General features: G+C 35.7%; 2 protein-coding genes and 1 non-coding gene across 3 annotated transcripts; all 3 read left to right on the top strand.

Moving 5' to 3' along the window:
• Positions 1 to 14,561: 14,561 nt before the first annotated feature.
• Positions 14,562 to 27,506, top strand: LOC142342796 (peptidyl-prolyl cis-trans isomerase B-like). The gene is made up of 6 exons (XM_075394371.1): positions 14,562 to 14,715; positions 14,823 to 14,913; positions 14,983 to 15,096; positions 18,429 to 18,522; positions 19,630 to 19,814; positions 26,996 to 27,506. Coding segments are annotated over exons 1-6 (603 nt in total). The 5' UTR covers positions 14,562 to 14,713; the 3' UTR covers positions 27,113 to 27,506.
• Positions 18,865 to 18,937, top strand: Trnat-ugu (transfer RNA threonine (anticodon UGU)). The gene has a single exon. It is a non-coding gene; the product is annotated as a tRNA-Thr (tRNA).
• Positions 27,507 to 49,694: 22,188 nt separating the features above from the next.
• On the top strand, positions 49,695 to 55,954 carry LOC142342218 (uncharacterized). The gene is made up of 4 exons (XM_075393473.1): positions 49,695 to 50,375; positions 51,345 to 51,496; positions 53,613 to 53,649; positions 55,581 to 55,954. The coding sequence occupies exons 1-4, from the start codon at positions 49,726 to 49,728 to the stop codon at positions 55,813 to 55,815; spliced, it is 1,074 nt and encodes a 357-aa protein (XP_075249588.1). The 5' UTR covers positions 49,695 to 49,725; the 3' UTR covers positions 55,816 to 55,954.
• The last annotated feature ends 16,135 nt before the right edge of the window (positions 55,955 to 72,089 follow it).

Raw genomic sequence — 72,089 nt, 5'->3', positions numbered from 1 at the left:
GCTCCGAGCCTTCACCTGGGAGCCGACAGAAAAATATCGATATGCTAAACGAGCTCCAGGGGGTCAGCGCAAGACGTGGATGGATCAACTTGAAGAAGATTGCTCAAGGAACAACATGAGCTACATCACCTTACGACAGAAAGCGAAAAGAGAGTCTAAATCCCGCTTTAACAGTTTTGTCAAACAGCATTTCCTGGATTAAATAAAGCCAAATAAGCTCAAACTTATATGCATTTTTTTAACTTGTTTGTACTTATTGTCATTGTTCCTTTATTTCTTTATGGAATGTAAGTGTTCAAACAGTAGTAGTTGTAGTAGTAGTAGTAGTAGTAGTAGTAGTAGTAGCAATAGTAGTAGTAGTAGTAGTAGTAGTAGTAGTAGTAGTAGTAGTAGTAGTAGTAGTAGTAGTAGTAGTAGTAGTAGTAGTAGTAGTAGTAGTAGTAGTAGTTGTAGTAGTAGTAGTAGTAGTAGTAGTAGTAGTAGTAGTAGTAGTAGTAGTAGTAGTAGTAGTAGTAGTAGCAGTAGTAGTAGAAGTAGTAGTAGTAGTAGTAGTAGTAGTAGTAGTAGTAGCAGCAGCAGTAAAAGTATTAATAGTAGTAGTAGTAGTAGTAGTAGTAGTAGTAGTAGTAGTAGTAGTAGTAGTAGTAGTAGTAGTAGTAGTAGTAGTAGTAGTAGTAGTAATAGTAGTAGTAGTAGTAGTAGTAGTAGTAGTAGTAGTAGTAGTAGTAGTAGTAGTAGTAGTAGTAGTAGTAGTAGTAGTAGTAGTAGTAGTAGTAGTAGTAGTAGTAGTAGTAGTAGTAGTAGTAGTAGTAGTAGTAGTAGTAGTAGTAGTATGGGCGCGGGACCTTCGTGCTATTCGGAGCAGCGGGGGTCCGTATCAGCGGGTGTCCCAGACGCCGCTCCTCAGTATGATCAACTACGTCCTATGTGCAGAGCCTAGACTAGGGGCCTTAGACAGCGGAAACCTGGCTGGGAGGGTAGCTCGACATCGCTACTATTAGATAAGACCTTAACATTTAACTTGCCGGACGGAAAAATGCCCACTACCGGCCTAGTAGTGGACCCTAATATCGTGGGTGATCAGACCTAGCTGCTACACCCCTTTTTAGCACAGACGTGAGTGATAATATTTTTTCATAGGCTGATTTCTGCACATTCCTAAGGCTCTTGAAAGTGATCTAAAGTTTTTCTGAAAGCTCTCTAGCACCACTACAATTTGTGTTTTCGGCTTTTTCAAATTTCAAGCTATAAAGATGGGCTAACTTTTTAGTAGTAGGTTGGTGAGCAGACCACGCTGCTAGTGCTTATACGTGTGTGAGATTCCCAATTTACATTTTGGATGACTTTTTTTTGCACCAATATCATTGTTTTGGCCTAGAAAGACATCCTAGTATAGGAACTAGGTATCTAAAATCATTATTTGTGGTACCTACATAGCGGTGGTTGTGGAAAGAGAGAGGAGCCTACTGCTAATATTGAAGATAAAAACTTCTCTCATTTTCAACATGTTGTTGATTCACAACATGTTTTTCACTGTCTAGAGCTACAACCTACCTGTATGGACACTGCAAGAAAGTATAAAAAGTTCCTACAAGCCTCTGAGTGAAATCTGTGCTCAGTAATAACAGTGACACCTGACACAAAAATTCATCAAAAAATTGATCACGTAGCCTACTGATAGCCACTACTGGGTAGTCACCCCACTTCTTGCACTTATCCACTTGAAATATTGGTCTCTAATTCTGATCTCAATAGAAAACAAGATGTAGCCCCAACATTTGAATTAACGTCTCCTCTTGATCCTTTTCTATATACATGGGCTTTGAAAGTGGTTGAAAGCGGGCCACGGACCCGACTGCTAGAGCAGTTTTTGAAATGCATAATCCGAGTAACATAAATGTATATATAACGAAAGATAGGCTACACAGTAGCTAAAACAAATTAAAACAATAAACAAAGGTGAGACTGCATAACAAGGATAGTAAAACAACAGTAAGCTTAACACAACATCAACATCACTATAAAACAAAAGAAGTTTAACAAAGTTAGCAATGAAGTCCTGTCTCACCAGTTTGAGTACTAAAGTTTGTAGGTCTCTTACTCGGCCAGCCGATTCACTAGAGCTTTAAGTTTGTCATAGATCTTGTTGACGGTGTTTTTATGGGGATTTCTACCCATTTTATCACGAATGGTTGCCGAAATCTGCTGCTTATTCGGCGTTGTCTTTATTTGAGCAAAAAGTAAAAGTAGGCCTTTCTCCTCCGCTCTCCAATTAATTCTACCAGAGAATTTGTTTAGAGTAGCAATAAACTCCTTCCTCCTGCTGTCCGGGACCACACTCTGGAGTTTTCGGGCGGATACAGTGGAAGAAAACACCGAGAGATTCTCATCTACGTCTGAGAAATCTTCTTGCTGGGGGTCAAATTCTTCTTCGTCGTCATCCCCCCCCTCACCATCAGACTGAAGATAGTTACCCATTTCCTCTGCTTCTAGGTCGCTGTCATCTTCCATGGCGTCGACGTGTTGTTCATGGGCCTCCACCTCAAACATAGCAGTCACGTCCTCCTCATCCATCTCCGACTCATTATCACTGAGGTCCTCTCTCACTTCTTTGCTACCGCTTGGTCCAGCCTTTTGTTCGTGCAAATGGGGGAAAATGGGGTCACCGGGCTCGCTACAATTGAAATAGATGGTATCTTTGTTCATCTGGTCGAATTCTTCAGGCGTTAAGTTAGAGGGGAGGGTTCTGATTCTCTCTGTTGGTATGCGAAAAAGCTTCCCATATTCTTGCAGTACCTTCCCTGAGTTTATAAGGTCCATCACGTAGTGTCTCGATTCCGTCTTGTCCTCGTGCGCAGTCTGATTTAAATGTGCTTGGTAGAGTTGTGGATTGCTGTCGGGTTAAAACTTTTAGTGAGGAGGGACCTCGGTGCTACTTCAGTTAGCGAGTCCTTCACGAAACGTGCGATCGACTTCTCTTTGTGGTTAAGGATGGTGGGAAATATGTACAAGGGCTCCATTCCAGTCTCCTTCCTGAAGGCTGCAAACATTTTCTCGAACAATGGGACCTGGGGCACGGTGAGCTCGAATTTCACAGCAAATTGAGCACCTGTCTTGTGATCTGTTGAGTACACGGGTTCGCCTCGTCGCATTGGTGCCCACTGTTCGTATTTTAAGTTGAGAATTGGTCCAGATCTGGTACCGGATAAGGAGTGAAAGTAAAAGAAGACCAGACCCTTCAGCAAGTTGTATGAATACTTATCAGACGTCGGACTATCAAGGTGGTCCGTGACACACCGTAACATCGATGCACATTCATCTGCTGTCGGGGTCTCTTCCTTCTTCTTGTTCATCAACAAAACTTGATCTTTCTTCATTTGGTGTCTGTAATCACTTGAAATTTCGCTCAGAACATCAACCCAAATGTCATACGGAAGTCTTATCTGTTTTTGGTTTCGCTTTATGTACCTGAGGTACTTTTTGAGAACGACAATGAAAAGAACCATACTACTAGCCTTGTAGTTCCCATTCTTCTTTATTTCTTCAATAAATTTCGCTGCGTCTTCATGTCTCTTGAACTGCCCGGTGGTAACCCACAAACGATTAAGATGGTGTTGAAAAGTCTTTGTCGCGCGTTTATGAACTGCGTCCGTGCTGTTATTCTTTCTGCTAGCTTTCTTCACTTGGTCACGCACAAAATACTCAAGGAGCACTCCTCCATTCACCTTTGGCTCTCTGAGTTGAGATAACTTGTCTTGAATGAATTCAGGCATCTCTCCTGGGTCCTTGGGGTTGTTGATACGGACTATATCACTGTCAAAGTGATCACGGAGGCTGCTGCTAGTCTTCTTATTCCTCTCGTCTCCCTTCTTCCTGTGATCAGTTTGGTTGACGAAGCGACGTAAGCACAGCGTGCAATCATAAACAGGATCTTTACATGACCCGGAACGATTAAAGTGCCTTCTACAATCCAAGAGATAAAGTCTCACAGTCTTCGTCATCCTGTAGTGGGATTTTTGATAGTGCTGTGCCATATCGGCCAATTTCCTTCCGCACACATAACAGCGGGACTTCTTTATCACACGATGCACTCTGGGACTATCCAAATGTTGGATCTCGTCAAGATCAGAAGCCTCTGATATCGGGTCGGCTAAAAAAAAACTCAGAATGGATACCGTATATATATAGCTACGAAGTCTGATCTCACTAAATAAAAACTTACTGTACATCAAGCGGCCATACGGAGTTCGGTGTGCACTTATTTGCGAGTCTAGCTGGCTGTCCTTATCATTCTCCCCATTTTCACAATTCCTCGTCTTCTTCTTGGGCGTTGGTGTTGTTAGCTGGGACCGCTTTCTTTTAGTAGTGGGAGCTGACGTGCTTGGGCCAGCAACTTCGGAAGTTGTCTCAATATAATCATGGCTTTTCATCACAATTTCATGCCCATGGGGTTCCGGCGTTAAGGTACAAACTGTATCATCCATTGTTAGCAATCAAATCAACTCTGAAGTATGAAATATGTATTGCACAGACGGAAACACTAAAGGTTGCCCAAAGAGAGAGGAGCCTGCTGCTACTGGGCAAAACCCTGCAAAACTTGAATTCCCAGTACGATTGATCTAAAAACGCAAAAACAGATGATATACTAGACAAGGAGTACAACACACTGACAAAAAATGGTTTCCCAACACCCAATACCGACTCAGAACCTACTTTTCAAAAAAAAATTATTTTCACGGTATGAAACGTCGAAAACAGAAAATGCCCGACTACTTAGGGTTCTGCTACACTAGACCGGTTTTCCGAAACAGTGTGTATTCAGAAAATTTTTTCTGATCGTTAGAGACCAAGACTGTCATGCGAACTTCCGGTTCGGTTCACTTATGCATCTCCGTTGTTTTTTAGCATGGATGGTCTAACTATAAATTTTACCCGCGAGGATCGTCGACTACCGACCAATTCCTAGCAGCGACGTAAAACGTCTAAGTAGTAGTAGTAGTAGTAGTAGTAGTAGTAGTAGTAGTAGTAGTAGTAGTAGTAGTAGTAGTAGTAGTAGTAGTAGTAGTAGTAGTAGTAGTAGTAGTAGTAGTAGTAGTAGTAGTAGTAGTAGTCACGAATGCCCCAACTATCCACGATGATCATGCTCAAACGGATAAAATGGTACGGACACATCCAGAGAATGGAACCAGGAAGATTAGCCCGCAGTGCCTTCGATTGGGACCCGCCCGATCAATACGTCCATGCTAGACGCGCTCCTGGGGGGCAACGGAAAACGTGGATGAGTCAAATCGAAGGAGACTGTGTACGAAACAAAGTATCGTTCACCAGATTGCAGGAGAAAGCAGCAACCGGGTCAAAGAATGCCTTCAACAATTTCGTCGTACAGCACTTCACAGAATAACCAAACAAATAACTCTTCTTGTTTTGTTTGTATTTGTTGCCAACCGTGCCTTTATTTCATATTTGGAATTAAAGTGTTGAAACAGTAGTAGTAGTAGTAGTAGTAGTAGTAGTAGTAGTAGTAGTAGTAGTAGTAGTAGTAGTAGTAGTAGTTGTAGTAGTAGTAGTAGTAGTAGTAGTAGTAGTAGTAGTAGTAGTAGTAGTAGTAGTAGTAGTAGTAAAAGTAGTAATAGTAGTAGTAGTCGTAGTAGTAGTAGTGCTAGTAGTAGTAGTAGTAGTAGTAGTAGTAGTAGTAGTAGTAGTAGTAGTAGTAGTAGTAGTAGTAGTAGTATTAGTAGTAGTAGTAGTAGTAGTAGTAGTAGTAGTAGTAGTAGTAGTAGTAGTAGTAGTAGTAGTAGTTGTAGTAGTAGTAGTAGTAGTAGTAGTAGTAGTAGTAGTAGTAGTAGTAGTAGTAGTAGTAGTAGTAGTAGTAGTAGTAGTAGTAGTAGTAGTAGTAGTAGTAGTAGTAGTAGTAGTAGTAGTAGTAGTAGTAGTAGTAGTAGTAGTAGTAGTAGTACTAGTAGTAGTGGTTGTAAGACTCCGTGTCAGGGAAGAACAAAAGACCATAAAAAGGATACAAAAATAATTTTTACAGAATAAAATTTGATTAATATAAGACTGAGACCTGCAAAAAAGTTCAAAGGCCTTTCACATGAAGCAAGTGAGTTTACCAGGTCGAATTATTCAATTTGAGCGCGGGAAAATTGTTAACCTGCATACATAAACTGACGTCTAGATAGTCATAGATAGTCATAGATAGGCATAAACTGAGTCATAGTTGATAATCATCATCTGCATCAGATGGTTCGCGGCTAATTGAGGTTGATTCGAACTATGTTCATCTGTATTTGATTTCTTGTTTTTTGAAGTTCCAAACTGTTGGAATTTTCATGACTTCTAACAAATAAAATTCGAATTGAACTCGGAATCAATAAAACCCATTTATTAATTTCCATAGAAGCAACAGATCTGGTTGAAGGGAAACCAGATGTCCAAGACTATCACACAGTTGAAGGGAAACCAGATGTCCAAGACTATCACACAGTCCCGATAGGATCTTTATTTACAATTCACAACTCGATGGAGACAGTGATGTTGAAACTTTTCAAAATCTATCAAAATCGAAATTGAACAATACCACGCTGGCCAGCCGAACTCTAAAGTAGATGAGTTCTTCTCTGTTTATACAAAAAAATTTTTTCCAGAAACATCAGCTCCAATTGAAACGTCACATATAGAAAAAAATAAAACATTTGTACCGTTGAAATGATAAGATCAAAATGCCTATGCCAACACAAAGCACTGTCGAGACTAATGCCCAAATCTACATTTCAACCCACGTTTTTCAAGCGCAACTCGTTCAAAAAGAGCTAAACTTTATTTTAGCGTTGATATAGAGACTAATTTTTGCACTTGTTCGGATTAAAATCTAATTTGCCTTAGATTGACAAGGAGGATAAAATGTTTCTATCATTATCAATTTTGCCCATTGAAGAAAGAGTAACCAATATAAGGTCATCGAAAAAAAGAAAACTGTAGGAATGCTTTACTGAAATTGTGACACGGTTAGTAAAGACTATAAAGAGAAGCGGACCCAGCAATCTACAATGAGTAACTCCTGGTGTCTCTGCTACTTCACCTGAAAAATATCTGTCAACTTTAACAAACTGCTTTTGGCCGATAATATATGATTGAAAGAGCCTTAAGAAGTTGTGATCAAAATCAAATAAAGACATTTTTTATAATAGTACCGAAATCAAAAATGAGTCAAAATTTTTTCACATTACAATAAACAGCCAAGCTTTCTTCAAATGCATTTTTACCTGCATATATTTTGTCTTAGTACAAAAAGCGTTGGTCGGCTATACTACGGTCTTCGATATTTCTGTGCTGTTCATGTATAAATTCAGGATAGTATTGGTAGTAAACGAAACTAATATTAACCGCTCAAAAATAACTTACGTTTATAGTAGGATGACGATAGGTCTCTTGTTTGTCATATCGGAAAATGGGCACGCTCTTTTCAAGCGAATTAACAATTGACGTTTTCCATTGAGAAAGTCATTACTGAGTTTTTGAACTCCGCAAAAAAACTCAAAGATCAATGATGGCAATTCTTTAGACACCTGTTTAAAAAACGAAGACAAAATGAAATCATGGCCATTGATGCACCGTCGTGAATTCTATTTAGCGAATAGAATAGGTCATCAGTTTCGAACTAGAAACCTTAAAATGGATGCTACTATCTCTTTGGAATTCTGGTGAAGCAAAGGAGCTGACATTGAAAACCGAACTGAAAAACAAATTGAAAAGTTGAGCTTTTTTTATGGCTGCTACGAGTTCTGATGTTACCAAGAACTGTCTCCCATCAAGGAAGGATCCGTCGGGTTTTATTTCTTTTACCGCAGCAGTTGATAGCAATACTTCGTCTTGTTTAGTTTGAGCTGTGCTACCACGGCATATCTGTCCAGTTCCATTAAAGCGTCCATATTTTTGTTCAGATTTACTCTCTGAAAGTCTAATTTGGTAGAAAACACTCTTCATAGTTTTCTGGCAGTTGTCTCACGTTTGTTCATTAAAAGAAATGTAAGAGAAGAAAAGAACAAATGGCTAGTCAAGTTGTCTTTTTTTGCGTTAAAGTTTAAAGAATTGGACAAAAACGAATGAAAATATTCATACCAAGTTTGATGGTAGTCAACATTAAAGAACAAAATCTTGAAAAAACCAATAAAACTATGTCAACACTGTGTTGAAATTGAGTGCATTAAAAGGAAGTTTAGCTTAAACTGTTGCAGAAATTCCGGGGACTATGTAGCACCGTTGACAAAGTAAATAAATTGTGCCAACTCTGCGTTGAAATTGAGCGCATTGAAGGGCAATTTAGTACAGGGCAGTGCAGAAGTGCTGCGATTATGCAACACCCTTTGAAAGGAAACAGCATTGTGATCGGTAAAAGAGGCATCTAAAACCACATAGGGAGTTTTCTTGTGGACAAAACCGAATCTGAAATGTTGCTGCGTCTGTTTGTTGATGTTTAATGAACTGATTTGGGCCAATGAACTCTCGTTGCGCTGCTGAAACGAAAAAAATATCGTTTAAATGAGCTTTCAGGAGTTAAGATTATCTAATCAATTTCCGAAAAAAATGTAGTCAGCAGAAAATGGTAAGAAGAGTTTGTTAGACCCCTAGAAAGCGCAGAAGAAGAAAAGAATAAAATATTGGTTTAAAAAGTATGCAATGGTTGATATTTCAACCGAATACCGTGTCAAACGGTAGGTATGCACATTTTTTCGAAATGATACAAATCCTTTACAGACGACGGCATAGCATCAACAAACAGAAAAATGATCAATCGTTGACACTAAGGCTTCTAAACCGTAGGTAGAACGTGACGCAACCAAAACTCATCTAAGTTCTCCAATTTTCTTAACGCTACGTGATAATATTTATTAATAAGAAGGTAAAGAATATAGAATTTATTTTCCCCCAAGAGCCAGACTTCTGTACGAAAATCGGAGGTCAAAGCCGATTTGCATTGGAGGTCAAAGCTAATTTTTAAGTATTGAGACGTCTCTTAAGTCTTGAGGCTGATAGGCAGTTAAGAAGCAGACATTTTAAGCTTCCCTAGTCTCGAAACGGCCTCCATTACAGGAAAAGTTTAACCTGTATAGTAGAATGTAAGCTTTTTTTTCTTAAATCACATTTGGTCTTAAACGTAAACTCAGAGATGCAACCTTAACATCGTTTTTAAATTCAATATGATTCCATCAGTATCTGTGAAGTGACTGTTAAAAAAATCACCACGTTCGTGTACACCAGTATGAACAAGTTTCATACTGTCGTCTTTAACTTGATGATTGTTGTCATTGATTTGGTTCATGTTTAGTGGACGCTGGTATACAGATTAGTATTCGGGTTCCATTTTATCATTTTTGCCAATGTCCCCGGCTTTTGCATTTTCGAGCATCGTTAAATTTTTTTCAAGAATGAACAGAAGTCTTTCTAGAACAGAAATTTCTTTTCAAGAACAGAAGTTAATTTAGCATCAGTGGCTAAAATAATGCCGCTTATACATCGCAACGATAAACACAATTTCTGAAAGTATCACGCCATTTTACTTCATCCATTTTTAGAGAAGAACAGACTCCGTGCTTCTAATGGCCGCACTTTTGGCAACAAATCGTCGAGATTGCTTCTTACTTGTTTCTTGCACATGGGAGATTTCGGATGATTTTTCCTTGTTGTTGCTGTCGGCGAACTTCAGGTTGTCCTGTGGGGATTTTTCCCTGTTAATGGATTAGAATCTTGACCACCGATCTCGGCACAGATGGCAATCACATGCCAGCTGCGAAGATAACACGTTTAGTTCTGAGAAGTTGTTATGACGATTTTCCATATGCTTTACTATGCGGGTCTTTAGAACAATTGGATTTAAGAAATCCACTTCATTTCCTATAATATTGACAGTTATTATAATTTCATTCGGTAGAAAAACTCGTTTCAGGTTCCTTCGGTTCTGAGGTTAAAGAACAGATTTTTTTTCTGTGTCACGCGGAATGGGAATGGGGCACAAATAGAACTTCTGTTCCATTAAAATCGAAAATAGTAGGCTTTTTATTTGCAAATATATTGAGAGAGGCAGCAGGTCCACTCATAAAAGCAGCTATTCGAAGTTTGAAGTTGTTCGTTATCCACTTCTAATTTCTGAAATTTCAATCGAGACACGTGAATGAACTGGGCTCCATACGTCAAAATCGGCAGTATCTAGTTCAATTTGTTCGACAGAATTCGTCTCAAATACAAAAGAACCTTGTTAGATTTTTAATCGATTTTCCAAATGCTCAGACCATGTTAGCGAAGTATTGACAACTACACCAAGGTCTGTTACCAAGTTCGATGACTCTAGAAGTCCTCCGGGATGTCGAAAACTGGGCATACGTCCAGTTAGCGTATTCGGGGCCAACTCCATCTTGTTTCCTTTCACCCATTGTGCAACTTGTTTGAGGTCAGGTTGAATGAAATAGCATTCAATAATATGAAACTATTATATTAGTTGACATGTACAGGGTGGGTTTCTACCCGGCCTAGATCGACGAAGAAAATCGGGTGGAGTTGATAGTTCTTCCTGCCCCTCCCAATAAGTGCAGTCGGATAAATAGAGAAATTGTAAATCAGATTGAAAAATTGTTAACTGGTGTCCAAACTATTCTGTTATCCGAAGCAAAGCATTTTTTAAGATTTAAAAAAAGATTGTCAATTTGAAATTTTCTTTCGAACGTTTTCGGACTCTGAGTTCATCGTCAAGTTATAAGCAAAACAAAATGCTAAAATGAAAAGCCAGAAAATAAAATGACAATCACTAAAATCATTAATTCAAAAAAAATTAAAACGAGTTTTTACATATCTGCAGTCGTAAATACAAACAGTCGTATCTTTATATCTGAGTAATTATAAATTTTCGAATTGATGTAATAGATGCATATCAACATATTATTCATTAAAAAACCTACATAAATTACCTTAAACATACTTTGGTTTTGTTCAATTGTAAAATTGAAATTTTCGTTTCATAACGTGTCTTTCTTTCAATTTGGAATTTAATCTCCAAATTAAGCTTTCAGTTTCATTTCTTTTGTTCGTTATTCGTCGCGCGTGTCGAGAGCGGGTTTCAGTGTTCTTATATAGAGCGCCTCGATTGTCATTAACTTAGATTGGTTGCTGCAAATTTTCCACTCGAAAACTATTTTTATCACCGTTAGACTCAATTGCATGTATTACCATCGGGGAGTCCGCCTTGGCATTCTCTGCTACGCTTGTGGTAATATGTTGGCAAGTCGGCTCTACAGAGGTGGATTTGCATCCATTACAAGTGAGTTCATAAACCACGTGGGATTTGAGGTCTTCATCAAAGCTAGACATAAGGCTTAGTAAAGAGCTCTCAAGTTTCCGAGTGGTGAAAATTGTCTGTACAGGATGAATTTTTGTTCAACTTTTTTACAAATTCATTAAAAATGTTGCCTCTGTACTATAATACAAATTGTTGTTACTCAGTATTTTTCTGTTGTTTTACGGCTCCACCTGCATTATATTCTTTTCGTTGTTCTTTTGTTCGCAGCTGGTTAATGGTATCCTTGACAATATTCCCTACCCAATACCTAGGATATTGATTACGTTCCCATTTTTTTTTCATTTTTTGTCAATGCTTCGTGGAACGCTTCCCAATTGCTGGTGTTTCGGAACAGGCAGTTTATTGTTACTTGTATTATGCTTTTCTCAATTTGGTTTTCTTAAGGGGTGCACAGCTACGATAGTTCAGAATTGTTCCAGTATCGGATGGTTTTTGAGACCATGTGCAAAAATTGGCCGCTCAAATTTTACGTTAATAGACATGTCCAGAAATGGCAAACTATTTTTGTCATCCGTTGTTTCTAATGTAAATTGAAGATTTGGATGAAGGTCATTGACCGCTTCTAACAGCTCTTTTATGTCACTTCTAACTGTTCTCACAATATCGTCGACATATGTTAGAAAAAAATTTTGTTGCGGACAAATGGTTGATGTCAGTCTTATCATTTTCAAGTCAAAATGAGCACATCTAAATTTGGTTTTCCATGTTATCATATTCTGTTTTACTGGTTTGTTGACATTTTGCGTGGAACCATCTATTGCAAATTTCACACTCAACTCCCCCGGAACGTGTTGTGACACCGTGTTTGCAGTTGCGACAAGTGCTAAATTGTGTGTCGGTTTTACATTTAGGCGTCTGTAATTTCAATTGTGGTTCCCACAATTTCATCCAAATGTTAGCCAAAATCACTGCCAAGGAGGGACCCATTGCCAACCCATCTTTCTGACAGTACCGATTTTCTTTGCATTTGAAGTAGACGTTTGTGACGGCGATTTCAATCACACGTCTCCTTGTTGTCCTAGGTATGTCCAGTTTGTCGTCTCTAGCATATAGCGATTACAGGGCAATGTTAATGGCTTCATTTACGGGAACGTTGGTGTATAGATTTTATACATCTAATGAAAGGACTTTTTCGTCTTTTTCAAGTTTTATTTGCTCCAGAGTCTTTCGTTCGTCATTGGTGTTAGTTTCTATGTTTGTTCCTTCAAAGTTAAGTTTATGGTAACGATTTCTCGGGATAGAGCGAATAGGTCTCAGAGGGGTTTCTTTTTTGTGTACTTTAGCTAATCCACACAAACTTTCGGGTTGTGCTCCAGTGGACATTAAAGCTTCGTAAACCTTAACCGGTATCTTCCCCTTTTTCTTCATATCCAAAAGTCCTTTGTTTAGTTGTTTTTTCATTTTTCAGTACGATATTATCGAAAAACTTTTCAAGTTTTCTGAACTGCTCGCAATCAAATACTTCTTGCATTTTTTCTGCATACGTGCTCTTTTTCATAACACAAAACCCTACACCTATATCAAAAGGAACAGCAATCAGGGCGTTGTCACGCAGATATTTTTGCGCTTTCGCTATTGCTCTATCTAAAGGTGTTTCTCTGATATTTTTTTAGTACCTTTTTGCTGCCGCTTCAATTTGAAACAGTTTTTCACCTGGTACATTCTTCTCACGCAGACTCCTTATCAAACTGTCTATGTCCGCCAAGAAAGGCAACTCTTTAAACTTGTCCCTTATTGGATGTTTTTGACCAAAAGAGAGCAAGTCCCTAACTAATCCCGGAAAAATGATATTATCTAGAACTACTACAGTCTTCTCATTAGATGATCTTACGGGCTTGTCTTGCCTTTCCGAAAATTTTGTAAGGTTTCCCTGCAGTCTTTGTTCAGAACTAACTACATGGTTGCGAACTTGGTTGCGCAAAACAAATTACGGACATTAATAGGTGGTTATCTAAATACTTAGGGAGAACTTTTCGACTAGCAGCTTGCTTTTGGTCACATTTTTGATGCGTGTCAGCTTCTGTGGAAATTTCGGATCTTAGCAATTTTGGTTGAGAACTATGCACCGCTTGATCCGAAAAACGTCTGTTTTTGGAACACGAAATTTCGAAAAATCCGGTATTTTATTTGTGCTAAGGCAGGTTTTAAGAAAATTTATTTTGCATCTGCTACTTTCATACTTAGAAACATTGTTTTCATAGTCCAAGTATGGTTTCCAACAGTCTCTTTTTTGCAGAATTTTTCTCAACCAACATCTTGGCAGTTTAAGCATAGCTGAAGTTTTGTGAAAGACCTCCGGTGAGCAAACACCAAGAGATGCTATCACTTACCACTGAGAGTTCGCTTTTTCCTTGCCTCCCATTGATTTTGCACAGTTTTCTTTTCCCCCTGTTCTTTTTTAGCAGATTCCGTAGATAAGATTGATGTTTTAACACTAACCCAAGTGATTTAAGCTCAATTTCGGGGTCCCGATGTAGTTGGAAGTATCTGCTGATGATGTTGGGGTGAGTCCCATCGGTGAGTCTGCGGAAACAGCTAGTGGAGCAAATAGCCGCCTGATGCGTGAATTAAGTTTCTGGTCGTTAGCAGTTGGAATCGTAAGCAATGCGAACAGAAAACAGTTAAAACTAGTTAAAGCTATTTGCTCTACTGGCTGTTTCAGTTATCACAGGAAAAAGGTTGATCTATTGATCCATACACTGGATAGCATATCCTAAATCAAAATTGAGATCTATTCTGTTCCCCCGTTTATAGGCCCCTAAATTACAATGTATGTGTTATGTAGCACGTTTCTATGTAAAAAAAATACCACGTGCGCCTGGGGGCGTAAAAGTTTCCGCGCGTGCCATGCCCACTAAACGCGCGGGAGGGGGGGGGGGGGAGGAGAAAAGAAAGATTCCAAAATTAAACTTTACAAATCTGCCGATATATTGAATTTCATAATGAGAAAATCATCGGATCTACTCAGCAAACAGACTCAAGAGCAATGGCTTCCTCTGGCCTGTTTAATATGATGGTTTGTTTATATTAGTTTGCTAAGTAATATTAGGGTTCGAAGTTTCATAATCTCAGACATACAGTTACAGGACTTGCGCTATGCAGGCAAGTTTTACAAGTTTGTACTATTATATTTGCTTGTTTCAATTGAATCCACGAATACAATGCATAATTTAAAAATGGAAAACTGCAACCAATGAAAAAGCGACACAACTATCAATCCACTGTTGGCTTCATATGCACAATTTTCAAACAGAAAAATTGTTAAATTCAATAGTTGCTTGTTTTAACCACAGCATATTGAGTTGAGTGCTGTTTTCAGAGCTGACTTGTGCATACATCATTGCTAGGCTCAAAGTGAACCGTATCATGTAAGTGTGACCTATTCATACTTTTAATTTTTGAAGCGAATAGTCCTTTTTTTCTCGAAACGTTCTCTTGACGCTTTTATGTAAAAGCAAATCCTGTGGTTTTTCAGGTACGCGCTTGGTGGAATTGCAACAGTTCTCTTCATTGTGTCCTTCTTTTCCAGAGGAGACACAGCGAAAGGACCAGTAATAACTAAGAAGGTGAATACATTTTGTGAGCACTAATTTTGTTTTAGTTTGCCGTCGTGTCGAATTCAAATTGATGTTTAGGTTTTCTTCGATATGCAAATTGGAGACAAAGAGATTGGACGCATTGAAATTGGATTGTTTGGAAAAACTGTACCCAAAACAGTTAAAAATTTTTATACTTTAGCCGAACGAGAGGTTAGTGATCTTTTTTTAAATAGCTTCATTTCATTAATAAGAAGATTTTTTTGAATCTCCGTTTGTCCCCCCACCCACAGCTTAGTGGTGCATATTATTTGCTCCCCAACAGCACGTGCTATATATTTAAATCTTGATTTGCTATGTAATGGCTGGCACGTGCTCTGTAAGTGCGGTGTGCATAACGTACTGGGGGGGGGGGGGGGCAACGGAAAAGATCCAGATTTTTCTACCGCCTCCAACGTTTGCGATGCTGATGACGCCTTGCCGTTAATTTTATCATAGTAATGAATATTATCACACGGTTGTTATCACCGTCGAGAAGTTAAACTTCCAGGTGAAGCCAAATTGTTGAATTACTTCGAGAGAGCGATAGCAACCGCGTGGTAATTTTGTTGCTGAGCAAAATGAAGAGTGGAGCGAAAAGAGAGTGGTTTTTTTGTTCATATCGCTGTTTTCTAGAAAGCGAGAAATTGAGGTTTGAGAAAAAATTCTGTAAGCGAGCGAAATTTTTTGTTCACGTGCGGCATTTTAAAGCATTTTTTTCATTTTTTTTTGTTTGAGGTTTGGTTATGATTTTGTTTTAATTTTATGCTGGTTTTGTTAGTGGTTTGAAGGTTTCGGGAAATTCATATGAATTTTAGGCTAATTCGGAGGTTTTTCATGTATTTGGCTGATTTTCGGGCAATTTTTGCGTTTTTTTTGACGATGGTTTTGTTTTACTGGCTCAAATGGGTATTGAAAAGACCCCTTCTACTTGAGGAAATTTTAGATAATAATTAGTTACAGTTTTGTGGATATGAATGATTTTTTTGTTGAGAAATATGAGAATAAATGGCAAAAATTGGAACTATTTTTCTTAATTTTTTGCAGTTTTTCGTTTTTTTTCTGTTTTTTAGGCAAGTTTCTTTGCCTATTATGACTTAGCTATTGTTTTGCGAGCATCTGGATGCCCTATCGGCTGAAAGGAGTTTTTCTTTGGATTTATATGCTTTTATAATAATAAAAGTTTTACTAACTTTTTCCAGGTTTTTAGTGCAATTTGTTTTTTAAGAGCTTTTTAAATTTGGCCTCAAGTATTTTAGAAAACTCACATAAGTGGTTTAACTAAATAATATTTGTTTTGATGAAATAATTTTGGCAGAAATAGTTATATTGGGGATCTCAATTTATAACAAAATTTGATAAGGTTTTTTTATCAGATTTTAACGGATTTGATTTTTTGTTTTTACTTTTTTAATCGTTTGGTTTCAAGATAATCATAAATTAGTGGAGGCGCGTTTTGTCTGATGATTGATTGGATGGCTTTTAGATGGATTTTCACTTCGAGATGTTTCCGGAATTGTTCCGGCTATGTTTTTTTAAGATCTGTTTACACATTTTCATTTTTGAAGTCAAATTGGAGTCGTGATTTTGGTCAAGCCGAAAGCAGGAGTGAGAAAACGGTGTTTGAACAAAAATTATCTTTCTCGCTAGTGGTTTTTTGTTCACATGCGGCAATTTCACTCTGATTTTTATAGTTTTTTCGATTTTTTGGATCGTATTTTTTTCTAGATGCTTTTCCCAATCCCTTCACAGCTGATTCTGCCCCTAGTTTTTTGTTTGAATTAAGTTTTCATATCTCGCTAGTGTTTTTTTCACATGCGGCATTTTGACATAAATTTTCTGTTTTTTTCTTCTTTCTGATTTTTTCTTAAAAAATGATTTTCTCAATTCACTCATAGTCCATTCGAGGTCTAGTTTTTCTGTTTAGTCAATAAAAATTCTTTGAATTGTGCGTTAGGACTTGTCCTGCTATGTTTTTTTTTAATTTGTCGTCTCCATCGATGATTCTTACGACCTGACTTCTTGGAATTGACTTTTTCAATGAATTCTGTGACTTCTACTGCTTTGCAGTTAAAATTTGTGTACGTGACATCCTTTCTGCTTTTAGGTCAATTGCGTGAATTACCTCACTAAAAAATGATTTCTGAACTCACTTATGGAACTTCAAATTTTATGAACATTTACTAGTTAATAGTGTGCATCTAAGTAGTGCCAAACTTATATGCCCTAATTCTTGATTATTGGTCTTGAGTTTTTGATTTCGAATATCAATTTTGAAAATGCTCTTTGAGGGCTTTTTCTTTATAGACCATATATGTCATAAAATTGACAGTCCAAATATAACCCAAAAAGTCTAGTGGTCTATTAAAGGACTGGTGATCGATCTGTCTATCTTATTCCTTTAGTTGTTTCAATTCATGAAGGTCACAAGCGTCTATCGCGGCTATTTTTCCGGCAATCTGCCGGCTATGTTTTCAGTTTTTTTCCTGGAAGTTTCTGATTTGCCTTCTGAATTATCGAGAATTATAGTACTTCTATTAAATTGTTATATCCATTTATACCAAGAATTTGAGAAACTACATATGCGTTCAGCATTATTTTTGGAGCTCGTCACTAATTTACTGAATCAGTTCTATGATGCAAAGAAAATTTTTGTTTGTTGCATTGTCTAATATCGAGCTTATTTGGTAAATTGTGAATCGGGTACCTTCTTATTTCCCGTAGACAATAAATATAACGCCAAAAGATAAAAAGACTTTAATAGAACTAATAGACTTCAGTGCGACTTAGATTTCAAAGCAGATTCCTCAAACAAACTTTCGGATTCTTTTTACTAGTTGCGTTGATTTCATTATAAAAAGGAATGTCTAGTTGACGCATGGCTAGTAAAAGAACTAACCATTGTCAGTAAACATTTTGCAAATCCACGGCCAGGGATATCAAGCGCAACAATTAAGAAGTAATTAACGGATATCGATCTCCTGTTTTTATGTGAACTAAAGCTCCTGAAACTAGAAAATGAACTCAATGTGGGATGATAAGCACCTGTCAATTTTTGAGGCAGAAGGATTTGGAAAAGTTTTTTAATAGGTCTTTTCAGAAGTATGATCTATCAGATGGAATTAGAAAGTTAATTCTGGAGAACAGCAGTTAGAGCTGCACTGAGCTACGGGGGGCTGGGGCGGAGAACGACATTATAAGATTGGTTATAACCTTTTCTAGAAAGTTTGCTGTAAATGTTCTTGTAAGCGTCTCTCAATTGTTGCAGTTCATATAATTCGTAGTGTTACCCCGTGATGTTTCTGTCGCCTTTTAGTACTGACTGTTCTTCTAGCACAAAAATTGGCCGAACAAAGAAAACGCAGTACATAGAATACCCCTCCACCATTTGAGCGATGTATTGCATTCCTTACATTAAATTCATTGCGTCATTTCATGAGCTACAGTGAAAAAAATTCTAAACTACTTGAAAAAGTGTCAATGATGGAATTGCTTGTTCGCTTTAGAAACCAGAAGGCTACAAGGGCAGTACCTTCCATCGAGTTATCAAAGACTTCATGATCCAAGGCGGTGACTTCACCCGAGGAGATGGAACTGGGGGTATGTGCAAATCTTTTTTGTATAATTCAGAATGTAGCGGGAATGGTTGACAAAGAATGGAGAGAACATCTATTCCACATTAGTACTCTCCACATTAGAACACTTATCTATTCCACATTAGAACACTCATATCCAAACCAAGCGATTATTTTGCTGATGTGAAAATTTGCGTATCAATGTACAAGTCAGGATGCGGCAATTAGATTGACTGAGTTTGTTAAGCTAGACTATGTGGGCGTTATGAAGTTAAATAAAGCGAAGGGAGTGTTAAATAAAGCGAAGGGGAATAAGCTCTAAGATCACTTTCTTGTTCTGTTTTGTACAAATGGTGATGGTTGTAGCGGCTCTGTAGCATAGTGGTTAATGCTCCGGTCTTGTAAACCGGAGATCAGTGGTTCAAATCCGCTCAGAGCCTGCTTTTCAGCGTTTAAATTCCTTTTACCGAGTTATAGAAAGAATTTATGATTAATTGCTCTAAACCGAAGTTTCCGTCTTTCCCAGTATAGCACCTGTTATGGTATATTTACAATGATTTAGGGGAGCAGTAGGCTATAAGCTGGGGGGGGGGGGGGGGGGGGGTGGTCATGTTAGTCATGCGGTCTTTTTTAATGTTATTTTTTGCTTGACCGATTTTTCGTCTGACGCTTTTAACTTTTCGACTTCAAAAACTAAATAAACGGGCAAAGCCGGCAGGGCATTACATAGCTGAGCAGCTCTCTTAGAGCCTTACTAGTCTCTAAGATTGCGATTCACCGACACTGTTTTGAGGAGACAAATTTATGTTGTGAAGGGTTTTTTTAATCTTAAGAGTTTGACTACATCTTTGGTCACGCCCCCCTCACCTCTCTACCCTCCCCCAAATCACCCCCATTCACCCCCCCCCCCCCCCCCCCCTCCGGTCCAACCTCCACCTCGCGATTTGGCCCCTCCTCCCCCACCCTAATGCTAGCATCCCTAAGCCCCAACTGGCTGCTGTCGAAGCCAACTGGTCGTTTGAGAACAATTCGCCCGAGGTGAGTGGGTAGTTTTTGTTTGATTTCAAGATTTCTGAACGGTCATTTTTAATGTAGTTGGAGTTCGCGTGCTTGAAGTTATGCTTGTTGTCAGGAAAGAGCATTTATGGTAACAAGTTTGAAGATGAGAACTTCAAGCTGAAGCACTACGGACCAATGTACCTCTCCATGGCCAACGCAGGAAAGGATACTAATGGCAGCCAGTTCTTCATCACGACAGTCAAGACAGCCTGGTTGGACGGAAAACACGTCGTTTTCGGCAAAGTTCTCATGGGCGAGGTCAGAAATACTTTCTTAACTATTTTTAAGAATGACGCCTATAGCTATTTTTTGATGATTATAGAAGAATATTTGGAGTCAAGACAAAATACAATGTCGAAATATCCACTGTGCCAGAATATACCCGAAAAGCAACCAAACCATATTAACTATTGTTGACAAAAAATATAGTGTATGCAACACTAAGCCGAATAATGCAGATCGTACACATAATGATTGATCGGAACGTTTCAGTAGAATCAGAGGGGATAGAATGCGGAAAGGAGAGTGATTATTTGAAAAAAATTCTGCTGTTTTGGTTTGTTTTTTCAAAACTTAATTCAACTCAAGCTAGCTGTCAAGACAAACCAGATTTTTAACATTATGCATTTTTTGTACAAACAGTTGGTTTACCATTAGACAGCTTGTTTAATAGCCGCCGTCAGCTTCTCAACGGCTATTATTAAGGCGCTCTCCTTTTTTACAATTCAAAGATTTTGAATTGTATTGGGGCGCTGTCTTTTTTTACAATTCAAAGATATTTATTAGCGATTCTCTTTGTGTTTTTGTCACAATGATAGTTTCGTATGCGGTTCAGTATCTTGAGCAACACGTTCTCAATCGCAATTCGCTCTCTGAATTGTCAATAAGACAAGCTCAATAAGTTGTTCACAGTGCATTAATGAGAAAGTATCATATGAGTTGCGCATCATTTTTTCAAAAAATAGGGTTCGTAGTCTTTATCAACTTTGAAAGAACTTATAGTCTATTTTCCTGGTTATTAATAGCCGAGTCCTCAATTCCAGGTGGCTATAATAGTGCTCCTAATTAATAGCCGCGGCCTCAATTCCAGGCGGCTATTAAGAATTTGAATTGTATTGGGGCGCTGTCTTTTTTTAAAGATCTGTTCACACTTTTTCATGATTTTTGAAGTCAAATTGGAGTGATGATTTCGGTCACGCCGAAACAGGAAGGTGAGCGAAAAAGTGATTGGTTTTGCGGCGTGAAATTTTGTCGCTCTAATTTTAAAGCAGAGTGAGAAAGCGGTGTTTGAACAAAAATTCGCTTTCTCGCTAGTGGTTTTTTGTTCACATGCGGCAATTTCACTTTGATTTGTTCTGTTTTTTTGATTTTTTTGATCTGATCTTTTCTCATAGTTTGTTCTAGGCCTAGTTTTTTTTTAACCAATTTTTCATTTCTAGCTTGTGGTTTTCTGTTCACGTGCGACATTTTGAAATTAATCTGTTTTTTTTTAAATTTATCTCATTTTTTTTAGAAATGGTTTTCACAATTCACTCAGTCCATTCTAGGTCTAGTTTTTTTGTTATAATAATAGTTTTTTTTGTAATAAAAGTTCTTTGAATTGTACGTCAGGACTTGTCCTGCTATGTTTTTTTTCTAATTCGCGTAACCTTTTGATCACGTCTTTTGTTTTACCTAAGTAACAATTTTCGCGTTTGACTTCTGACTTACTTCACTCGCTGTTTCAACTGAATGGATTTAAGTTCTTTTACGTGTTGAGTTACGTAATGTAGTGAGTACGGTCAAAGTCAAATAAGCAAAATTGAAAGAAGGGATAGACATATAAAGACCGGTCATTAAGTCATAATGCATTAATGACTGATCTCATTGGCTCACTAATGAATCATAATGGATTGTATAGTAGTTTCAATTGGTTCTTTTTCAATTTATTTTTTAAATAAAAATTAGTGATTTTTTTGTCTTGAGCAGTTTTTTTATTAATAGCCGACGTCAGCTTTTTATTGGATATTATTTAGGTCTCCTTTTTTAAAAAAGAAATTCGCTTTAGCTTTTGATCACATTTTTTTTTGTTTTACATAAGTCACGATTTTCACGTTTGACTTCTCACTTATTTCACTCACTGTTTCAACTACATGGATTTTGAATTCCTTCACGCGTTCAATTCTTATGTGGTGAAAGCTGTCAAAGTCAAACGATCTTGAAGTCATTGAGAATTATGTTATCAAAGTTCTTAGAGTGTATGCTAGATGACATTGGTATTATGCTAACTAGCTTTCAGTTTAAAAGCTGAATTGAGTGTAGTTTTAGAATCCAACTGAAACTGCACGCTAAATTAGAACACTTTTTGACACTGAAAAAAAAAAACAGAAAAAATCGGTCGATTTATCCCTTCTTTTTTTCTTTTTCTGTTTCAATCTCGATGTTCATCATGCGCACCAACGGCGGCTACTGACTGGCAATCTGCCGGCTATGTTTGAATTTGAATTTAGATTCTTGAAGTAATGTTTGTGATTAATAGCCGCAAAGCGATAGTTGGGTATTATTGGCCTTCTTTGGGTTTTTACGTTTCGAAGAGGGGTATTGGTTTTCTTGAGGTTTTTTCTACCGGAAGTACTACTTCTCCAAGCAGTGGTTATACCTAAAAGCGAAAGTGAGCTAAATTGTATGAAGTAATTTTTTCTGAGCGAGAGAAGTTTTTGATCATGTCCTGCGTTCAGTGAATGACTTTTCGACTTCGAAATGTTTTCGAGAGAATGGTGCGTACAGATAAACTTCTTTAGCCGTTTTTCGTCCATCTGGCTCAGTTTCTTTCCTTGTTATTTGGTTTTTTGTATCAGCAGTTGTTGACCAATGCTGTATTAGTCTGTAGCTCTCCGAATCTGATACCACAAAGTTTTTGAGATATTTTTAATTTAATTTTTGGAATTTTTTCATTGATTTCTTTATTTTTGGATTTTTGAAAGGACATTTTTCTTTAAAAAAATTAAGTATGTATGGCAGCGTCTTCCTTACAGTTCATTTATTAGGTACTTCTCTTTAACTTAGCCTTTTTTGTGTAGTAGAATTGTTTGTATACTAATCCCATTTTTGCCATCGTTGTACAATTTTTTCCGCTTTTAATTACTAGAAGTCTTTTTGTGCACTGGCATGAATTTTTATTTCGTTTTATAAATGATTTGTTTAGTATTTGGCGTTATTTTTGTAACTCAGTAAAAATTTGCTCATAAACGCAGTTTTAACAATATTTTGAAACTTTAAATATTATTTTAGTGTTTCGAATCTTTGAATTGTTTCAACATTTTATTGAGACAACAGTTTGGGCATGTAGTCTTCTGAGCGACAAATGCTAAGTAAAATTTTCCATTTTAATTCAGTTTTGTATTCGATTTCTAACTTTCAAAATTTTTGAATTGGTCTTTTTGTTTGTGAATTTTTGTTGAGGCTAGGTTCTTTTTGAACGTTTTTTTGCTTTTGGGTGTTACTCTAATCTTTTTTTTTCAAGATATTGAAACATTTGCTTGGATTCATTTTGTTTTATATCTCCAAAAAGAGAACTAATTCTCTTTTTTGTCTCAATTTTTCAGTGCTGTCACGCCAAAAGAAGTCCTGTGAATTTCAGTTTTTGTTTAGGAATGCAATTGGGTTTCTCATTATGATGCATGCATTGTGCTTTCCGATTGTTTTTTGGTAGCAGATTCAACTCGGTAGCTCTGAGTGTTCTATAGAATTATCATTGGTTAATCAGTGTGCATTTTTTAAGCCCGGTCAGTTTTTTAGCCTGTGATTTTTCCATTCGGTCAAGATCTGTGGTATCAAGATACCACCGTTAGTGTCTTCTGTCAAAACTATGTCTTTACATTCAAAGTTTTGAGTCTTGTTTTATAATCTCCAAGTAACGTACTTGTTTTTATGCTAGCTAGTTTCAATGATGTCAGTGATCAAATCTTTGTCGTTATGAGGTATATTTTTTACAAATATTTTCATCAAATCTGGTGAGTTGAATAAAAATTACGACAAAAGATAATGGTTTCGGCTCTAGTTATGGTTTTTTTAGTGAATTTCCGACGCTTAGAGTTGCTTCCGGAATTCTTCCGGTCGTGTTTTTTGCTGGAAGTACTATTCGTTCAGAGGGCGTTTTGGCTTAAATTTGCGTAAATTTGCCGTGTGAACTATTTTTTCCGAGCAAGAGAAGTGTTTTGATCATGCGTTTCGATCAGCGAATGATTTTTAATAGCAGATGTATTAATGCGTGAACCTCTCAAATTGCTGCTGCAGTGTTTTTGAGAGTCTGATAATGCGTTTAAAATTCTAAATGAGTACATATTTCACAATTATTTAGTTGAGTTTTGGTTTTTGTAGATTAATTTCAGATTTGGACAAATTTGGACCATTAAAATTGACTTGTTCATCAAAAATCAGTGCCTATAGCAATTTGCATTTGATATTTTTTGCATTGAGGGCCTCTTTATAACGTGAGGTTTTTGTTTTACACATGCTTACGAAGGTTTTAGTCAATTTTTTTCAGTTTTTTTTTGTTTGTTTTTTGGTTTTGAAAGTCTTTTTGTGCACCGTAAGTGATTAATTTTTTTATCTCATAATCAAATTTTCTGTGGCCTGCACTATATGAATTAAGCGAAAAATTTTTAATAAGTGCAATTTCAAAAAATTTTTGACAACTTTGTTTCTGCTTCTTACAGAAGAATAGCTGTATCATTTTTTCGTAGCCTCGAACGCTGAACAGTTTCGTATTTAATTTTCTACTTCTTTTTTTAAACTTTGATTTAACTTTGAAATATCAAGAAAGTCCTTGTTTGATTTCTGTTCAAAATCTCCAAAATTGATTTTGTTTGCAATTGATTTCATTTAAAACTGAGAACTGCTGAAATGCCGTTTATTTTTGGCTGACATTTATTTTCTGCGAATTTTGATTTTAAACCATTTTTTGTCATTGAATTATATTGTTTTTTTGTCTTTTTGTTGATCAATTTAGTTTTTGTCATCTCCAATAAGCGAGAAGAATATATTTTTGTCGTAATTGTAGTGACTCCAATGAAAATTGGTGTTCTTTGAGTCTTATATTCTAATATTCGTTTTTTGAAAGATTATTCTAGTATTTTTTTGAAAGATTTCGTTTAGTTTCTAAGAATATTATCTGCCGTATGCTTTCACAATTGTTTTTTATTTTATCTTCTCCCATTATGTCATTGCTCCAATCTTTTTCGTGGTGAGTGGTTTAGGTTTTTAATTTTTAAAATCAAATCTGATGAGATGAAGAGTTATTTTTTAAGAGAAAAGGCAGTAGTTGCATCTGTAATTATTGTTTTACTTGTGAACTTTTGACGCTTCGAGTCGCTTCAAAATTATTCCGTTGGTTTTTTTTCGTCTTCAAGGTTTTTATTACAGCCATTTGACGTCACAATCACTTGAAATCTGCTGTTAGTTCATTTGTTCATGCAATTTCAACTGAATTGCGTGTATGACGTCATTTTTCACTCTAAGTGAAGAGGTTTTTTGTCCATTTGGGTGATTAATTTTTTGTCACAAGTGTCTTAACTCATTGTCAAAAATGAATTCGCACTATAAAATCGACTTATTTAACTTAATTCAAATTCAAAGAGTTCAGGTCAATTGCTTGCGTTCCACTCTAATTGAAGGTTATTTGGGATCAGCTAATAGAAGCAGTAATGATTTAAACAGGTCCTTCATCAAATTATAATATCTCAGCATTCAATAAAAAATTTTATTGGCCTGTTTTGGCTTTTTTGGCCTGTTTATGTTACTGTTTTTTTGAGACAGCCCATCTACGAAGCTATTGCGGCAATTTTCTGGCAATCTGCTGGCTATGTTTCAAGTTTCTAAATAAATTTATAAAGTTTCAATTGTTTAATTGTGTAAAAAAATCTGAGCTTTAGTGTATTTTTTGTATTGAGGAAATATAATTTCAATTGACAAATACTAGCAATATTGGATCCACATTCTCCCCTTTGTTACTGAGCAATGCATATATAAATGTGGAGAGAGGGAGAAACCTCCAATCTGAATATGCAGGGTACACTGTTGTTAAAACTGAAATTGGGTTGTCAGCAAGTTGTCAGTCAGCAAGTGCAGCAATTTTTATCGGGTTCAGAATGTAAACATTCGCGTTGTGTAGTTTGCTACTGCCATAGTGCCATAATGCTATTTGTTTTTAATTGCTCTCGAACTATGTTTAAAGCAGTTATTGTAAATATGTCCTTTTTACACAAATTATTTGCTTGACCGTTTTTGTTTGAAATATTCTAGAGTGACTTTGACTGACTTCATTTTTGACAGCTTGATATTCTCTGACTTCTTGAATGACTTAGTCACGTGTGACCTGCAAGTGATTGCAGGCGAGGCAAATATGTTCTTTGTTTATCAGCAGATGTTTTCCAAGCAATTCGCTCGACGTTAGTTGTTTATGTTCTATAATTTTTGGTGTTGAGAGTCCGTTTTTTTTTTGCTGAAGTACACCTTTGTGTTGAAATGTTTAACGCAATTGGCTGAAGATTGCTCTCAATTATGATATTTTTGACTGAATATTGTTATCTTCTGGCGATTGCCATCAATTTTCCAAGAAATTGTTTCGCTTTAGCATGCCCAAGAATAATTTTTAGGTTATATTCATTTTCCTTTTTCAATAATGATAAAGTTTGCAACTGTCTAAATTTAACTTTGAACATTCTCAATCTGTTATTTCCGTCTCTAAATTTTTAAATGGAATTCAGTGATCAAAGTCAAGCGACTTTTGCTGAGACATATGCCAAGTAATATTACTTATTCAATGCGTTTATTTTATGTCCAACCATTACTCTGAGTCAAGCCTCAAGATGCTTTATGCAATTTATTTTGCCAACTAATATCTGCTTATGATAATAGCTGAAACTAATAGACGGATTTTACCAACTAATAGCTGTTTATGGTATTTCGGAGTGGCTACTTTGGCATTGGTTGTTTTGGAACTTGGGTTTTACGGTGTTGTGTAATTTGCCCTGGCACCGATGAAAAATGCTTGTCATACATTTGTTAAATTTTAACCGGACTATTGAGCTTCAAAATTTAAGAATTAATTGGGTATCGTGGCATAGGGTTTTTCTCGGCAAACTGGGTATTTTGGGATTGGGTAAAATGTCCTGTGACCCAATTCTACACTAGAAACGACCTATCCAGGTTATCAGTCAAATTAAACATATTTATCCCTTCTCAAAGTGGAGAATTGTTTAGAAAAGTGAATCTAACTGCTTGTCAGTCGACGGATGCGTATTGCTCAGTTGTTGGCTGCTTGCCAATGTGATTTAAATCATAAAGTTTCTTTGAAAGTTTCTATGAAATTTGTAAAATAAAAAGTTTATTTTTTTTCTACGAGTAGTAACATCATCTTTGAGCAGCATTTATATTGATTGTCCTCTATTTGTTTACAGGAAGTGGTAAGAGCTATTGAGAATACCCCGGTGTCTGGATCCACTCCCAAAGACACTGTCACGATCAAGGACTGTGGAGTCATCGAAGTCGATACTCCATTCAACATTGAACAGTGAACACGAACTAATTCATGGACACCATAGGCTGCCAGTGTGTCATTGATATTGTCGGCGTTGAGTTGGATTAATGAGGAAACTGGCTCATGATTTAAATCGCAACCAAGTGAGTTATCAGAGCTCTGCTGTTTAACTTTCATAAATGCTTTATCATGGACTTAATAATCGACGGGACATTTGACGATTTTGAAGATAATTTTATTGATCTGGTGTTGTATTGCATTGCGTGATTGCCAACATATATTGTGCCTATCATTATTTTGTACATACTTATTATGTGTATGTGGCTTGTGGTTGGTCTGTTGTACGATTGCCATTGTCATTTGTTTGAAAATGTTTTCTGAGTTAATCCTTTAAATGTATCGCGTCTTTTCAATTAAATATGTTTATATTACAGCTTTTAGAATTTGAGTTTGAGAAATGCTAATCTAATAAAAACTATTCAACACAAACATGAAGAAACATTTTTTGACTGTGGCATAAAATAGACATGTACGCTTTACAAAATTTATAGGTCTTATGAAAGTTACCAAGCCTGTATTTATCTTGTTGCTCAGACACTGTTTTTTCTGCTGTAGAGCCCGAAAGAATAAATCCAGCTGAAAGAATAGGTTGATGTTGATATGCTCAAAATGAAGTGCAATTGTAAAATTGATCAATTAGGAGGTTTAACATGTAAAACAAGATTGAATTGAGTAATTGTCCCAGATTTTTTGAAAAAAGTTAGGACTAACTTTCGACTTTGAAGGAGTTGCGTGACAATATCTGGTACCATTTTAAAGACGTGAGAGCTCCTTCGAAATCAACTACATGACGCATTTTAAGGAGATCCCGTTCCAAAAAAGGCTCGAACGTTTGTTAACATGTATTTTGCTTGTGTTAAGTGTTGGTAAAAATGGCGATTATTTTTTAATTTGACGCTCAAAGTTTGTGTGGCAGTGATGTTAGTTCGGATGGTCGTTTTTATGAGATTTTTCAGTCTACCAACTTTTTTCACGTTTTTTTGCCTAACTATTTGACCTTTGGTCCTCAAAAACGGGATAAACAAGTAACGCCAGGAGAGCATGACGTTTCTGTTGGAGCCTAAAGTTTAACCAGTCCCTACGAATGCGCTTAACCGAAACTAAAGAGGTATAAATCCCCCCCCCCCCCCCACACACACACACTTCACACCCTCTCCCAACTCAACCCCCAAAAAACATTCCCTCCACCTCATTCCACCCCTAAACCCGTATACTAGACACCCCTCTCCGTTGCCATTCATTTTTATTGCCAAATTGCGGATAATTTTGATTATAAGTTCTCAAAAGGGCCCAGGTGGTCAGAAATAGCGTCGACAGTAAGAGTTCACGAGGAACTCAAGATATCTTTCTTACCTTAATGTTTCATAAATGTTAAAATAAATTTCTAATTAATTGCTCTCAAACGAAGTTTGCAGCAATTATATTAGTTCTGGCGGTTTTTTAAATGATTTTTCGCCTGACCGATTTTTCGTCTGACTCTTTTGACTTTTCGTCCTCAAAAACAAGATAAACAGGTAGCGACCAGCGTGCACTAAGTGCTCTTAGAGCCTTTCAGCTCTGTTTCAGCTCAAAGTGTTTTGGAGACTTATACTTATGGTCTGAAGGGCGGTTCTTAGAGGTTGAGACACCCCCCGTTGACCCCCACCCCCACTATTGCCTGCACCCCCACCGCGCTGTTGCCCCCCCACCCAGTGTTGCCCCATCAGCCCCCGGTGCACCCCCGCCCCCCGTGGCTAGCTACTGACGAAGCCAACCGCTAATGGTCGGTTATGTCTTGAATAACTGCCTATGTTCTTGCATTTGTCTTGAAAAAACAATATGATGAAAGTTGAAAGAATGCAGTTACATTTTTTCATCAACCCCATGATGTGCTTGTCTAGGTTCGGAGTGTCAAAGACGGACTAAAGAACTTCCAGTTACAACTTAAGGTTAAAAACAAAAAATTCACATACGTTGTGAATGTAAAATTCTGACGTTGTTGTCTACTGCATTTTAAAGGGACTTCTTGAACTGAATGCTGTAGAATTTTTGAATCAAATTTTTGATTTATCTCTACTGTATAAAGTCAGACATGATTTAATTGTAAGCATCAAATGCAATAAAAAAGTGTAAGGGTTTGCTAAGTTTTTTCGCCCTTAACTGCCCGAATTAAAAGAAAACTATTATCACCACATATTGGAAAAACAGTCTAACGGAGGAGCTGCAGAGAAATGACAACCGGTTTTTAATTTTTTTTGATTAAGCAAAAAAACTTTGCAATTGAACAAACACACATTTCTGCGCGTAAAACTAATGGAAATATTCATCCTTGAATGTATGCACAAATAATAGTTCATTATCCGTTAGCAGTTCATCGACAAAAAAGATATTTTATTAAAAAAACAGCCTAAATGAAGTTAGGTATCAGTTTCATCAATATATGGTAAAAAGAACAACTAATTAATTACCCTAACTTATCTATAGTTAATTGTTTTTGATTGTTATAAGGGTTTCTGTTCAGAAAATTTACCGAAACTAAATTTAAACTTTTTTGAAACTTGAAAAGGTTTTGAAGGTGTACAATAAAAAACCTTATTCAAGCTAAACTTTAAGAAAATCAGCACCAACAGGTGGCACACAATTTTATAAAAGCTGTTAAATGTTTAGTTTTTGTATTACCTCAATTTTAAACATTTTTGTCTGTTGTAAACTGTAATTTGTATTTGAATATTTTTTTGAGTAGTTTTGTCAAAACCGGATTTTTGAGCCGAAAATAGTTCAAAGCAGTCTCTTTTGATTAGTACACGCTAAAAAAGTATTTTCCTAATTCCAAAATAAAATTTTTTCAAAACTGTCAATTCGTCTATTGTTTTAATTCAATTACTACACCTGTCCGTTAGAAAAATTTAAATACAGTTGATTAAGATTGGGATCGATATTGCGAAACAAGCGGCTCTTGAAGAAACATTACTGTATTTTTTGGACCAAAGAAATGAGAGCTGAGGTGATAATTAGGTTCTACTTCTTTTCACCCCTATTTATTTAACCACCTATCATTTAACCCCGATGTGTTCACCCCTCTATCATTTAGCCATATATTAAAATCGGAAGAAATGATAGAGGGGTTAAACGATAGGGGGATAGTGGGTTAAATGAATAGGGATGAAAAAACCAGACACCGATAATTGGGCTGATTGTCTTAAGTAGATGAAAATTGAATGGTTTCGACTTTAATAACATTTAGAAAATTTTTAGCTGCGACATAATTTGGCAAATATTGAATCAAAATTTGTTTTAAAGTTTTTTCCATGTAAAGCACCATTGTTTTTGTGATCTCCAGTTTGAATTATCAATCTTAAATACCAAAGAAAATGGCGTGGCACTTAATTAATCACATTGCTTCTTCAAAATTAATATGAAAAATTATTGTTTTCCGTTAATCGACAGAGAACTGAGGCAATTTTAATTTGCCGAGGGTTCTAATTTTTCGCTAAAAAATCTACATTATATCAATCCCTCAGTTAATGGAATTGATTACAGACTCTACATTTGTTGAAATTGCTGAGGCACGAAGACCTGTTGAAGAAACGTGGCCTATAAAAAATATGAAATCTGAAGTAGCAAAATTTTGAAAAGCATTGTCATTCTCAAAAAGAAGAGTTTAACTGTAACTTAAAAATTTAAATTTCTGATACGTTTAAAATTTTATACGATAAAAAGTCTAGATTCTTAAAATTATTTTTTCTCAGACACAATTTCGAAGAAAAGCTATCCATTAGGCTCAATTAAAACATTTAAAGAGCCATTGGGTGCTCTCTATTTTTTTTACAAACGTAAAAAGTTGAAGCTGTTCAACCGATTAGCTATCAACTGGGAAGACTATATATGTTTATTTGGATGTCATTTGAACAGGCTTTTTTCTAAGAGGCAATACTATAGTTGCATGAATTTGCTAATCATAATAATCACTGTGGTACGGTTGTACCATATTAAGTTCATGTTCAGTTGTTTAAGTATAGTTTCACCTTAAGTTTGCCCTTGTCTGACTAAAAGTCATAATTCACATATGTTAAGTTTGCCGTCGACTAATAATTCATCTTTTTAGTTCGTTCACATCACCCACTTCTTATCATATTTCATTCTCATAAATTTCATTACTTAATTCAGTTGCTCTTAATCTACCCTGTTTTCCAATAAGAAGAATCCCATTGGATTTTAGGAGGATTTCCACGTCAGAAAAAATACAGCTACATTCGTAGCTCAATTGCAAAACTAAAAATGGTAATCCCACAAATTAGTAACAGCTTGGATTCGCACCTCGAATCTCACTCTACAATTTCTAAGTGGATTCGTGGCTCAAATACGTATCTCTACGGTCAGCGATATCACATGGCGCAGTCAGAAACCAAAGAACCTGCACTCCTTGGAATTGAACCTTTTTGGGAGAAACCAACACCAGAACCACCCTTGAGCTGGGTTCGCTGGCAGATCATGTTGAAGTTGGCTATCATGGCAAAAGAGGGTATTTCTATCGATACTCTACTCGAAGATCCCCCAGACAAGGTCATCCTACCTCCTGAACTTATATACTAGGATAATGTTGAAAACAGCACATCTCAGAGCGAAAGAGATCGGAAAATCCGAATCGAGCAATTGAAGAACTCGTGGCTAAATCGTTGTCAGAAAATAGAACTCATAGTTATATTGTGCGGTGAAAAACCCTGGAAGTATTGTGATAACAAAGCAGTCTCCCTAAAGTATCTCAGCCTGGGGATGGCGGGTAGACGAATTTTTGGTTCCCAAGAACCGAATATCCAGATTGATCGGGTAACAACAAAGGATCTCTGGGAAAGTCTAGATAGGGTGTTTACTAAACAACGAAACATCACTTTCGATTGATATACCTTTCTCACCAAGAAAAAACTGAAGGGAGAACCTGTGGAAAAGTTCTACGGTTGTCTTCGTGAACTATCCTTGAATTGCGGTTTAGGAAGCCACGAGGAATCAATCATTCGTGATGTCTTCATAGCAAGCATGCAAGATGGCGAAATCCAAAGAGAATTGCTAAAGGAGACACGAACAGCGAAGAAGGCACTAGAAGTTGCCATGAATCTTGAAATGGGAATACAAAATCAACTGAAAAAATATGGGACAGCAGCTCAGACGACCACAAACGAAATTACCAGTACGACAGTGAATAATGTACACGGATTATGGAATAGATCACGCCCATCGGCTAGCCAATTAGTCAAGCCTACAACTTGTCCAAACTGTGGCTATGGATGGTCAGCTTCGCATAGACAAAATTGCCCTGCCAGTGGAGAGAATTGTAAAAATTGTGGTATTGTTAACCACTTTGCAAAAGTCATTCGCAAACCTAAACTCCCCTATAAACCAAAACCCAGTGTAAATAATTTAGATGATTCTGTTTCTGAGGTGGTCACAGTGGGTACCTCTACAACAGCGGCCGAACAAGTCAGTAATATAGACAGACTACTCAAGCAGCAGAGCATATACGACGCAAACTATGATTCGGATTATGACGACTATAATGATATTTGTGTGGCGAGGATTTCAGTTAACAGCGACACTCGAGAGGTGGAACCGGTGAATTTGAACATTTGTGTCGGGAATACGACAACAAAAGCATTGGTGGATTCGGGATGCGTGTGCACAACTAATAATAAAAGTCTCGCAAACGCGGTGGTGTCAGCATGCAAAAGAAAGCAATTGGGTACAGTCACCAGAGATACATGACTTGAAAACTTTCTCTAATGATATAATCAAGATTTTTGGTGTGATTAATACATCAATCAAATGTAATGACTGGATAGCCACGGGCGTTGATGTAACAGTAGTAGAAGATGGTCATCGACCCATCATTGGACGAGATCTCTTCTCAAAGCTAGGCTTTTCTCTAACACAGTTGAAACAAGTCGCAAATATTGATCAAAACCAATGTTTAATAAAGAAACAGATTGCATTTGATTTTCCAGGTCTCATCACAAGAATCCGTAAATTTTTGAAACTTTCAGTCAAATCCACATTTCACAAACAGTTTACGCCTACACATCAAAAAGAACGACGAGTCCCAATTAATTTACAACCACTAGTTAATTCAGAACTTAAAAAACTACTTGACGAAAAACATATAATAAAATTAAACAGTTTTTCAGATAAAAACTTCATTTCCCCAATAGTTATCACAGTAAAGAGAGATAAAACAGTTAAACTGGCTTTAGACTCCAAAATTTTGAATAAATCTATTCATAAAAATAAATACCAATTGCCGAAAATAGATAATTTAATTGACACGATTCAACAAAATTTAAATACAACCGCTTCACAAGAGAAAGCATATTTTTCGACTCTGGATTTAAAGTACGCCTACAGTCAACTTAATCTAGACCCGGAAACGGCTCGGCATTGCAACTTTAATTTTATTAGTGGTGAGGGAACTGGTACATATCGTTTTATTACCGGTCTCTACGGATTAACTGATATGCCAACGGCTTTCCAAAAAGTAATGGATTATACATTAGTCGGACTTCTAAATACTTATTGCTTTTTGGATGATATAATCGTAGTTAGTCGAGGTTCTAAAGAAGAACACTTAAAGTTAGTCTACAAATGTTTAAAAAAATTAGATGAGGATAATTTAAGAATAAATTTACTTAAATGTCACTTCGCTAAAACCGGAACTGAATGGTTAGAACATAAATTTACTCAGTCAGGAATCGCACCACTTGAATCAAAAACAGCGGCAATCTTATCCCTACCTGCAACAAACAACTTAAAACAACTACGATCATTCTTAGGCTCTGTTCACTATATAGGAAAAATCATCCCTAACCTATCACAATTGTGCCATCTACTTCGGCCATTACTCAAAAAGAACATAAAATTTGTTTGGAATGATGAACATGAAACCCACTTTCACTCAATTAAAAATAAAGTCGCAAATGGAACGGAAAATACACATTATAATCCACACTTTGAAACGCGGATCAAATGCAACGCATCTAGAGCGGGATTAGGAATAGCATTAGAGCAACGTTCACCTACCTTTGGCATGCAGTTGCATTTGCGTTTTGTTTCCTCAACTCAAACGAGGAACGTTACAGTGTTAACGAATTAGAATTATTAGGAGTTTTGTGGTCCGTTGAACATTTTAAATTTTATTTATTTGGCAGATCTTTCACTATCATCACAGATCATCGAGCAATACTTTCAATTATGAAAGAACACCGGTCCAACCAATTTTGTAATAGTCGTTTAACCCGTTGGATAGATCTTCTTTTACCTTTTGATTTTAATATTGAACACATACCAAGCGCAAAAATGGGGCTGGTAGATTATTTTTCCCGCCAACCAAATCAAGAAGCAAAAGTTACAAACAAATATGATGAGGAATTTGCGGTAGCAACAACTACCCGCATTCGTGACGCTATTGCAGCAATTTATGTAAATACCACACAGCAAAACTGTCAATCAAAGCACTTTTGCAGCGTCAATCACACACATTCCACACATGCCTCACATCCTCACTCAACAAACTATTCCAAATTGCTTTCTGCCATTAATCGTAATACCACTCAGTTGCTTCTCGAGAACTCTGCAAACGCAGCTCAAATCCATTCTAGTTCAAATTCAAACATACTCTCAAGTCGAATTTAGCCGAAATTTAAAGCTCAAGCAAACTCAACCCATATCCATTCAATCTTTCAATCCAATATGACAAGCCCGAGGTCAAACCCACAACACCCCTTAACCACAGCAAGGTCACATTCCAGTCAACACCAAACTCCGCCGTGAACTCCACCCATTCTTCAAATGACGGCCAAAACTCCCCCAATTTGGAACTGTCGAAGGAGGAAGTATTCGAAAACAATTTAACACAGTTGTTTACTGATGGATTCTTGGCCGTCCTCACCAGTAAGGACGCAGTCTTTAAGGAAGTGCGAGATTGCATCTTGCAAAACGACCCACAACGGTATAAAGAGGTGAGCCCTTTTTTGTTCTCATTCTGGAGGGACTTGCATGTACGGTCCGGTTGTGTATGTATGAACGAACGTGTGGCAATTCCACACTCCATTCAAGACGCCGTACTAGAGAGTCTCCATCTCACGCACCCTGCCAGCTGGTCATCGACCCATCATTGAACGAGATCTCTTCTCAAAGCTAGGCTTTTCTCTAACACAGTTGAAACAATTCGCAAATATTGATCAAAACCAATGTTTAATCAAGAAACAGATTGCATTTGATTTTCCGGGTCTCATCGCAAAAATCGGTAAATTTTTGAAACTTTCAGCCAAATCCACATTTCACAAACAGTTTTTACCTACACATCAAAAAGGACGACGAGTCCCAATTAATTTACAACCACTATTTAATTCAGAACTTAAAAAAATACTTGACGAAAAACATATCAAGAAATTAAACAGTTGTTCAGATAAAAACTTTATTTCCCCAATACTTATCACAGTAAAGAGAGATAAAACAGTTAAACTGGCTTTAGACTCCAAAATTTTGAATAAATCTATTCATAAAAATAAATACCAATTGCCGAATATAGATAATTTAATTGACACCATTCAACAAAATATAAATACAACCGCTTCACAAGAGACAGCATATTTTTCAACTCTGGATTTAAAGTACGCATACAGTCAACTTAATCTAGACCCGGAAACGGCTCGTTATTGCAACTTATTATTATTAGTGGTGAGGGAACTGGTACATATCGTTTTATTACCGGTTTCTACGGATTAACTGATATGCCAACGGCATTCCAAAAAGTAATGGATTATACATTAGTCGGACTTCAAAAGACTTATTGCTTTTTGGATGATATAATCGTAGTTAGTCGAGGTTCTGAAGAAGAACACTTAAAGTTAGTCTACAAATGTTTAAAAAAAAATAGATGAGGATAATTTAAGAATAAATTTACCTAAATGTCACTTCGCTAAAACCGGAACTGAATGGTTAGGACATAAATTTACTCAGTCAGGAATCCTACCACTTGAATCAAAAACAGCGGCAATCTTATCCCTACCTGCACCAAACAACTTAAAACAACTACGATCATTCTAGGGCTCTGTTCACTATATAGGAAAATTCATCCCTAACCTATCGCAATTGTGCCATCCACTTCGGCCATTACTCAAAAAGAACATAAAAATTGTTTGGAATGATGAACATGAAACCCACTTTCAATCAATTAAAAATAAAGTCGCAAATGCAACGGAAAATACACATTATAATCCACACTTGGAAGCGCGGATCAAATGCGACGCATCTAGAGCTCAAGCAAACTCAAGCCATATCCGTTCAATCTTTCAATCCAATATGACAAGCCCGAGGTCAAACCCACAACCCCCCCTAACCACAGCAGGGTCACATTCCAGTCAACACCAAACTCCGCCGTGAACTCCACCCATTCCTCAAATGACGGCCAAAACTCTCCCAATTTGGAACTGTCGAAGGAGGAAGTATTCGAAAACAACTTAACACAGTTGTTTACTAAGGGATTCCTGGCCGTCCTCACCAGTAAGGACGCAGTCCTTAGAGAGGTGCGAGATTGCATCTTGCAAAACGACCCACCACGGTCTAAAGAGGTGAACCCTTATTTGTTCTCATTCTGGAGGGACTTGCATGTACGGTCCGGTTGTGTATGTATGGACGAAAATGTGGCAATTCCGCACTCCATTCAAGACGCCGTACTAGAGAGTCTCCATCTCAAGCACCATGGCAGCTGGGGTACGATAACCCTGGGACAATATGCATTTTGGCCGTATATGCATCGTGAAATTCTAAACAAGGCTGCCCAGTGCAAGCCTTGTACTGATATTGGTAAGAATCTCAAACCCGTTGTTCCGGCATCAAAATGGAAGCCTTTATAAAATTGTTCAGAACCTAATGAAGAAATACAAATTGATTTTGGCGGCCCTATTACAAACGAAAAAAAAAATCAAGATATCCATTTTCTTGCATGCATTGACCGTTTTTCAAAATATCCTACTGTAGAAGTCCTTGATAAAGCTAACGGACCTAATGTAATTAAATTTTTAGATGAATACATTCAAATACACGGTGTTCCCCGAATTATTAGGTTAGATCAAGCTCGTTGTTTAATAGGATATCAAAATAAGAATTTTTGTAAACAACATAATATTAACATAATCACCGCTCCTGCTAATGACCATAGAGCTATTGGATTAGTAGAGCGTTTGATACAAACTATTAAACGACGCTTAAGCTGCATGAAATTAGCTAGTAGAAATAAAACATTCACAATTAAAGAAGCCATAAAGTCAATAGTATATCAATTGCGTATATGCAAACAAAAGACAACAAATGTTTCAGCATGACTCCGAAAGTTAAAAGTGAGAAAGCACAAGCGCTAACTTCGAGCTAATTTCACACATCCAGATCAAACTTTCGCGGGTAATTTACACTATTTATATAAGCTGATTTACTAGTTATATTTGCCACCCATAATCAAACAACAGTAAATTGATAGTCGAAACAACTGCGTAGTCTGCGTGCCCCTCTAACCTCATCAATAGGTTATGGGCCCAGAAAACTGACAAGTGAGACAAGACAAGAGAAAGGTGGCCTGCTTGAGTGACAACGAAGGACAGAGAAAGAGAGGGTGTCAGATCAAAAGAGAGTGACAAAGACAGGAACAGAAGGAGAGAGAAAGAGAGAGAGAGAGAACAATAAAGACACAGAAAGAGAGAGAGAGAGAGAAAGAGAGAGAGAGAAGACAGTGAGAGAGAGAGAGAGGGAGAGTCAAACTCTGAAATTGTTGATTTAGTGATTTAATTTTTTGCTTGATATTTATAAAGTTAAAGATTCCAGCGCGCGTCAAAGCTTGATTACGGGTGTGTTAAAACCACTCGTGATTAAACAAAAAACGGTCGATTGAAACAAAAGAGGGTCGATTAAAAGAGTCCGTTTATTAAAAGTTGTAAAATCTATCTGTAAAACAGATTGAACTTGTAGAAGCGATTTTGGTCAGAATCCCTGCAGGGCATGTAACCTTGTGTAAACCATTTGAAACATATGAAAACCTGCAATATGGTTGAATATAGTAACAGCATAGTAAAAGGTGATGCATAGAAAGCTTGCTTGAAGAATATTGCAAAAATTGGCCCATGCGTAAGAGAAAAGTCTTTGAGAAATTATCTGGAGGATCCGACCTCATCGTGCTTAGTCGCAGTGGGGGATTCATTGGCTATATTGGTCAATGTCCACTCCAACTTTGTCAAGGATACTACGTTCTCAAATAAAATGGGTCATCTTTTATACTAAGTAGACAGATTTTCTCATATAGCTTTTGAAGAGCACTGCTTTCTACTAATTTTTTATTTTGTATAGTGACGATTTTTTTTGCAGACTCTGCTTTGCTATTAAAAATATTTAAGTAGAAGTCAAAGAGTTTCATAAATAAAAGGTGTCTGGTGGCCAAAAGTTTTACTTTTAAAAGACGTTTATGTGTGTTTTCCAAAATCTAAGTTACTTTGGCTTTTAAAGTTAAGATGTTTTGTTGAAAGAAAAAAAAGTTCGTTTTATAAACATAGCTGATATGTGCTGAAGGTCTGAAAAAAAGAAAGAACTGTTTGATGTTCTTTAGTTTAGTTGTCTAAGTTGTTTGTTCGATTAGCGTACAGTCAGGTTTATAACTTTAATTTTACCTTGTTGAACGTTTAAGTTTCATTTTCAAAAGTTTTTTAACACACAATATTAGCTCAACTCCTTAAGCATGAATAGCAAAACAATTGATAAATTTTTTTAGCGGTAAAGAAGAAGACTTTGTCTATTTTTCTGAACAGTTTGAGGCACGAATGCATGTTTTGAAATTGAATAAAATTCTTGACGGCACTGTGGGATATAGGGATTTTATACCTACGCTGAGGGGATGACCTTCACAGGAGCAAATTGGTGCGGCCAATAGAAAGGGAAAACAGATTTTTGACGAAAAACAAATGGCCATTTGGTATGAACTTGTTCAGTGCCTCGACAAGAAGTCAGTTTTTTTGCGACCATATAGGGGAAAAGGATCTGAAGCTTGGAGCGTGTTGTGTAAGAGGTTTAAAAGTTTTGAGAGGCCGCGTTTACAAAAACTAATATCTGATTTAACAAATTTGAGAAAATACAATAACGAAAGCATAGTAGACTATATTACTAGAGCCGAGGACATGCAATTGAACCTTTCCGAAGTCGATGAGTCAATAAGTGAAAAAATGTTTGTCTTGATACTTTTGAAGGGACTTCCTCGTGAATTTGAAAGTTTTTGTACTCTGGTAAAATATGGTCAAGATAAAACCTTGGATGAAATTAAATGTGATTTGATGAATTTTGAAAGTGAGAAACGCAACGACAGAAATACAGAGATCAGAATCCGTTTTCTTTACCAATGATCGAACTTGTTTTAATTGTCACAAGAGGGGGCATATTGCAGAATTTTGTCGTGCACAACCATCGGAACCTAACAAAGAGAAACTTAATTCAAAAATAACTTGTTTTAAGTGCAAAATATTGGACATATTGCCAAGAACTGTTTTACTTACAAAAAATTTGAATCCCATGCAATGAAAAATGAACGAAAAAATAATTCGAAAGAAAGTCAAATTTTGGTATCGGAGGAACAAGAAGAGGAAAGTTTTAGCTTTTTCTCGAGTGAGAATTGTGTTGAACACCAAGATTTTATCATTTACTCTGGTGCAACAAACTACATGATTAAAGATAAAAGTACTTTTGCTAACCTGGATGAAAATTGTTTGGGCATAATTCACAATGTCAACAAAACGCACTCTGCAATCTTAGGAAAAGGGGATGTTGAGTTTTTCGCTAAGAATAGCAAGGAAGAATTGAAAAAAATTGTTTTAAAAGATGCTTTAATGTACCTGATAACTCAAAAAACTTATTTTCTGTTTCAAAACTTAGAGAAGCGGGTGTCGATGTTTCTTTCGGTGGAAAACTTGAACTTGTTTTTAATAAAGTCTCGTTTCCTTTTGAAGTTGAAAATGGATTAATTGGGTGGAAAATTTTTCCTTGTTCTAATGAAAATTGCTTTAGTGTTGACAGTTCACAAATGTGGCATGCAAAGATCAGACATAACAATTTTTCTGATTTGAAACGTCTGCCAGAATTTGTTGAAGGTATGAAAACAAGTAATTCAAATATTGAGTGTTGTGAACTTTGTGAGTTAAATAAGTCGAAAAAACAGCCTGTTCCCAAGGATTGCATGACAAGAGCGAAAGACACTTTGAACATTGTGCATACAGATGTCTTAGGAAAAATTTCTCCTGAAGCTGTTGAGGGCCATTGTTATGCCATTGGATTTGTAGATGGTTTTAGTCGTTTCTCAAAAGTTTATTTTATGAAAACAAGAGACGAGGTCTTGGATAAGTTTAAACAGTTTTGTGCTGATGTTGGAAAACCAGGAACTTTAGTTTCGAATGGAGGTGGAGAATACATTTCAAACGAGTTTAAGTGCTATTGTAGGAACCAAGAAATTCGTTTTGAAAACTCTGCTCCATAAACTCCTCAAGAAAATGGAAAAATTGAAAGAATTTGGGGAACTTCTGTTGCTATGGCTCGCTGTTTCTTAGACAACGCTTGCTTGGACAAAAAATATTGGACGTATGCTTTGAACATGGCTTTTTACATCAAAAACATGCTTTTGTATTCAGCTCCTGAGAAAACACCTTTAGAATTGATGTACAATAAAAAACCTAATTTATCTTTCGTCAAACTTTTTGGTTGTGTGGCATTTATGCATATTGAAAAACAGTTTCGCAAAAAAAATTAGATCAAACCTCAAAAAAAGGGAATTTTTCTTGGGAATTCTGATAATAGTAAATGTTATTTGATTGGGTTTGAAGACGAAAAAGGAGAACTGAAAATCCGAAAGTCACGAAACGTAAGATTTAATGAAAATGAATTTTACTTTAGACAGAAGAAAACACAAAAATTAGTCGCAGACATTGATAACCATTCAAATGAAGTTTCTTTTTTGAGTCAACTGGCTATCGATACTTTGCTTCCAAAAAATGTTGATGATGCTTTGCAAAGACCAAATTGGTTTGAAGCAATGAAAAATGAGTACGACCCTTTGGTTGAAAACAATGTTTGGTCCTTAGTGAAAAGTGATGAAAAACCAGTAGGAAGCAGATGGCATTTTGCTTTGAAATTCGACCTTGATGGTGATATATGTCGCTATAAAGCTCGTTTTGTTGCAAAAGGTTTTAGCCAAGTTTTCGGAAAAGATTTTTACGAAACATACTCACCTACAACTAGACTTTCAGCCATTAGAATTTTGATGTCTCTGGCTATTTCTAACGATTTTCAGTTAAAACAAATGGACATAAAAACTGCTTACCTAAGCGCTCCGATTGAAGAAGATGTAGTCATTAAACAACCTGAAGGTTTTGAAATTTTAGATGAAAAGGGGAAACCATTTGTTTGTAATTTGAAAAAGAGCTTGTATGGTTTGAAACAATCTGGAATAAACTGGTTTTTGACTTTGAAGGCCTTCTTGATTACACTAAGATTTGTTAACTCATTTCATGACGACTGTTTGTTTATAAAAAAGCAGGACGAAAAAATAGTTGGAATTCTTTGTTTGTGGGTAGATGACTTAATAATTTGTGGCCTTTCGCCTTTCTGAAAATTTTTGTGATTGGGTTTACGCTGAAATTTCCAAGAAACTTAAAATTAGTGACTATTCAGAATTGACGTGGTTTTTAAGAATGAAAATTGAGAGGACTTCATCGGAAATAAAAATTAGGCGAGAAAAATACACAGAAAAAACATTAGAAACTTTCAAAATGAACGATTGTAGGCCAATTGGCACACCATTAGAAGAAATTTGTAAACTATCAAAAAATGATTGCCCTCAGGAGGGGAGTGAGGAGCAATTTAGAATGAGCAAAACTAATTTCCGAAGTTTGACAGGTTGTCTTATATATTTAGCTTTGTCGAGTAGACCTGATATTTGTTTTGCTGCTAATGCACTAAGTTCATTTGTTGAAAATCCCGGAAAAGTTCATTGGAAAGCAGCCAAGCGTGTTCTTAGATACTTAAGAGGAGCAATGCATCAGACTTGAACTTTCAGTAAGACTCAGGTTCTGGATTTGTTGAATTTTTCTGATGCGGACTGGGCAGGGAACATAGATAATAGGAGGAGCACTTCAGGTTTTTGTTTCAAGTTGAGTGAGTTGTCTGGAGCAATAAGTTGGGGTTGTAAGTCCCAAAAGACTGTGACAACATCAACTGCTGAAGCAGAGTTTAATTCTGTTGTTGAGGCGAGTAAAAAAGCCATTCACCTAAGTGGAATCCTAGAGGACTTAGGAATTTCCTGTAAACTACCTCTCTACCTCTGAAAAATTTTGTCGATAATCAGGCTTGTATTGCATTGAGTATGCATTCAATGCATCATGGAAAAACTAAACATTTTGCCATAAAACTGCACTTTGTGCGAGAACTGGTAGAAAACCAGAAACTTGAACTGTCATATTTGACTACAATAAACGTGCCTGCAGATACTCTGACCAAATCGCTTGGAATAAGAAAACACTCACATTTTCGTACATATCTTCTTGGTGAAACCCAGCTCGGAAGAAGAGGTTTCAGCATGACTCCGAAAGTTAAAAGTGAGAAAGCACATGCGCTAACTTTGAGCTAATTTCACACATCCAGATCAAGCTTTGGCGGGTAATTTACACTATTTGTATAAGCTGATTTACTACGTATATTTGCCACCCATAATCAAACAACAGTAAATTGATATTCGAAACAGCTGCGTATTCTGCGTGCCCCTCTAACCTCATCAATAAAATGTAACAACTTTCCAAGCACATTTTGGGAGAAATTTATCATATGAACACATTCTCCACCACTATTTAGACGCAGATACAGTTCTCATGGAGGACTACCTCGATGAAAATGGATGGGTGACCGGTGACCGCAGTGACATACTCATTGAAGAGGCGATGCAAAAGGCAGAAGTGGATGCAGGACGTCGTTATAATGGTGACACGAACAAATTGGTGTCCAGATTCATTATGCATCCGAAAATAAATAATCCCATTCCGCGGTCGGAAAAGTCACTGGAAATTAAACTAGCACGCAAGACGTCTAAGAGGTTCAAGGAAGATCTTCGTGGTCTATGGGAAACATTGGCCCGGGCAGTACGGTTTTCCGAACTTCTGACACGACCACAGTTATTAAGGAACCCGGAGTTCCAGAGGTAAGTGTGAGGAACAGCGATTTTGCCAAATTCGGCAATCGCGCTGATCGCAACACTGAGTTATGGCAAAACGCTCAAAGACGTCCTCTTTCCTATGAGAAAACCACGGAAGAAAAAATTGCTCAACACACAAAGGACCTTAAGAAGAAGTATCGTGGGGAGATTAAAATTCGCCATCGACCCACCCAGTCTGATGCGGCCTCAGGAGTTTCATCAGCCAATAGCAATATTTCGAAGGCCATGTCTTCCTGTAAACCGATGAAACCACAACCGGGAAGTAATCGCTCGAGCAAGTTGTCAACCAATTTGAATACGTCCAATGCACCCTCTATTGCTGCGTCATGGGTCACCTCGTCCACTGCTTCGCCGTCTACATCGAAAACCAGAAGGAATCGACGAGCTCCAGACTATTTTGGTTTCGAGAATTCTGTCTGTTCCATTAGCTATGGCTCTGCCCCTGCTTTCAAAAGATAAAAGACTGCAAATCCGGTTATTGAAACTATACTCCAAGAAGAGGCATGACAGCCTCCTGCAACTGAAACAGAATTCGAGCTCGCAGTAGTGAATCCTCCTGCACCTCCCCCTGTCGGAACCTGGTCTCCGGAGAGTGACGAATACGACGACTATGCAAGGGAGATTAGTATGAGCGTCTTCGACGCAGAAAACCAAATTTAAAACTAATTAAACTATTGTTCAGAACTTTTTCCTTCATTGCAATTCAATTTTAATTTAATCAATTAGCAGTTATTTAATGTAAATCTGGATTCGCAGCACAATTGTGCTAATTTTCTGTTAAAGTTCGCTATTTATTTGCGAACGTATTTAGTTTTTAATTGTTAAAAGTCATTGTACTTACGTTTAACCGTAAATGTCACAGACTTACATGTAATGTAATCTAACCAGCATCAGTCCTTCCATTCCACTGTAAATTTCTGTTGATTGTTGCTGCTCTCATTAATTTACTAATTATACTAACCAGTACACATGTTGTTAATATCCTAAGTTTTACACTGCTGCAATTTAAAATTTAATTAGAGCCGAGGATATGTGGTACGGTTGTACCATATTAATTTCATGTTCAGTTGTTTAAGTATAGTTTCACCTTAAGTTTGCCCTTGTCTGACTAAAAGTCATAATTCACATATGTTAAGTTTCCGTCGACTAATAATTCATCTTTTCAGTTCGTTCACATCACCCACTTCTTATCATAATTCATTCTCATAAATTTCATTACTTAATTCAGTTGCTCTTAATCTACCCTGTATTCCAATAAGAAGAATCCCATTAGATTTGAGGAGGATTTCCACGTCAGATAAAATACAGCTACATTCGTAGCTCAATTGCTAAGCAAAACTAAAAGTGGTAATCCCACAAATTAGTAACAGCTTGGATTCGCACCTCGAATCCAACTCTACAATTTCTAAATGGATTCGTGGCTCAAATACGTATCTTCACGGTCAGGGATATCACAATCACAATTATGAACGGCGAATATATCGATCATTCAAAACAGAAAAAAGGGCCCAGTTGAGAAGATTATTTGTCTTCACAACTAAGATGGGGTTGGAACAGCAAATGAACTTGGTCTGACCTCTTAAAAAACTCATAAATGTGGAAATCTAATAATTGAACTTTTTATTTTACTCCTGTTCCTGGTCGATTTTTTTTGTGAAAAAATAATGGAAGAAGTTCGGCGAATAGATGTGAAAAAATTTAAACATTTTTCACTGCAAAGCGCCCACATCTTTTAGCGATGAAATCGGTGAAAACGGAGAATTTTTTTAAGATTTGCGTTGAAGTTTAGCGGTGTATTTTTGTAAAATTTGTGGTTTTTAGCTGTCAGATGTTTGTTCTTACCGCTTTCATCAGAATTCCCACAACGAAGAAACTACTGTATACTGATTTTAACAGCTCACCTTCTGCACGTCATAAACTTTTTCCAGTGCCCCGTCTGTCACTTAAATCTATCTTTTTTCGGATGAATTCAAATCAGATTCAGTAAACTTATGGAAAACATAGGCGTTGAAATTTTGTAAGAGTCGCAGTTGTCAGTGGCGATCGTGTTTTTGTTCTCACTGCTTAAAGGATGAAATAAAAATTTCACCGCTACGAACAGTTTTAAATTAAATTTTTTATACAGCTTTTTTTCTGGAGAAACATCAATTTTTTGACGTTTCAGACTTACCATACATAGAGATCTCTGACCTTGAGTTTGAAGTGTTTTGATTAACATGTTATTCCGATTAAAATCTGATTTTATTGAAAAATAATATTTGCTGAAATGCAAATTAAAATAGATGAAAATGTAACTTTTCTTGAGAAACTACACCAAAAATTCTTTCGTAACCTTATAAACCGTCTCCTAAAATTTTAAGATTTCGAAATTGTCTGTTGGTTGATGCAAAAAGATTCAATAAAACTGGCAAGTTAAGAGTGGTAAGCAGAAATCATAACAAGAAAATCATTTTAAAAAACGACCTCTGCCACCACTACTGCAGCTATTTGCGCATCGCAGTGAAATTTACTGCATAAGCGGTGAGATATTATATAAAGCTTTCAAAGCATTCGGCTCAAATCTTAGAGTTTCATAGCACTTTCTAATCCTACACTTTCAAATCGTATAGTTACATTAAGATGTGGGCTAATAGAAAATTTAACTAACTGAGCGATGAAACTTTGTAGGATTTGCTGTTTTTAGCAACGAATTTATTTTTACCCTCTCTCTCAACGAATTCACCTCTACATTCACCTCTTTTTGCACTTTTTCTGCGGCGATGATAATTGGTAAATTTGGCGACGAATTTTTGTAAGATTTTTGAATTTTTGCGGTGGATTTTTCTTCAAAGCGTTCAAATCTTTCAGCGATAAAATTGTAATTCCTACCTCTTTTTACCGCACTCACCGCAACACTTACGTTTTTTGCAATGGTTTTGTTGACATCTCAACCCTGGATGCCTCTTGGAACGTGAACAGTTTTCAAGAACATTTGATAACCTAAATTGTGCATGGAGAACCATTTCACATTGTTTAGGCCAAAAATTGAAAACAAAGTTTGCGAACTGGTGATATGGATATTAACTATAGCTAAACTTTCAGGTGGTGAGTGAGAACAAGGGTGGTGGGCGTTAATGAGGTAAAAAATTCCGAACAAGTAATTTTATTAACTTTTTGGGCAATATTTTCTTGCGTGAACTCTTTTTTTTTCACCGCATTCACAGCTTTCAACGCTAAAAACGCAATTCTTTCCTATTTCCACCGTATTCAATGCAATTGTTGCAAAGCTGTTTAAATTTAAAGCATATGATGGTATCTAAAAGAATAAATTAAGTTCATATTTACCAACCAATGTGTTAAGGTTACCAGATGAAATCCTTGCTCTCTGTCGCTTAAACTTCTCAAAAGTCTCAAATGTGATAGAACAGTCAACTCTTTAGTACTGCACTATTACATTTTATCACACTTTTGAAGACCTGAAAAAAATGGTCTGCACTTGGTATTGCAGTTTTTTTGCAAACCAATGGTGTATCGAGTACTTTAAGTGACAGAGTAGTTTAAGTGACAGAGAGCAAGGATTTTATCTGGTAACATTAACGAACGCATTGGTCGGCAAATAAGAACTCAATTTAATCTTTTAGAGAATGTCATATGCTTCAAATTTGAACGCAGTTTTCAAAAATAATAAAAGCTACATGCTGACTTAAACATGAAATTTTTTTCTATATTGAAAAATAATTTGTATTGCCATCTTTCGGAAAAATTATACTTGGAAGAAAATGTCGGTTTTGAAGAGTTACAATATTGTAGATTCAAAAAAAAAATGTTCTGTGAGGATTATGAGCTAGTTTTCTGAATAGTCAGTTAGTTTTTTTCAGAAACAAGGATTGAAGGAAAAAGTATGAGTTGTGTCTGACTATTTTCTTTGCCTTGCTGATAGTTGTTTCGCAATGATTTATTCCTAATAGCCTTGTATTTCAATAAAATTGTTCCAAATTTTCAATAAGACAGAAAATTTTGCCCTTAAAGTTATGTAGCAAACATTTAAATTGAACAATGAAGAACAGAAATGGCACATTTAAAGTGTTAAATATATTGTTGAATTATTCCATTCGAATTTCACCGAGTTAGAAATTAACTGGTAATGAAGAAAATGTCTCTTTGAAAATGTCTCTGGAAATGTCATTTTTTGAAAATGTCTCTGGTAATGAAGAAACAACTTGCATAGCTTGTTTTTTTTTCGCGGGTGATCCATTAGCGGGACTTCTGCAACATATTTTTTATTAGGCCATCAGAAGTTTAACTCCATTATAAAAATTAATAAATTAGCGCATCAATTTTTTGAATTTGATATTATCTGTTAGTTAGTAGTAGACTTATTTTATTTAACAGCTGGATATTGCTCCCACAATTCTTCCACTTTAAACGATTTATTGTATAGATTAGTTGTTGTCATTTTCCACTCTTCCAATATCTACTACCCACTTTCGTGCTTCGCGCATTGCCGAAATCATATTTTTCATTAGCAGTGTTAGCCGCAGGGCAGTTCTTTTGGTCGCTTCAAGCACTATTTCAAACTATTTGTGTCAAAATTTGTTAAACAAAATTTTGAATGGCTCCTATCGAAATTACTATGGCTCAAATTTTAGATGGCGAATGAGGGGGAGGGGGAGGTGGGGGTTATTGAGGTTAAAAGTTCCGAACAAATATTTTTAACTGTTTGGTCAAAATTTTATGCTAACTATGGCTCTTGTTACGGCGCACCTAAGTTTTAGCCATTCTTCTTGTAGAGACTTATTTTTAAAAAGATTCAGTTCTTCAGGTTTAAATAAAAATGAGAAATGAAAAACTGACAGAAAATCTTTACCCTCTAAGCGTATAACCATCGTGGGTTAAAAAAATTCCATTCAAAAACTTTTATGTAAAGCTGTAAGAAGTTGATAAATATCGAAATAACTATAGTGCATCAACGTTTAGTGCAGTCTTTCTTGTTCCAAAACTGAACAATATCGAGCTATTTTCATGGAAAATTATTTCGAATTACGTTGCTTGGCTAAGAAAAAAGGATCGTAATCATTCAGAAAAAAAACAAGCAACAGCCGAATTGCACAATTTTATCTCCTTATTGCAAATTGCAATACCAAATCGCAATACCTTATTTAGTTAGAGTTTTATGACAGAAGTCGTCTGATAGAAATAACTACTCCTAAAATGGCAGACTTTCTGTTTAAGTAACAGTGAATTTGAAGTGGATACACCTTGATAAGAAATATGCCAAATGATGTTAAGTCGTGTCAAAATCAAGACATGGCGCTTGATTTGTAAACGTCAAGATATGTACAATTTAGCAAAATATTTGCGTGTCAAAAACAATATCTTAGCAACATCAACAAAAAGATTGAACATGAAATGGCAAGAGAAGCGAGGTTGAAATAATAAAAAGATTCTCTAAACTTGATATAAAACGAATTTGTAAGATTAAACAACAATTCTCCGGAAATAACGGACAACTCTTGTTTTCAAGTCTGATAAAGTTTTCAATTAGGTGCAACCTCATTATGTACATAATACACACATTATACAGGGTGGCCACCAAAAGGCCCCCACTAAGGTCCCAAAAGCTTAAAATATCAGCATCACTGTCAATCACAATTGAAATAATGCTTAGAGAATTTTCATTGAGGAACAAACCAAGATTTTTCACCGTATACATGACGCAGACAAAACCAACTGAATTTTAAGTTTTTGTAGAGTTTTTCCATTTTCTTTTCGTTGCGTTCTGGTGGAATTTTTTAATGAAACATAATTTTTACAGTTGGTACTACTCGAAAAACAACCAAAGTAAATGAAATGTGCATAGCATATCTCTAACATCTTAAAAAATAAAGACTTTTGAAACAAGACTTTTTTTTCAAATTTTCATGTTTTAAAAATTTTTTGCTTGCATTTTAACAGTACGGTGAATTGTATGCCTTTATGTTTTGGATAAAATGATGGCCATAGCCTTTCTTGAGTAAAAATAGAGTTGTCAAAAATTTTCTTTTTTTAACCCGGATAAAAACGTAGGTTTATCTTATTAAAATTTATCAAAAACTTTTCAAGTTCTTGTCAAAATGTTTCAAGTCTTTTCAACATCAGGCATATCTTATCAGGTTGTATCAAAATTCGATTGAATGTCGTGGAATTTCAAGTTTAATTTAGATTGAGTGATAAAATGCTACATGCAAAACTGTTGTAATATCTAAACTATTGATAAATGTGAGTCAAAATTCAGTGCTCAAAAGTAATACTTTACCCAATTTTTCTGACGAATTTTGTTCCCGTGATTACGGTCAAGAACGAAGGTTTTAACCAGCCACATGGCAATACCCAGTCTATTTTCGTCGAGAAATGAATGTCATTTATCTTTGTTTTCGACTTTAATTTCCATTATTTTGACTGGTCAGTCATTATGTCAAAGGTGTCAAAATGGGGAAGAAATTAGCGTCAGCGCCTCAATTGAGACTCGCTATATAGTATCTCGCAATTGGGCAGCAGATCTAAATAAAACTGTAATTCGTGAAGATGAGTTTTTGGATGGAGACTTTTTGACTACTGCCCAAAATAGACAAATGAGCTTGGCCCCGTCATTTAACTGTTCGTACATTGTGACTGCCCCTGAGGGTTATCACGTGATGGTTGCCATCCTGGCCATGGGAATCGAAGAAGCCAGAGGTCATAGGTGTATGTATTTTGTCGAATTCGAAGGAACAGGTGATGGTTTTAAAGACACCTGGGATGGACAATACTGCTCTTCATCAGCAAATTCGTTCTTTCCTGATTCTGCAGAACATCTGCAATACACCAAAGGACAATATGTTTTGTATCATGGAATTGGGTTGAGTTCTGGCACCAAATTGAAGAACATTGCTCCAACCGTGTGCTCTGAAACCGAAACTATGAATGTCAACGTGTACAACGAGTTTGTTAATCAGGATGCAAAGTACATTGGATTTGTCCTGACGTTTAGGTTAATGATGTAATCATGATTTAAATGGTTTTTCCCCCCAAAATTAAAGCTTTCAGTTTTAGGTATTTTCTGTGTGCCTGTCTGTGGATGCGTGATAGATTATATTCTTGCGTGTGTTTATGTGCATACGTGTGTGTTAATGTGTGTGTGTGTGTATTTGAGTGTGTGTGTGCATGTTTAAGTGTGTGTGTGTGTGTGTGTGTGTGTGTGTGTGTGTGTGTGTGTGTATGTGTTTGTGTGTGTGTGTGTGTGTGTGTGTGTGTGTGTGTGTGTGTGTGTGTGTGCATGTATATGTGTTTATGCATGTGCATGCGTGTGTATCCGCTGAGTGTTAGCAAAGGAGAAACAAATCAGATTCGACAAGAGGTGAAGTTTTACAAAAACTTTCATGCCTAAGCTGAGACTTTCACAAACAAACAAACAAACACAAATATTCTACCATTCTTTTTGGGAAATTGACTTATAGCTTCATTCTTTGCGAACTCAATCAAATTTTTTAAATGGAACAATAGGAAATAGAGATGCTTAATAATCGCTCTTTTTTGTCGTCTATTTAATATTGCTTCGCGAGGATACAAAACCAAGTCTTTAATTGATTATCAAATAGTATTGTGTATTTGATTGACCTTGGGCTCTGTATAGCAGAAGTGACCTGAAGGTTCTTTTTTGAAAACTTATTCTCGATACCTTTTGTGGACTGCTGAGTTTTATTCAAGTAATTTTGGTATAATACCAAAACTATTGTGATTGTTGAGAGTGTGCCTTATTGAGTAATTTCAAGAAACTTTCAAAATTCCTGCTCCGTCGACGAAAGTTCAAAAATACGTATCCCTAAATGCGCTGAAAATGTTCAACAAAAGGAAGCAGATTTTGCTGATTGTCATCAAAGTTTCAGCTTCCCCACTTAGGAACTAAATTGCTCTTATCTTTTGTTTGATTTGGATAAGTTACAGTTTTTTTGGTGTTTAGAGCTGTGAAAAGTCGCTACTGTGGTCAGTGTAGAACAACTAACGGAGACATTTGTGAATTTGACAATGGAATCCTGCCTCTCACTTCGAATCTTACGCACCAATGTTCAACTAACTTTGGAGGAACTACCCAACCATCTTGTTTCTATAGAGGTGAATGTTTCTTGCTACTCAGTAGTCAAAAACGAACCACTACCTCTATTCTATTGGAAAAGTATTGACGAAATGGTAATCAAGCTCTGAGATTTCTATCAGAAACTTGAAATGTTAAGAATACACCAGGAATTTTCCACTTTAACAAATGCTAAGAAGCTCTCTCAAAAAACTTAAAATTTTGTTTTGATATTTCCTCCGCAATTTTTCTATGGTTGATGTCATTTACGCCGAGCGGGTTTTTAATTAAAACAAAATGAAAAATCGAGCTGGAAAGATTGAGAAAACAAATGGGTAGTAAAAAACATAAAAAGGTAATAACAATAAGCGAAAACCAATGTTGCGAGTTGGCAGATTCGGAGGAACTTCCAAAAAACAAATCCGGACAAAAAAGGAATAAATAAAAAAGTCTAAAAATCAAACCTCTTTTGGATAACGTTGGGACCGCACAAACCAACAATTAAAGAAGTTCGAACCACGAATAGTTTTTTGTTATAACAATAAAGACACGGAAGTTCAGTTTTAAATGATTGTTTGACACATGTTTAATGAAAAAGCTAATAGAATACATTTTTTGCCCATAGCAGTATTTATTATCTTGATATGGAACGTTTTAAGATTACCCTCAGCAGTCATCTTTGTTTGAATGAGTTGTTTGAAACGAAAATATTAGGCTTGCTTAATCCCAGAAATTTATAAAAATCGAAAAAAATTTGATCAATTGCAAAAAAAAACATTTGTTTCTTGATTGATGAAAGAGAACAAGAGGAAAAAAGACTTGAGAAAATGTTCATAGAAAAGCGTTGAGAGGACAAGCTGATTGTCTCAGAAGGAAAGCAGGTTACTTCTTTTCTTAAAATTGGACTTAAATATGAATTAAAAATACAACTCTTTTTACCCCGGTATCCGCTTCTTAGTAGTCATACAAGGATTATATATAACGTCATACAAATCATAACGTATTTTCTAACAGGATCCTTGTTTGACTACTAAGAAATCATACCTGATCCTTGTATGATAATCAAGAAATCATATATGAACCTAGTTTGATTAAAACCATACACCTATTTTCAATAAATCATTTTACCCTTTAAGTTTTTTTAAAAAATTAATTCGGTTAGGCATCACCTATGTGATTCCCCGGCAACAATATGTGATCCACAAAAAGACCCTAACGTACAATACCATTTGCAAAGTTGGGCACTAAATAAAAGAATAAGTCCAAATAGACACACAAAGTTTTGATGTTCTCTGAAGCCAGTTAATACCTATAAAAGCTCTTTTTAAACAAAAATTGTTGAAAAAATTTTGCGCTAAATCTCAAACTCCTTTTGTGATAAATTCAAATCGCAAAGTTTTTTCTTTAGCGCACGCGAGGAATTAAATTTGGATTGCAAATGCGATATAATAGTTTAATATGTCTTCTGACCACATTATACGGGAATTTGTGCCACAGCATTGTTTTATATGTCATATATGACCTTGTATAATTTTCAAGATTTTTTTAAAACTTCGATAGAAATTAAAATTATACATTTTTTAGGCTTGAAATTTTTTGTCTGATCCCTGTTTCATTTCTAGGAGGTATATGAAATGACTTCCAAGAGTTCATACAAATCATTTATGGCCTATTATGATTACTAGGAATCATATATGACCTAGATTGGCTACTGAAATTTTTTTTGTGATCATCAACCCGGGTTTGAGACAAGATTGCAATTTTTGATTATTTTTTTAATCGAGAAGGCATTACAAAACTTGCGTAATCTTTAAAATGTTACCGATACTACAACGCAACAACCAGGTTAAGGTCCCAGACGGATTTGACCTCTAATCACGGGTTCACATTCCAGATCAGAATTACAGGTTGTGCTAACAGGTTTGAGCGCACAACAGTCTAGCCAATGTCCGATTTTGGCCTTACCATAGTATAAAAATGACCGGAATGGTTTGATCAAGAGTAGTTTTCGATTGCATAAAAGTATTATCAGAGGTCAATTCCGTATGGGGACTGTCCGATTAGTTGTTTGCTCCTGCTGGTAACAGACTGATCATAGGTTTTTTGAGTGCTCAAAAAGTACCAATTTTTTACTACACTCGGTCTTCGCCTGTTTAGGTGCAAGTTCTGAGCATCTAGTGGGACCGTGCGATATGTAAGTATGGTATTCAGAACTCATTTTGTAAAAATTTTCTAGAGTTGATTGGCATCCCCAGACTGCAACCAATGCGCTGTACTTTAGTTGATGGTTGTCAGTTGATCAGATAAGTAAGAGATCTGAAAAATGACAGCCTGAAAAAAAATTGCTAAATATTAATAATTAAATAAACTTTTTCCGCCAATAATTGGACATGAACAAAGAAACTCACCCAAAGGATTGTTAAGATTACCTAATTTTTTCTTGAATCGAGGAAGGAAGTCATTGTAACGACGCCTTTTGATGGCACATTTTTTGCATGAAGCACTGCCATGTACAAGGGAAAATTTTAATCTACGCCAATGCAAAAAAAATTATCAAGATTTTTGTGGACTTATTTTGCTTGTATAATAACATGTTATCCCTTGTCAAAGTTACCGACACCCACCCCCTGATTGACCCCCAAACTCATGTAAAAGTTGACGGGGTAATTGTCTATGGGGGATGAAAACATGTAAGATTAGGGGGTAATGCGGGGCATTTTCTCCCCAAAAATTATCCCCCCTAAAAATGTAAAATTATCCCCCGAAAAAGATGCAGGAGGTAATTCTAGGGAAAAACTATGTAAGTTAAGGGGTACAGGGGTAATGGGTGGAATTTTTAGATTTTACCCCCCCCCCCCCCCCAAAAAAAATTACCCCCCCCCCCCCCAAAAAAAATTTTGTAAGATTAGGGGGGTAATATTAGGGAGTAAAATGATGTAAGATAAGGGGGGTAAGGGGGGTAATGGGGGGAGTTTTTAGATTTTACCACCCAGAAATTACCCCCCCCCCCAAACCGATGTAAGGCTAGGGGTAATTTGTGTGGGTATCTTTAGGGGCTAAAACGATGTAACATAAGTGGGGCAATGGTGTAAAATGATGTAAGATAAGGGGGGTAAGAGGGGGGGGGGGGAGGAGTTTTTAGATTTTACCACCCAAAAATTAACCCCCCCAAACAGATGTAAGGCTAGGGGGTAATTTGTGGGGGTATCTTTAGGGGGTAAAACGATGTATCATAACTGGGGCAATGGGGGCAATGGGAGTAGATTCTTATAGATGAACCGTCAAGAATCAGGTAAGAGTTGATAGTTTAGAGGCTAAAGAGAACTGTCTGAGGTTACAGAGGTCCAGGGTTCAAGACTGTCAGTCTTCGAGTATTGGGGGATAAAACAATGTAAGATTAGGCTTTCCAAGGGGGATAATTCGCCCCCGCCCACTCTTGCATGATTTTTATCCCCCAAAATTACCCCTTATTCATGCACCATTTTACCCACCCCCTTACCCCCCACAAAGATGTAAGCGTTTTGAGAGGAGTTTGCTGAAAATTCACCCGATTTCCCCCTAATCTTACATCTTTATTGGGGTAAAAATTCGGCACGGGATTTGACCTATTTTTCTAATTTTTGGCTATTGAAAGTTTGTTCTGTATTTCTCAGCACTTCTGAAAACTCACTGGTTAAGCTACTACTCCATTTGGGTTTCTACCCAGTCAGTTGAGTTCGTTTAATTAACATACATTTCTCTAGCTGGTATTTTCAAATTCAAATTTCGAAAGGAAGTAGGTTAATGCATTTTTCATTTCGCTTAAACAGTGCTACGTGTAAAACAATCACACATTAATTAGATTTTACACTCTTAGCGTTTCCTCTCATAAAAAGACAGTCTCCCTCCCTAGTTGAGAAAACCGATCACAACTGACGTAAGAAATTTTGGGTATTTTTGGTTTCCAACGTAAGAAATTGTCGGCGTGTTCGGTTTCAGATGTAGGAAATCGTACTTATATTTGCTCTCTAGCACAAAAAAAATTGTACGAGATCTCGTCGTTTTTGACTAGACGAAAATCGACGATACCGACAATTTTTATGTTTAAAAACCGAAGACTTCTCAGCTAGGGTTGCTTGCTTATAGGACAAATGATGCTTGTGCAAATGACTGCATATCCTGGGAGACTGGTGACTCATGCATATTTCCCTTCACTTTGGACGGATTCACTTTTAATAGATGCATAAGAGGAAATTACGTCAGCTGCTCAAAATATGCTCGGGAAGATTTTGTGTGTCCACTACAATACAACGAGACGTCGAGAGAGTACTTTAATTTTAAATTATGTGCCGACGTTGGCGGTTCCTGCTCTATTGCTTAAGATCGGGATCCATAACCAATGAGTCAGCTCGGACAAAATATCAGCTTCTGTTTTATTGGTCACAGAGTCACACATACTGAAGTTACTGGTCAAAATTGAACCTTAGAGGGAAGGGTTGGCCCTTTTAGATACCACATCAGAGACCGTAAATGGTCCAATCCTAGGCAAAACAAAATATTCCTTTTAATGTCAAGAAACCGTATCTGATTGTACGTATTGTTTCGGACAGCTTACAAAAGATTATATGAGCAGAGCAGACCGTTTTCCCTATGATTTTCCCACTAATAGTTTATGTCATTGTCTTCGATGTGCTATCTACTAAATCATTACGGACCTGGTACACAAAAAAAAACATTAGTATTCGATATGGTATCTAAAACACCATTGTGACTGTGGATATGGTTATCAAAATATAAAAGCCAATTTTCCATTGCAGTTTTTTAACTGTCCGTATCACATGTTTGATATATTGTCTTTGATAATATTTCAGAAAACATAGACAGACACTTGCTTGAAGGAGACACACAGTTACTTGAAAGAAAATCAACTGACTTTAAATGCTGATAAAAACAGATTTCCTCGTTTTCCTACAAGGAATAAATTAGAACCAAAAGTTAGTTTTAACGGGAATGTTATGAAATCCGCGGAGAGCTGTCGTTACTTAGAAATACACTTCGACCGGAAACTATCGTTTGAAGTACATCTAAATATAGTTTTAACAGAAATGGCGGCTGCAATTTTTTCACTATAACTGGGGAGAAATTATAAAACATTGGAATTAAGGCTGCATGTTTTAAAATCGATAAACATCTCTCATCAGTCATTCAGTTGCATTTTCTTTCAAACAATGTCAGCAAGGAATATACAGCGTATAAAGCGACTAATAAACTGGGAGCATAAAACTGTGTTATATTCGTCGTAAAAAATGATCATGACCGTGATACTCTTCTCAAATCGAATGTCCTGCCACTTGATTAATTTTTTTTTAATTTAGTCTGATGAAACTTCACACAGACTTAAATGACTGGTTTACATTAGAAAGTTTTGAAAAATACGCAAACAACCTAAAATTACTTTAGAACAAACGGACGAAACAACTGATAGTAGGAACGCAAAAACATAGCAGAGTAAAATGTTTTTGGTTTCGAAGAGCATGAAAAGTGGGACAAAGTGTCTATTAATGTAAGAGCGAATAAAATTGAACTACTTTTGGAAAAATTTTTAAACAGAATTAATGCTATGTCGGCATAAAAATACACCAATAGACAGTCACTAAGCATCGTTCGGTTTCAATTTTTAAATATTTGAACAAACAGCTAAGGGGAAACATCAATCAATAACCGAAAAATCTTTAATAGATAACCAGAAGATCAGTCAAAAATTTTGATTGCGTCAATAATTAATTTTGATTTTCTGAAAGCTTGTAAACTTTAACCTCGGTTCTTTATTAGTTTATATCTTTGAAAAGTACATCTTTTTTGATTAGATGTAATTTTTTCAGAAAGTTCTGTAATCGTACAAAAAATTGTTTTTCTTTAATCATACCTGTTTTTCTCTCTCAGGAGAAAAATAAAATAATTTGGTTTTTCTCGAACGAGGAATGGCGTAATTTTTGATGTCGTAATTTTTAATAAAAACCATTTGTGTAATAAGACAATTCTATCTCATCAACTGCCGTTTAACTGGAATATGAAAAGCACCTCTGAATTTCAAATATATCTGGAATTTTGAAAAAAAAAATTTTTCAAAAAGTTAAAAAATAATGTCTGAGATAGGTTTAATCATTTATCTAGCAAAATAATGACAGAACTTAAGCGACGGAAAAGTTTTGGTGAGCCTGTGTATACTGTTGAGATCTCCTGAAGGGGTCAAAATATTTTATCGGTTTCCCCTATTATAGGATGCTAGGCGCATGCGAACCGACAAGCAGAGTTTTTCAACAAAGTTTTTTTTGCTTCATGCTACCCTTAAATTGAAATTTTTGAAACAGAAACGTTGTCAACAAAACTTTTGATTGAAAAAGGAAACGATATTTTCCGTCACGTTGATAGTATGGTTAAAATACTATAAGAAATTATCATTACTGTCGACTTAAATATTTTTTTTCACTTCGAAATTGGAAAGAACTGTTCTAGTAATTTTTCAACCAAGCGGCAACTCTTTTCTATAATGAATGACAAAAGATGTCAAAATCATCTACTTTACCATATTTCTAGCAGTTCTGAACAATCAAAAGAAAAACTGAAACACAATGATTGAGTTACTTCTCGAAACTTTTTCGATTTTTTTTTGGTAGAGCTACATTTTAAATTAATGGATTAAAAAATCTCAGAAAACCGTATGAAGTTTTATTTACTAAAAATTTCTCCTGTTTCAAAAACTCAGTTAATGTTCATTCTATGTTACAAAACCAGCAAAGAAATCTTCAACTAAATTTTTAAAACTGAATAAAAACCTCAAAATACATTGCAAAGTGTAAGTACATTGCAAATTAGAAGTCTCGATAACTTGCTATTTGAAGCTTTTTTTTCAAATTCGAACAGTTTAAGACGGTGTTTATCGTCAAAGTACATAGTACAATTGAAATATTGTGTAAAAACTTAACAGGAAATTGTTTTAAAACATTTTTTTTTCTCAAAAAATGTGTTGTTTTAAAAATTGTTTTAGTGGTTACTCAATGTTAGAAAACCAGCCAGTAAATCTCCACAAAGCGCTTTTTAAAGTACAATTCTAGTTAAACTTCTATTTGTTACATTCTTTCAAGATCCAAAATTTCCAGACCTATGTTTTCTCGCTAAAATTAAAACTTTATAATTTGCATATTCTTGAGCAATGATTGGTGGAATCGTATTTTGTGACAAGATTTGTTTGACAAGAATCATTTGTCAAGAACCATTGCAGTTTTAGCAAGTTTCTTTATCATGATCTGGCGTAAAACTGGAATTTTAAAAGGAGTTCTGAATTTCAAGTTTTACTGATATATTGAAGGAAACCATTTTTTTCAAAAAAATTAATTGATAATGACTGAAATATGCGTGGAAACTATTAAGCAAAATGATGATAGAAGCTAAGCGACGGAAAAATGCCAGGCTCAAAAGTGATTTTTTGTCTTCAAAATTGGCAAAATATTTCATTGTTTTCCCGCTCCTTAGTTTGCCGTCCATATCTGAAACATCAAGCATAGAGGGTCGAAAAAAGTTTTTTCAATCATCGGAAAATTAAAATGAGAGTTTTGAAGCCAAAATTGATTGAAAAACGAAGCGTTCGTTTTCGTTATGTTATTTATATGGTTAGAGGTACCACACAACTTATCAGTTTTATCTAAATTAACACCTTATACTGTTTCTTCAAAATTAGAGTCAACTTCGATTTTCTCTAGTATAGTAATGCCTCAAAAGTTTTTGGGAAAATGTTCACAAAACTTTTTGCTTCTGAAGAACTGTCTTGTTTCAGAAATTGAACTGGTATTTACTCTATGTTAGGAACCCATACAAGAGCTCTATAAAAAAGAATTACAGCGTCAAAAAAGTACATTCCAAAATAGAATTATTGATATTTTGTTTATTATGTCATTTCAAAATTCATCAATTCAAATTTTTTACTCGCTAAGAAAAAAATATTTCTTTGCATCCTCTGGAGACAAGAATGGGGGAAATGGTGGAAACATAATTTTTGGACTTGAACCATCTGACAAGAAGCGTTTGACAAGAATCATCTGAGTATTAGCTTATCTCGTCATCAGGAATCGGCGTCTAACTGGAATTTTAAAAGTAATTCTGATCGTCAATTATTACTGAAATTTTAAAGAAACCGTTTTTAAAAAGTAGTTGATAAATGTATTAAATAGGTACAACAAAATATTAAGCAAAATGAAGCCAGAACACAGGCGACGGAAAATACAGGCCCACCCACAGTTACCAATGATATCTTCTTCTAAATATCGTCTTTTTCCCCTATTATCATAGTTTGCTATCCAAATATGAAAGGCCAAGCCCTGAGGGTCATAAAAAAGGTGTAGTAAATTCATAGTAACGTGAAAAAAAAGCATTGAAGCCAAAACCGCTATTATTGTTGAGAGATGAAATGTTATTTTCCTTCATTTTGATGATATGACTAGAATTACCACAAAAATTATCAGTGCTATCAACCTTAGCATTTCGTTTTGAAAATGAAAGTAACTTTTCTACTAAATTTTCAACCTTTTCTCTCCAAAGAACCCTAATTGTTCTCTTTAGTGAATGACATAAGACAACAAAAAAAATTAAAACAAAAAAAAACAAAACAAACGGATGACAAAAAAGACCTTGTTCGGCTTTTCCTAGTAAATCAACAGAACAAAAAAATATTGCAGAAAAACTCACAGGAAATTTTTTTAAAACTTTATTGATTTTTGAGTGGTGCCAAAACTTTCAATAATTATTATTACCACAAGGTTATTATCACTATCGAGAAGTTAATTAACTCCGAGACAAAGGCTAGTAGTTGAAAAATTTCAAAGGGGCGACAGAACATGCGTGCTATTGTTTTGAATCGACTCTCGCTGCAATTAAAACAGTTGCATAATTTATCACACTTCTGCCCTGATTATACTACGGTCTGATCAAGCGCTTTTATCTCCACTGTTTATATATTGTAATAGTGGTGTTAAGAGAGCGTGCTCAAAACATAGTCTTATGAAGAAACATATTTCGTGGTGACAATTGGGTTTTAACGTATTATTTGACCGGCAACTCTGGATATTGCAACAAGAGTTGATTAAAAATAAAAATTGACAGCACGAAACGCCTGGTTCCTTGGTTTTTAATAATGTCCATTTCAGAATGAAATCAAAACTCATATTGATAAAATGTTATCTTAGTGAACAGCGGTTCAATAGAATGCATACTGGTTCGCTGAAAAGTTTGCGAGAAACCTTAGAGGTTAATTGGTCCAACCCGCAACTCGGGGAGAAAGTGCATGGCACACTGGATAGTTTTTGTTTGGTCAATTTGGGACTATCATTTGATTTGTCGTAGATCGAGAGCTCGCATTAGAAATCAGAGATCCAAACTTTTTTTTCAAGTTTCAAAATTTCCAGACCTATGTTTTCTGGCTAAAAATATAACTTTAATATATGTATATTCTTGAGCAATGAATGATGGAATCGTATTTTTTGACAAGATTTGTTTGACAAGAATGATTTGTCAAGAATCATTACAGCTTTACAAATTTCTTCATCAAGATCTGGCGTAAGACTGGAATCTTTAAAGTGTTTCTGAAATTTAAATTTTACTGATAAAATAAAGGAAACCATTTTTTTAAAAAATAGTTTATAATGACTGAAATAGGTGTGGAAAGATTTAAGCAAAATGAAGATAGAAGCTACGCGAAGGAAAAAAAGCCAGGTCAAAAAAATCAATTTTTTGTCTTCCAAATTGGCAAAATATATTGTTTTTCCCGCTCCATAGGTTGTCATTCATATCTGAAACGCCAATCTTAGAGGGTCAAAAATGTTTTTTTTTAAATTCATCTGGAATTTAAAATGAGGGTTTTGAAGCCAAAATGTTTTGAAAAGCGAAACGTTCTTTTTCGTTATGTTGATTATATGGTTAGAGGTACCACACAACTTATCAGTTTTATCTAAATTAACACTCTATACTTTCGTTTCAAAATTGGAGTCAACTTCGGTTTTCCCTGGTATAATATTGCCTAGAAAGTTCTCGGGAAAACGTTATAAAAAATTTTTGCTTCTGAAGAATTGTCTTGTTTCAGAAATTGAACTTGTGTTTACTCTTTGTTAGAAAACCATCCAGGATTTCTGTCAAAATGTATAAAAAAATGAATAGCAGGGTCAAAAAATTGCATTCCAAAATAGAATTAATGATATTTTGTTTAGTATTTCATTTCAAAGTCCATCAATTCAAAATTTTTACTCGCAAAGTAAAAAATTTCCTTTGCATCCTCTGGAGAGAAGAAAGGTGGAAACGTAATTTTTGACTTGAACCATCTGACAAGATCTGTTTGACAGGAATCATCTGAGTACTAGTTTAGCGCGTCATCATGAATTGGCGTCTAACTGGAATTTTAAAAGTATTTTGTGATTGTCAATTATTACTGCAATTTTAAAGAAAGTGTTTTTTTTAAAAAAAGATTTGATAAATGTATGAAACAGGTACAATAAAATATTAAGCAAAATGAGGCCAATTAGTTGAATAATTTCGAAGGGGCGACAGAACATGCGTGCTATTGTTTTGAATCAACTCTCGCTGCAAATAAAACAGTTGCATAAATTATTACACTATTGCCCTTATTCGACTCCGGGCTGATCAAGCTCTTTTTATCTCCCCAATGTTTATATATTGTAATAGTGGTGTTAAAAGAGCGTGCCAGCACAAAGATAATTGACAGCACGAAACGCATGGTTCATGGGTTTTTGATGTCCATTTCAGAATGAATTTGAAGCTCATATGGACCAAATGATATCTTAGTAAACAGCGTGTCATTAAAATGCGTACTGATTCGCTGAAAAGTTAGTGAGAAACCTTCGAAGTTAACTGGTCCAACCCGCAACTCGGGGAGGAAGTGCATGGCCCACTGGATAGTTTTTGTTCAGTAAATTTGGGACTATCGATTGATTTGTCGTAGATCGAGAGCGCGCATTAGAAATCCACTCCAACGCAGAACAGTTTGTCAGGATAGTCCCAATTTTGCATTTTTCGAACACTTTTAAAAAGTAAGTTTTGAAAACATTCGGCCATATTCCAAATTGTTTCGTTCTATTTTTACGTAGTTTTCGATCAAATTGTTTTGTCATGCTACGAAAAATCAACACGAAACACCAACACGTATCTGTGGAAACAAACTATTATCAGCATGTGAAAAACAAATCAACAAAAGTTAACCTCACCACTCTTTATTTTGGCAGTTTAGTGGATAAATCAGGAGGAAGAGACAAGTGAACTTCAGTTCATTTAAATTTATTATTTGTAAGTTTTGCTCATTTTTTTTTGAATATTTTATTCTTTCAAGAAAAGTTATCGGTTTGCGTGTACAATGATTGTCTCGCCTTAACTCCCAAACAACAAGGCAACAAGTTGGCTGCTAATGAGACATATGCTTTGGCTGTCAGAGCCAAGTCTTTTTAACGTTAAATTCAGACTCTTCCTTCATTTTTTTTTATTTTTTAATTTAATTGTTTAGGTGTTTGGTTATTATAGTGTTATAAAATACGAATATAATGTTAGTGTTGGCACTCTGTGAATCTTTTGGATATTTAGAGTTCTCAATGATTTTTGTCAATTTAACAATCCATTTCGAAGGAATCGTGTTAATTTTATCAGACTGTTCAGCCAAGACTTCGCTTTGGATTTTTGCACATAATCTTCAAAACTATCACTATCCCTTTAAACCACATGCGCCACTGAGCAAATTTTTAAGAGGATATAATTTATTGGAGATGTGATTTTTAAGTTTTGGATTTTTCAAACTATCCGTAAGAGAAAATGGTTGTTTTTTTTAAAAACTTTTTATCATTTTGGGTTGTGTTTTTTATCATCAAAAATGATTTTAAATATCGTATATAATTATAAAAGATAGCAGGAACGGAACACAGGAATACGCGGAGTTAGTTTTAAAAACAGTGAGATATCAAAATAAATGAAACTTTCAATAATTTTTTCTCAAAAACATAAGTCATTTCGGTCCTTTAGTACCCCATTTTTTGCAAAGTTTTATTATTTTTGGCTTCAATGTAATACCTTGTTTCAATACAAAAATAGCGTTCCTATATAAATTACTTCCTTGTGGGTTCGCGTTCGTAAAATTTCGACCACTTTCTTTTAAGTTTAAATTTTCTACCTATCGGTTGATCTATTGAGGCTATTTTTTTCTGAATGGTCTCTGAATTTTGATGTTTAACTAAATAATCAATAATCTAACAGAAAGAAAATCAAATTGTTAACGCTTTTTGATGAAAGAAAAAAACAGTATTAAACACAAAACATGGCGCAAAGAACACTGGAAACGACTCGAAATAGATATCTGAACATCTTCACTGTTCCAATGAACATCCTACACAATTATACTATACGTTTTGACGAAACAAAAAAAGAAAAACAGAAGTAATTGACGAAAACTGATTTACCCCATTATAAAATTTATTTTAATTTGGGTCTCTATAAAAAACTATTGACAAGAGTGCTTTACATGATAAAATGCCATTTTTGTCATTTAAGTAAGACAACTAAAATCTTGTTGTTTAATCAGGAATAAAACCCAGTCCCTCAAAAAAAGTGTGTTTATCTTTCTAAACAAGGTTTTTTAATCTTATGGATCTCGAAGTTTTTTTTCGTTCGGTGAGAGTTTTTTTGTCATCAACTCTTCATTATTATCGGTCCACGGGTTCAGTTTACTCAGATGAGAGTCAAATACCTATTTCGCTGTTCTTCTGTTATTTGCCCGGCTGTGTTTAGTGTTCTGAAGCTTTACAAATCTTTTAATCCCTTTTGAAATACTATCACTTTTTCCTGAAACTTTGGTCTCTGTTTGCTATTCTTACATATCATTGAAAGTGATTTTCTTCTTAGATTTGTAATTGAACCGTTTGTCAGAATTTGTTTTTTCAATTAAAAAAATTTAATTGAAAAAGTTTGATTGTTCTTGGGCACTCATTAACCAAAAAATGTAAACTTATAGTAATTTTTTCAAACGATTTTGCATTCTTGAATCATCAAAACCATTCTGTTAATGTTGTCAGCCTTACTTGCGCCTCATTAAAACGTCACTTACGTTTCGGTTAAAGCATCGAGGTTTAGTTTTTTCACTACATCTCATCTTTGGCGTCGGCGAAAAATTTTTATTGATAATTTCTTTTTTATTCAAAAATGAAAATTGAATTTGGCTACAAGAAAAATCTAACCTATCTAAAAACTCCTTTATCTTATATAGAAGCCTTTCTATATATTTTTAATGGGTCATGATCAATTATAATTTCAATTATATTTTTACCCTCTGCCTCCTTCTTTATCAGAATTGGGCGAATGTTGGTAGCGAGAGGTTTCGGAAAATTATGTACGCACATCGAGCTTCCTTGTTTTCTTTCGGTGATATTGAAAAAATAACCTTCTCCCAACATTGATATCATTAAAAATATAGAAACTGTAGTACATGAATTGATCTCTAGTATTAATATCAGATACAATTATTTAGAACCTGCTGTTTTTTCGCAAAATTCATTACTTATTTGATTTTAAGGCTAAAATGATATTTCCACTCGCCCAGATAATCAGAATACAATTGTTTTTCTTTGTTTGAAAAACTATTGTTATCGCTATTTAAAAAATGGTTGCGGTGGTAGTATTTGTCAGGCAGAGTTTAACTGATTGTTTAAAAGAAGTTTGAAGCAATCAATTCTGAGTGCAAGCAGTGAAAAATGCATTTTCACGAGCACTTTTGCACACAACAAGCAATATTTGACACTCAAGGTATCTGGATAGCATTGATAGCTTATTATGATTAGAAAGTTGTAAATTGTAGCATTTAGTTAAACCGTCAAAATATACGGACTACAGAAATATCACTCTACTTCGAAAAATAAATTACGGACACGAACTGACTGTGTTAAAAGTTGATTGAAATTTTGAATTCATTTTTTAATTTTAATGTTTTTTCTGGCGTAAAATATTATCAACCGTCTACATTAGATGATCAGATAATCTAAAATCAAAATTAGGACACATGTTCAAAGTTTTTGAAAGTGCTATGATTTTTTGCCGCACAGTAGATATATCCTTTTAGTTGTATCTCTCCAGCAAAGAATGTAATTTTGAAGATAAAAAAGGTATAGTTCAATAGAAAACTTCTAAAAGATTGTCCCAACTGTGAGCAGATAATTTCCAAGTTCATTTTCTCATTAGCAACTATATCGTTCTACGCAAAAGCGTAAAAGATTAATTTTCCATTTTTCTTTAAAAATGTGCTTAGAAATTCGAATTTTTCGTGTTTTTTTCGCAATTGATTCTCTCATTGGTTTTGTTTTTTTATTTTATAATGTCCATAGAGGAAAGAGTAATTTCGTTTGTCAAAACAGAATAAAAATTGTAGTGTTTCAGCGAGAACGGAAAAATTTTGATGCAAACCGGAAAATATTGAAGTTTGATTATTCAGAATTTTTTCTCAAAAACATATCGATAATTTTTGTTCAAAAAAAGAAAATCAGTCTTCTTTTTAAAATTGTTCAATTTTAACTCCTTTTGTTTATAATCAACCACTTTGGTGTTTACTCTCGTTTTGGATTCATTCTCATTTGAGGATCTATTAAGAGGAGACTTTTTGGCCCCCAAAAGAATTAAATGATTTTTTTTCAATTGAAATTTAGCGAGTAAACTGATTCCAGAAATTTTGTATAGACGCCAATTAAGAAATCAAAAGTGTGTTTATTGAGATACAATTTAAGAATCTTGAAAACAGAGCAGTTTAAATGAATATTCTTAATACACTGAAAGGATTGCACTAGTTTTTATATGATTGGGGAACTTCGCTCGTAATCATTTAAGTTCATTTGTGTTTTTTTTTTATTTCAGGGTAGAAATCATGCTGCGGATACGTTCATTTATGATTTGTTCTGTTTCATGCAAAGATCATATATGACATTTATGGTTCCATGCAAGGATTGTACTAGAAAAGCTTTGGTTCGTAGGAAATCACATTTGATTTTTGAAGGATTACCCGCAAGACCTAACCAGGACTCTAATTTCTTTATGAAGTAATTTGCATTAAAAATAAAGTTTTATGATTTGATGTTAACTGCCCTGAGTGCATCAAAATTAATGTTCTGTTGTAAAAAAATTATCTCAAAACACTTCAGTGGCCTCAATTAGCAACTGTTGCGTTGGTACTAAATGATCTCTTCACTGGTAAAGTAATCATCCCATAAATTAAATGATCGACATTATAATCCCAGCCGACTCATTTTTAATCGGAGCAAACAGAGTCATAGTTGATCTAGTTTTCCCCCGAAAAGGACTTTTGTTATAAACTTTCGGGGAGCAAAGGAAATAGAGGCGAACGGGCGAAGAGCCGAGAAAAATGGGAATCAGAGTCAATTCCTAACATTTGATTGGCCGAGCAATCTGATTGACGTAAATTAAAGTGCAACAGATGTAAGAAATAGCGAATTAATCAGCTTGATTAACTATCGCGTGCGATTGGGTTGCTCTCCACCCCGGCTTTTCCATGGCGACAAGCCCACACCTGACGGATGCGGGGGAGGGTTGCGACCACAGATAGGCCTTTCCTACGCTATTTTGCACGCATTTACTCTCGAAATATTTCTTTGGAGTAATGAGTTTATAATCAGAAAATCAATATCACTGGAATTATTCGGCTCTGAATCTCATTTCGTGGTATTCTGCGCTACGCCCAATCTGCGTTCCGGTGGCCTCCCATTTTTAGACATCTGTCTGCTCATGCAATGAAACTCTCGATATCATTGTACGAATAATAAAGTGGCTAGTGAAAATTGACGCGATTTCGCAGTCCACCTATATTCAAAATAATACAAAAAGTCACTGATTTTTTGTATAGTTTGAGCCATTGGTCAAGAAATATATAACATATTTTTTTTTCTTTTTATATCTTTAGTTTCTTTTCCAAGTTCTTAAAGATTGGTATTGAAAATACGCCTAATGTTTTTGTAGCACCTCTTCCATTTCAGGAAATGCTTGGTGTAAGCTTAATTTTTATGAGTTGGAGTTGGTCACAATAATTACGTTCACTTATATTGTTCTAATTTTTTTGTTCAAGAATAAACAACTTGAAACACTTTCCCGACCTCCTTTTGCAACTGAATTGAAAACGAAATGCCTCTTTAATGATATATATGCCTGATTATCCCATTGAAACCCGCCTGATTTCAAAAGAAAAAGCATGAAAATTGTTCGGCTAACTTCGGTTCAAAATAGTTATCTCTTCTCTTTGGTTTTGGCTCCAATTTGTTTTATTTTGGCGTTCCAGTCTCCAAATCGTTCTGAATTGTGTCTGAATGGGGAGCAAGTTGAAGTGAGTGCTTCAATTGAGACCCGCTATATAGTATCTCGCAATTGGGCAGCAGATTTAAACAAAACTGTTATTCGTGAAGATGAGTTTCTGGATGGAGACTTTCTGACTACAGCCCAAAAAAGACAAATGAGCTTGGCCCCGTCATTTGACTGTTCTTACATTGTGACCGCCCCTGAAGGTTATCAAGTGATGGTTGCCATCCTGGCCATGGGAATCGAAGAAGCCAGAGGTCATAGATGTATGTATTATGTAGAATTCGAAGGAATGGGAAATGACTTTAATAATATTGGAGATGGACAATACTGCTCTTCATCAGCAAATTCGTTCTTTCCCGATTTTGCTGAAAATTTGCAGTACACCAAAGGACAATATGTTTTATATCATCAACTTGGATTGAGTTCCGGTGTCAGATTAAAGAATATGGCTCCAACTGTGTGCTCCAAAGACGAAACTGCCAAAATCAACGTGTTCAAGAAGTTCTATAATCAAGATGAAAAATACATTGGTTTTGTGCTTTCGTTCAGGTAAATGAATTCAGTTCATGCTTCAGTTCATTTAACATTCCTATAGATCACGACCTTGTTGTTTCATATGCAGGTCTGATAATTGTATCATTGGATATTTGCTTTGACGTTGAAGAGCTATTTTTAATAAAAGAGATTCTTTCAGTCCAGGTCTAATACCAGAATCTAAAAAATATTTCAGCTTTGCAACCACAGGAGGGCAACATATATTTTCATACTGATTTGCATGTTTCTCTCAATTAATTTCCTAGAATGTACTTGAAAGAATTTTTAAAAATTCACATTTTAAGAGCCCCGATTGTATCGTTGCGAAGTACCAATCCAGAACACCTGAAATTCAAATAAGTCAAAATTTACCTAAACTGCGGTTAGAAGAATTACTAATAGTTTTAGAGTGCGCTGTCATTAGAATTTTTTACTCTGCTTAAAATTTTAACTAGCTTCCTGAGTGGTTAAACTTGCTAGCGCACAAGAGGGTTTAACCACCACTAATAAAGCTAATAGCTACAATTGAAAATACCATGAGACCAAAAAACCATCAGACACCATAATACCAAAACTGTTGATCAATTCCCGGAATACATCTTATTATTTGTTCAGCGCTGAATCATGATAACTTTTGTTCTGAATTTTGGACCGCCCATTACTCTGATCGTATCAAAATTTACCATGGTCATGGAAAAAATTCCGAATAACATTAGATTCTTTGAATTGGGCTGCGCTGCAGGAAAAATTCAGACGATATTTGGGCTTCACAGAGCAAATTTTCAGGATGAAGAAAGGAGCCCAGAAGAAAAATCACAATGTAAATATTCTAAATTTACTATGCAACCAGGATATGTAACAAAAACGAATACCAATAAATATAACAAAACAAGAACTGTTTATTGACTGAAACCGTTTCCATTACACTCCCGACCGTAGGCCGCTAAGGGGGGGGGGGTAAAATTGGAAACTAGTTTTATTCTAGTTTAGTTTTGTCTGCTGTTTCTCTACAATTCGTTCTTCAGGGAAAGGGTGTCCGCGTGAACTGACAAGGTGGCGGGCCAGCTCCCCCCCTACCTCCCGCTGGTCCCGGTTTTTTTCAAATCAACCGGCGAACACCCCTCCAGATGTAGTTGTAGCTGTTGTTTGAAAACTGGATGCCAACCAGCTGGTTACGGGTAAGGTCCCCTTACGGCTTGGGTCGCCAGTTTTCATGCAATTTCGTCATGCTCGACTGTTTGTTACAATCGAAAATTTCAATTCTCCAGGAATTTTCTCTGATCATGGTGAAGATTAAGTTTTGCTCTGTCATGTACCAAGTCATGATTTAAAAAATTTATCTGAAATTATCATGGTCATAACAAACTGAATTTGGAAATTGCAAATATCCTGATTCAGAACTGAGTAAATTAGCATGTGAATGCAAAACTTTAACTCTGAAATGTCCTGGGACAATAGTCCGGGTTAAAACTTCACAAGCAATCTTTTAATTCAGTGATGGTCAAAAACAATTTTGCTGAGATTAAAATGATGACTTGAGTGCGCGAGAAACTATGCTCGTGTATGTGTGCACGTATACATATATGTGCCGTACATGTGTACGAATGGTATAATTTGTAAGTCTACAATCAATTTGATCGTACGATTTCTACATAAACTTACGAAGAAAACAAGGAGAAACGTTTTTTGACACCGTTCTCAGAATCAAAAGTTAAAAGAAATCTACTACTGTAAGTGGAACTGTATGAGCTTCGTATTCCTAGCAAAAAAGGACATTTTGTAATTTGCTTAGGCTGACTAGCTGGGGATTTACTAGCGCCCAAAACTCTAACAAGATGAAAGGGGTGTTTTGATGGCTCTCGGACTTCTATGAGAGGTTTATTTTGTCCCCACGCTGCTCTTGTCGGCTGTAGGAAACTCTAGTTGGAATAATGATTTGATTCGAGTAATCAAATAACATCAAATGACAGAACAACTATAGTATAAGATCGCGAAATGAAATCAAAAAGCAACCAGAGTTTTATTATAAACGATGGTTCACAACTTTAACTCTATAAAAAAAACATGCAAATAAAAAGTCACTATTTTTTCAAATCTACAAGCTCTCAATTAAACCGCGTAATCAAACTGCGGTTCTCCGGTGTTCTCAAGCGTTCTGATTTGCAATCGCGCAAACCGGTGTTCTGGTTTCCAATCGCTCAAACTGCTCTTATGAATTTATCAAGTCAGTTCAACTCTCTCAACAATGTTTTTGTTATCACAACTTCTCTACAGGTCAACTCCTAAACTACAACTCTGTTATGGAACTATTTCGGTAAATTTTGTTGTTCTACTCCTTAGTAACTTATCAAGCAACAACGTACACGAATGAACCAAACAAAAGAATCTGTTCACTTTGCATTATGGACTACCATTGTTATGCCTTTCTTTTACGTAAAGTTCGTTATGACTTCAAAAGAACAATTGAATGATCTGAACGCCTTCTTTATACATTTGTGCCTTCTATTCAAGCTATTCAAACTAAAACAAAAGCAGTATCAGACTTATGAAGCTACCAGTTAATCAACCGGTCAAACTATGAACTCAAGAATTTAAGCCTTATTTGGAAGTTTAATGTTCCCCCCACGGTATCTATAAAACAAATTCCCCAAAATTGCAGCGATGCAACCTGCCCCACCGTATGTAATAATTCCCCTTCAAAGTTCATCACACTGAGGTAGATACCGGATGATAACTAAATTTTATAATTTCGGTCACCCCGAGAAAATCACTATTGCACGCACTCAACTTCTAAGTCACCCCTTTTTTGTTCCATAAATGTCTGGTTTGTCGAATGGCCTTGAATTGCAAGCCAACAATCTTACTAACAATTTGTTTGTTGGCAACCAATTTTTGAATTTCAATTTGTATCCATTTTTTGCGACATTTTTGTGAGAAAATTAGGATTTACCAAATTCTACAACATTGACAGGATACTGTTTGGTAAGAAATTATAAAACAATTTTGCATTCTAGCCTAAGCAGTTTTTTTGCAGATAGATGATAAGTTTGAGTGGTTTGAATGCAAGTTCATTTTACAACTGATCTTATTGAAGTGTTTCCTTAACTGAAATCACTTCTGACTGCTTGTCATCATTTTTTGCATTGGTTTCAACTTTTTTCGACGCTGGTGCGGCGATTTAGGAACAAGAAAAAATAACCGTCAAATAACCGTAAATAGAAATTTTTACTTAATTTAGTTTACTTTTTTATTCTTTTGCCCTTTTTAGAAAACTATAACACTTCAGCCATCTTATTGTTTGAAAATTGAAATTAATTAGCTGAAGGCAACGATTTTCAAGTTTATGTTCTGTAATCAAATACCGTGCAGTTCATTTAACAACAGCTTTCGTACAACTTGAATTGGAAACGACAGCGTCTGGACGAGTGTTTGAATTTGTTCTTCTGATCTCTTCACAAAGTTATCAGGTGATGTATGATAGGCGCTTGTCATTTATATATTTGAACAAACTAAACATGACAGCGCTTGGTTCAATGTTGTATCAAAATAGGTATCTATTGTCAATGACTTTGCTGTCAATTTCCTTTATTTTTACAGTTAATTCATCAAATTTGCCTAATTTGTGTCAAAACAATGCAAAATTGATGTCTATGCTTCGATTGAGACTCGCTACATAGTGTCGCCTAATTGGGCTGCAGATCAAATCTCCACTGTCATCAGAGAGGCTGA

The sequence above is a fragment of the Convolutriloba macropyga genome, chromosome 7, assembly GCF_964194025.1.
Source record: "Convolutriloba macropyga chromosome 7, txConMacr16.3, whole genome shotgun sequence".
In the NCBI taxonomy this organism is placed as follows: domain Eukaryota; kingdom Metazoa; phylum Xenacoelomorpha; order Acoela; family Convolutidae; genus Convolutriloba; species Convolutriloba macropyga.
This window is presented reverse-complemented; position numbering and strand designations above follow the sequence as displayed.

Coding starts and splice junctions, on each gene's coding strand:
- LOC142342218 (XM_075393473.1), top strand. CDS start 49,726: ATGGCAATACCCAGTCTATTTTCGTCGAGAAATGAATGTCATTTATCT. Junction 50,376..51,344: donor GGATTTGTCCTGACGTTTAG/GTTAATGATGTA, acceptor TTTGGTGTTTAG/AGCTGTGAAAAGTCGCTACT. Junction 53,650..55,580: donor CTAGTGGGACCGTGCGATAT/GTAAGTATGGTA, acceptor GCTTGCTTATAG/GACAAATGATGCTTGTGCAA.
- LOC142342796 (XM_075394371.1), top strand. Junction 14,914..14,982: donor GACCAGTAATAACTAAGAAG/GTGAATACATTT, acceptor ATTGATGTTTAG/GTTTTCTTCGATATGCAAAT. Junction 18,523..19,629: donor CCGAGGAGATGGAACTGGGG/GTATGTGCAAAT, acceptor GCTTGTTGTCAG/GAAAGAGCATTTATGGTAAC.